We start from the raw sequence: 72,089 nt of genomic DNA on the forward strand, positions 1-72,089 counted from the left end.
ACTACTACTGCTATCACCACCACTACTACTACTACTACTACTACTACTACTACTACTACTATTACTACCACTACTATCACCACTACTACTAATACCACTACTACTGCTACTACTACAACAACTACTACTACTACTACTATCACCACTGCTGCTACTACTACTACTACTCCTACTACTATTACCACTACTGCTACTACTATCACCACTACTGCTACTACTACTACTACCACCACTACTACCACTACTACTACCACTACTACTACCACTACCATCACCACCACTACTACCACTACTACTACAACTACTACCACCACTACTACTACTACTACCACCACCACCACTACTACCACTACTACTACCACTACCACCACTACTACTACTACTACTACTGCTACTACTACTACCTAGGGGCTTACTAGTGTCACTAGTGCCACTAGTAGCACTAGTGTACTACATGTAAATGAAGCAGGCAGGGCAATGAATTTGATTGGTCCGTGTGTTGTGGGGCCTTCAAGTGCCTCTCTGAATTGTGATGAGCTGTTTTGAAGTATTTTGCAGTATTTTTTAGGGTATAACAGTTATTTTAGCAGTTTGCCATGACTAAAACTGAGAGTTTGATTAAATATTAATTTATTAGGGTATTATTCAGGTCATATAGAAGTCTATTTCAAAATAAAACAGCTACAATCCAACAATAAATCCACATTTATTGAGTGGCAGCTCTCCCGTTCTAGCTGTGGTTGATATAATTTTTTGCTAATTACATTATCATAAACAAATAAGAAATACTAAGGCACAGTACATTGATTCTCCAGATCAAAACAGATTATGGAATAGAAAACATCAAAATAATAAATGAAAAAAATAAACATTTAGAATAAATGATATATTTACAGCAACATGGAGGCAGCAAAGTTTCTTTTTTTCGTTCTGTAGTTACATACTCCCTGTTATTAATATCAGAACCTTTGTCGACAGCAGTGACTCCACCACCCTCTATCGTGAGTGTGTGTGTTTGTGTGTGCAAATGAGCTGTATCCCAAAGAGAAGCCCATTAAAACCAGACGTTTATCTAACGATGTTTGATATGGAGGACTTTCACTTTTACTATAGTACCTTTTGATTCACTGTTAACAGAAAAAAAAATTCTCCTGAAATTACACACAATTTTATGCTTTATTCTGCATGGTAAATAAGCAAGAAGCTACTGGAAAACAGCAGTGAAATCTCACCAGGCTTTAGAGGGTTAATTTTGGCTGGGTTGATTGATTGTTTTGGGAGCCAATAGGAAGCCTCCTTTTGGTCAACTAGTGTGACTAGTGACACTAGTGAGTATTTACTTTTTGATGTTCACTAGTGACACTAGTACACGTTTAAGGTGTCACTAGAGACACTAGTAAAGACTGTAAGCCTCACTAGTGACACTAGTAAGATCTAAATGATGCAACTAGTGCCACTAGTGGTTATTTTTGCCCTACCTAGTGGCACTAGTGAGGATTTTTGACCTATACTGACACTAGTGGAAAAAAAATTAGCCAACTAGTACTACTAGTGATTTTTTTGGGGGGGCTCACTAGTGTCACTAGTAACAATTATAGGCCTCGCTAGTGACACTAGTTAGTATTTTGGCATTCACTAGTGACACTAGTAAATATTTTAGGCATCACTAGTGACACTAGTGTGATTTTTGGCCTCACTAGTGTCACTAGTAGCACTCACTAGTGTCACTAGTGAGTGCAAAAAAAGTTAACTAGTAGGATATCTGAATATATGCTCAAACGACTTTCCATAGGGGCCCTGTTACAGGAATTCAAAATTCCTTGTGTTTATATACATACATTACCAAAGATATTTAATAAACACAATGTCAAAGACTGATTTGGTTTGAGTGGTTAAACTTAAAGGTATTACTTAAAAAAACAAACAAACAAAGAAACAAACAAACATCCTGCTTTTTTTTTTTTTTTTTTTTTTTACATCCAGTGTAAGATTCACTTCACCCAACACAGCTAGACTTGGTTTTTATTGGCACCCATACTGCTAAAATTATTCCAGTTAGGCCAGTTTGCAGCATTTGAACTGAGAAGCCTCCAGTCAACAGGCTTACCTCGTTTGAACTGGGGGAACAGCTGCTACCAGCCAGTAAGGCTCCACTACTGTAACTGTTCCTCTCTTGATAACTTTGTTTCCAACTTCATTCAATAAATAGCATTTTAACTAAAGTACATTTATTTGCAAAATATCATTCTTATGCTGGCACATCATGTATTTGTGAACACATTCAAGAAAGCATCTGAGAACCTTGTGAATGTGGCTCTTTGGTCTCTTCGCAACAGGTGTGTTCATATTTGATCTGAAAAACATTGTTCAGGAGTCAGCAGTAAGTCATGAGTACGTCACAGCTTTTGGGGGTAGCAGCATGACTGATCAGGCTTAAAACCTCAATGAAGGCGATGAAGGTCTCTGCTCAAAGACTGACGGACACCTGTAACCTGAGTAGCATAAACCCAAAATAATTGTTTCTGTCCCCACTGTACCCTGGGAGCCTATTGTGGGAGATGCTAGTTTGACAAGCTGATGCAGCGTCTGAACAAAGGTTAAGAAAATAAGCTGCTGCTGTCCGGTGAAAACCTTGCATCTCTGAAAATTCAACTTAGCTGGAACTAGGAAAAACAACCTTGTTTTTGATGTGATGGCTATGCATTTTTTTTATATTATTCCTTGGGTTTTGATAGGGCTTCCTACCGCCAAGAGTCATACAATTGTCTGAAACCACAGAAGAGCATGCAATCTTTCAGCTGCAGTTAAAACTTCAAGTTCTGAGGTTTTCATATGACAGCAGCAAAACAGCTTGCAGATTGCTGGAGCGAGGAAAGGCTATATAAACTTTTCTCAGGCCCTTTGCTCTAATTTGTTTGGCTGGTTTGTTTTGCTGGATGGTCAGCCAGCCTAGACTAAATATGTGTTGTCCTTGAATACTCTCCCCTCCCTGTTATTGCTCTCTGCTGTACTTTCTGCTGTGGCTTACCGTAGTAACAAACGGGGAGGAGAAGGGGCGTAGCTACAGCGGCTCTTTGCTCTGCACAAACCTACCTGTCTGACTGGTTTTCCAGTCAAAATATCCCCCGGGAGAAATGTCAGACATCCATACGAGACATAAAGGTATCACTTTTATCTGTGAAAAGGCTTATTGCTAAGGTTTTTCTTGTGGGAAAATTTGAGCTGCTGGCTTGTCAGACCAGATGCTGACCTCAGGCTTTGGCTCCTACAGTCAAGGATGGACAGTTTATCTTTAGACAGCCTCCAAGGCTGCTCATCCCCCACATCTTACAGTCAGCATACTGTACTGTGCAGCCTGAGTCCAGCATAGTTTTTAATGGCAACATATATTACCACTCCTACACACACACACACACACACACACACACACACACACACATATATATCTATATTACCACACTTGCTTCCTTGCTGTTGCTGCAGTCAGTTTTTTCACACATTACCATAAAAAGACACAAAATGTCCATTTAACCTCTTACTGTTGCAGTCAGCTGTCTTTCAAAGGCTGTAGATACTGGCATCGCATGACAGCCTAATCCACTGATGCCAAGTATGTCATGCTGAGTTGCCGGCAAGGTGGCTAAATATTGCTAAATTTTAGTGAGGGAAGAAAACTGGCAGAACATTTTTTGAAACTTGATGTCACCTTAAAAAAATGACTAACAGTGACCTCTACGATACTCACAGCCTCATGAAACTTTACAGCCGGATATACTGATAATAAGGGGAGTTTCTGAGGTTCTGCATTTGCCGAAACACACACACACACACACACACACACACACACACACACACACACACACACACACACACACACACACACACACATCAACTCACAGCATGAATTTTCCTATGATGTCTCTCAAGGTCTGGGTGTCTCAATATATGTTGGAGGGATTTTGCACCAAGTCTTTGTAACAAAAATTGCTGCAACAACTTATGGCACATAATTAAGCTTCAATTATAATGGTTTCAAGTGGGTCTAAAGAAAGGGGAGGAATGGTGCAGGGTTAAGTGTTTTTCTCTTTAGCAGCAGAAAACACTGAACTGTAGTCACACATTTTTTCATGGTAACTGCACAACAACAAGAAAAACAGTTAAGTCCTCTACTGTCACAAGCACTGATGCTCAGTGTACTCCAAACACTGCAAATATGACTTTTATTGCAGCCTTGTTGCTGCCGTAAAGGATCACAGATTAACACTGAATCTAAATATTAGTAATAATGCTGGCTCTCTGAGTTGTTTGAGTGTGGAAGAGGTAAACTGTATGGTTTGAAATGTTAGCTAGCTGGTAAGTGGATCTAATAGTTGTAATCAGAGATAAAATTCAGAAAATTCAGTAATTTTTTTTGGATTGCTCATGTGGACTGATCACTTAAGTGATGTCTAAACAAACTTTGCATAAGGACTAAGACCAGACTGCAGTCTAGACTCAAGTGTATAGAGATTTGTGAATGTGTAGATGAATTTGTAAATGCGTACATAAATCCGTAGATATGATCTGTAAATCCATACAAAAATCTGTAAATGTGTAGAGAAATCTGTAAACATGCATTAGTGATTAATGGTGGAAAAGTCTTAAAGGCCTCATGCTGTCCACTTTTCCAGGGTTTTATTTTAACTGTTGATCTCCCTGCAAGAGGTATTTGTGGTTTTGAGTACCTGTGGTCTGCTAAATATAGTTTCACAGCTCCTCTCTCTTGCCTTTCTCCCAAAGCTCTGGCAGCACGGTTCTTTTAGCCAATCAGAAGAGAGAATCTGCATCTCACCACTGATTGGCTGACTGTTTTCTGAGTGACATATGATTAGGCCAATTGCAGGCAAGTAACTGAAACCTACGCTGCTAAACAGTGCTAACCGGTAAACAGAAATTATCATCTTATATAGATCTATAATGTTGTCATGGCTACCGCTGAGCGTGCTGTCGTACGACCGTACATGTTTGAGCCCGACTCAGATCCCAAATCACAAACGGAAGGAGACACCAAACCACCTCAAATGTGTTTATTACAGGATGTTTCAGAATGGTAGGTTATGTTTGTTGAATATGTTGTAACATTAACAAGCAAATGTCACAGTACGGAGTAACGCTAATCTAAATAACGATAATGTCTGGTAAAAGGTAACGTGTTTTTGCAAAAATGAATGTGAAAACTTCATTGACGTAAAGACAGTCTTAGTCACTATCCACTCAATAAGATGCAAGGCTGCTCTGTATTCAATACTCTACCTGCTTGAAAATTTAGCAAACACCGATGGTTCAAAGTCTGGCGTTTTTAGTTGTAACGAACATTTGTGTGTGAGCTTGTTGCCTGGGGAGTGGAGGCGGGCTGTGGGCGGAGACACTGTCTTCATGACATCATGAAGTAACGGAAGTGCAATTCGCTTGTTTTACAGGGAGAGTTTCAAAAAACGGGCTGCGTGCACTTCTCCATTTATTACAGGTTTAATGCATGGGACAGTATTTATGTGGCCCCGAGACCTTCACTATCACGCAAAAACAACGAAAACAGCATTTTTCATGCCATGGGACCTTTAATATTTTGCACCAAGAGCTGGTAATACACACAAATCATCAGTTACAACTCAGATCCACCTCTCAATTGGCTGTGTTTTTACAAGTGATTTTGCAACACTTTGTGCCATGGCAGAGATCTGCAAATGTGAGTGGAGATTTGTCTGTAACTCCAGGTTTTCTTTGCCCTGAGCTCAGACTCACGGGCTGACGCTGTCAGGCTGAAGCTCCTCACTGAAGACGTCCCGGCAAGTATTCCAGAAAGTGACTTTAGTGAAAACTCTGTTTACCGGACCAATCGCTTAAGTGATGAAAAACTTTTTGCAGAAGTACTAACACCGGACTGCAGTCTGACTTAACAACAGGAATGTATTTATGGTTTCTAACAATGCTTTATGTAATAATGCCACATTTTGTAATACCTTTCTAACATTTAATAACTTTTTCCTTCATTTGGTTGGACAAGACCCGCTAATACTTGAACTCCTCCGTAAAAAGTTTGTGTTACCACCATATACAGTGTGAGAAACAAATAACAAAGCTAACTGTAAGGACTGGACCAGACACAGAAGAAGAGTCCCCATAGCTATCCTTTACGCCTGAAGGCCTCCCTCACCGATGGTGTCTACCACCTTGTAATTGGGTTGCTGCCACATCAGGCACTAATGTGCGCCTGACCACAACTCAAAGATACCGCTTCAACAATGGAGGCTTTGAACTGGGTCCATTCAGACTCCATGGACTCTAGTTTCCCGGCGCAGCGCAGGGTGGCACAGTGAGGCGAACCCCGCGCAGAGCTGGTTTGGAGCAGCGCAACCCGAGGGGCGCACAGTTTGGTAGTTTGGCAAACAGTTTCGTGCCAAAAGGCTTCGCCGAGGTGCGCTCAAAGCTCGCCATCTGAAACCACGTCTACTTTCAGCACAGACGGAGCGCAGCTGGTGTAGTGGAAGTTTGGCTGACCGGCACGCAGTGCACACACGTCACCAAACCTCACAATCAGCACAAACGGTGCCAATCTCCTTTGATCTGACATCAGTTGTGACGGGACAGTTGATATGGAGATATATGTATGTGCTGATTGAGATCGTAGCATTGAATATTGGTTTTTGTCGGTATTTATTGCATTGTTCATGTGCCTGACATTCTGGAAGCCTGCCTGTGAGGTTTTGGTGATGTGTCCGCACTGCTCGCCGGTCAGCCAAACTTCCACTACACTGGCTGTGCTCCGCCTGCGGCAGTAGACCTCCATGTCAATTGTGTAAACGTTCATTACGCCTTCGCGCAGCGCATTTTAAAGGCAAGGACAGGGGCTCATTTGATTGGTTTAAAGTGAATCGGCTGTGTCAAACCCACTCCACGCCTTCTCTCTTCCCTTCCGCCGGTAGGAGGGATGGTGGAGTACTTGCGCCACCGTGCACGGCGTGCCAAACTTGCAAAATCCATCTGGCCACAGCCAGTTGGCAAAGCGCAGCTGTGCTGCGCCCCTGCCTCGCCCGGTCTGCGAAACTAGAGCCGCATGTCTCCAACTTCTCACGACATACAGGAGAAGCTCCTCTGGAGATGTGAATCAAAGATCCTTACTTCTGGATCATCTACCAGATGTTCCCAGTTCACTGTCACTACACATTAAGGTTTAATGGGTCTGCCCAGTAGTTCCCCTGCCATCTGATCCAACTCACCACCAGGTAGTGATTGTTTGACAGCTCCGCCTCTCTCCTCACCTGAGTGTGCAGAACATAGGTCAGGTCAGATGAGACAACTACAAGGTCCGTCACTGACCGCTGGACTAAGGAACTCTGGTACCAGGTACACTTATAAGCTACCACCTGTTTGAACTTGGTGTTCCTTCCTTCCTATCCATGGCTAACACTGAAGTCTAAAAAAAAGCAACTCTCAGGTTCAGATCGGGCTGTTCCTCCTAATTGCCCCTCCAAGCTTCTCCATTATTGCCAATGTAAGCAATTAAATCTCCCAGAATTATTGAGTCTGGTGCCTTCTCCAGTGTAATCCCCCGAGTGTCCAGGAAGGCCAGGTACTCTGAGCAGCTGTTCTGTATGTATGACCCAACAACAGTCAGAGCCAAAACTCCAACACAGCAGCCACGGGCTAAAAAAGTAACCCCATTCCTGCCCACCACCTCTCACATTGAGCAACTCTAGACGAGGGGAGTCCAGCACCTATCCTGGAGTTTGTTTCCTGCGTTTGGGTTCCTGCACAGGCTCCAGCTCCTCCCCAGAGAGGTGGCACTCCATGTCTCAGAAGCCAGTTTCTACAGCAATGGTCCAGTCTGCCAGTGCTCCACCCCAACCTACCCGGCTCCTACTTCTCCTCGTGTTTCATATCAACAAATGTGAATTTACTGGGGAAGTCTTTTAAAGGAAGAGATTAAAATCATAGAAAAAAACCCTGAGAATTCTGAGCTTGAAATCTCAGAATTCAGACTTTTTTCTCTCAGAATTGTGAAATGAATTACAGAGGTCAGTTTTTTTTTTTTTCACTTGGCGCTAATCTTATTCAAAATGCTTCAGCTCTTGTTTCTCTTGGACTGATATGTAAATATCTAGCAAGAACAACAGTGATGCTGCAGAACCTCTGAGGAAAATATCTTGACTGATGGCAAATCACATTGTAAAAACAACACAATAAAGGGGAGTTGTTGATAAGTAAAAGACTGAGTACTGTGTGTCAGGTAAAACCGACTGATTAGCAGGCCTGTTCCTTGTCTAGATATAAACAACGTGCCTGTTTTCAACTGCCTATGCTGGCTCACATGCCTGAACATGTACAATGCAAAACAAGCCCTTATAGATCTGCTTCCAAAGAGTCTAGATGTTTCTTTACTGCTGGGTTGAACCAGGACACGATGCAGTGAGGGAGAAAATATCCACCAAGTTTCAGTTGGGCTTGTGTTTATTTGACACATTCTCGCCAATACTGCAATGCACACAATGTACAGCTTGAAAAACACATCAGTAAAACCAATAAAACTAAACTGTACAATTATTCATTGTTAAAAAGCATAATGCTGACTGGCTTGGTTTTTTGGTTTTTGCCTTTATCGTAGGGCATTTTTGTCCCTTCACAGAAATACAGTCACATATTAAACTATACTATATCATATATATCATTTATACCAACTGGAGGCACCATCATCATCAACAACAACAACAACAACAACAACAACAACAACAACAACAACACAAACAACAACAATGATTATTATTATTATTATTATTGTTGTTGTTGTTGTTGTTAGTAGTAGTAGTACTGCACAAGCTTTCACTTTTCACTACCTCCATCCACTAAACAGAGGCTACAAGTGCTTTGGTTACATGATAGCATTAGAACTGGCAGCTCTAGAGAGCTAAGACCTATTACTAAGACGAGTATCTGTTGCATGAACTTCAAAAAACATTACTTCATGTTATCATGCGCTGGTGTGTTAAAAAAAAAAAAAAAACTTCTGGTTTCTTGAAAGACAAAACAAAACTGGAGGTGAATAAACAGAACACACTGTACTCTGTGAGCCTTAACCCAACACAGGCACAGCTAAATCTCCCCGTCCATAATACAACAGCCTCAGAAAGTTCACATGAGGTAACGGCAGTCGAATCACCTACAAACTATTTGACTCAACTTACTTGACCCTAAGCATGCTTCCAGTTGTGCCAAAGGTTTCTGTGTTGCCATACACAACTAAAATAGTTTGGTCACGTGGCTGACATAGATCTTGTGCGACCTATTAACGTGCAGTTTGATTCAGCTTTCTGGCAGGCGTCCAGCTTGTCCTCATGCAACCCCAGATCCTGCTGCTGACGTCCGGCCATTTATCTTGCTTGCTGGGCTGCACCGACAACGTGGATTTTTCCAGACATAAATGAAATGGGATAACAAACAGACTTGATCCAGCACTCGATCACACAGTGACAACTGCTTTTGCAGCCAGGCTGGCAGCCATCATTTTGTTTTGAGTGTGTTTAAGTGTGTGTGTGTGTGTGAACTGTTGGTGTATTTTTCCATGTTAGACATCTAAATTCCCACTATGTGACACTAAAAAAAGTGTCCAAACACCCTAACACTAAAATTCAACCTAAAACTAAAAAATTCTATTATGTGCTTTCCCCATATTTCCCTATCCACGCAAAGCATTACTAAACTCTAATAATCTGCTGTAAGGCAACGTAACAGGCAGTCACTACTCACATAGCAATGATATTGTGTTGCTGAGAAGGCTTTGGCACATGGCTCAGTTCCCCAAATCTACTGCACTGCAAAGAATTGAAATAAGCTGCTCATTTGCCTTTATTCACTCTGAACTAAAAGACATTGTCCTTTCAGCAGTGCTATCCATTTTGTCTTTGTTTCCTGCTAAGTTGATGCAGCTGCTATGCATGAAGTTGATGATTCAAAATCATGATGGTAGGAGCTTAGTGACCTGCTGCTGCATTCACAAAATGTTCCTTGGAACATTTTGTGAATGCTAAACTTTCCTAAATTGAATCATTAAAAATAAATAAATAAATAAAAATGCTTCCAAAAAAATCAAGCCAATATTTCAAAGTACTACCTACAGTATCTTACACTGTAAGCTTGTTTACCATGTTTACCATTGTAAACATGGTAAACATGTATTGTTGTCTTCCATATGGATTGCATGTAGGGAGGAAATCCCCTGGTTTTAATGCTTGTCTACATCCAGGAAAGCCCATTTTCAGAAGTTCCCGAGCAATAAACCAAGATATATTCATAAGAGATGTCACTAATTTTAAGAAAATGAACAAAGAAGGTGGCCTTCTCAAGAGCTTCCTCATTCTCAAGTATCGTCCTCACATCTATCTTTGGCACTTTTTTCCGGTTGATTCCACATCAGTAGAAGCAGCTGTGTTTCCTCTGCTCCGACCTCACTCCTCTCCTGCACGGAGGGTCACGATACAGACCAAACCAGTTTCTCAGCTGACACTATAGATTATATTACTGCATCATCGTCAGCCTTACAGGTGGCCCTCATTATCGGCCATCCCTTTAAGGCTGCTTTGGGGTCATGGGAGGTGACCGCTGGATAGGGCAAGATAATATCGCCATCTAGTGAATACAAGAAATATTACATCACTAGTGCTCTATGCATGAATTTTGACGGAGAAACACAATACTCCATGCTCCGCCTCGCAGAGCACTGTGAAGTCTGAAATCTCAGTTTCGATCATCTCGGGCTGGAGTGTAGTGTTTACTGTATGGTGACAGAGAGAAGAACAGATAAAAATAGAAACAGAATTAGAACAAATAAATGAACTGAGAGATAGAAAGAGGCTGAGCTCCCTCCACTTTGTCTGCTTATTGACATTTTTCAGTAACACTTCAAGATGTCAAAATAGAAAATCACAAATTTGTCATGTAACAGCAGCATGTCTCTCTTGCTGGTGGAGCAGCCTTACCTCATGGGTATTTAATGACCAGAAGCAGTACAGGGAGAACGTATTGTCTAGCTTTACCCTGTGTTTCCAGCCTGTATGCCTGCTGCTTATAGCCAGCAGAAGCTGTGACTGCAGTGCCCGTAAATTGAAATGTACAGAGTGGAAAAGGCCACAGGAAGCTTAGTTATGCAGCTTTTAGCTGCAGGATTTCTAGGAATTATTCTGCCTCAGCCATTCCTGGAAATGAGCTTCACTGTAGTAAAGACCAAGGCACGTGGTCAGTGTGTGTGTGTGTGTGTGTGTGTGTGTGTGTGTGTGTGTGTGTGTGTGTGTGTGTGTGTGCGAGGATATTAAATACATCAAGGATTTGAGGATTTCCTGAATGTTGAAATTCTGCCAAAAATCTATAATATAATGAGAGTTTAATGTGGAAAAATGGCTGAAAGTGAAAGCTATATATCTTCGTAATGCTTCTACTGCACTTTATCGGATGGTCAAAAGAACACATTTAAAAAAAAAAACAAAAAAAAAAAAACTGCAATAAATTAGTAGATAAAATGTTTTCTGAATCTCAATCACTGTAGAAGTATAACTGGTTCCTGTGGTTGTGAATTAAAAACATACATTGTTATGTTCTGTTCTGTTCCAGATCCTGTCGGTCGGATTGAGTATAGCAATAACACACACACACACACACACACACTTACATCTGGACAGGCTGTCCACTAGAGAGCAGAGATCTTAATTACCTGTTCAATTACCTGTTCAATACAGCAGCCCAGCACACAAAAGGATGTGTTTCCCATGTGCAGACATGTGAGGGGCTGGATCTGCACAGTGGAAAAGTCTTACACTATACATGATGTAAGCACACACACACACACACACACACACACACACACACACACACACACACACACACACGTAAACAACAGGACACCGTACCACTGCTGAATGTTTGCTGGCTGTTGTTAGGCAGATTTTATTCAATGCTGTGCACAGCAGTGGTCACAATTAAGCTTTTTTTCCCAGAGTGTATGTTTGCGCATCATCACTCAGTGAATACAATCTTTCAGTTGTTCACAAGGCCGTAACGACCATATACATTGAGAGGTACAAGTCCCCCCTTATGTTCAGGCACTCCAAAAATGTCCCCCCCCAAAAATATTGCTGGAATATATTAGCAATTCAATGTTCAGGCACATCTGTTCCTCCCCCAATGCTGAAATGGTGGTTTCGGCCCTGGTTGTTCATGTTCTACATACAAAAAATGAGCAGTGACAAAGCGTGGAGGAGAATGAGTCTCCTGGCATGACCTGAGGAGAGAAAGGGTCACAGCATTAGTTATCTTAAGTTACACATTATGTGCAGTTTATGTGCATTAAAGCTCATTTGTTTATATAAAACATCTATTCCATGTGAGCTGCAAAATCCAGGTGAAACATGCAAAACTCAGTGGCTCGCTTTGACAGTGTGTGACACCGAAGGCAGAACACATCCAGAAACATGGCACTGATCTCTTGGTTCTGTCAGATGGGCTGTGTGCATCCTCTTACACACAGATGAAGACATTAATGAACTGCTCAGTGAGTCATTTGCATAGATTAGGATAATGTTGCTATTCATTTTTCACAAATGATTCATTGTTAGTACTTTTTTTTTTTTTTTTTTTAGGTTAAATTCTAAACATATGCAGAAAAAATGATTTAATGTTAATGTTATGTTAATTCTACTGTGCACCATCCACAGCATTAGAGGTAATTTGAAGACTTGGAGCCCATTTTGAACAGCAGCTCCACAGCCATATCAGCTCTGTGGGCGGACTAAAAGTTTCCACCTGACACTTGGCAACTGCAAATGATTGCCACTGGAAAGTGAGCAAATCCCCCATAGTTCCATCTCAGTCTTCTCTCAAACTATCGAACTGAACATACCTATCTTTTGTCAGCTCCAAAAAACATCAAGCAGAAAATTTCTGCAAACAGTGTGTGTAGCCTAATTTGTGTGTTTTGTAGCCAAACAAATTGCAAAAGTCCAATATTTCCCTCATTATTGCCTATATTTCTATCACTGAGAATGATCCGGTTGAGTGAAAGAATATGCTTACAACTATAAGGTGACAGGTGGTGTGTTTTAGGACAAAACAATGTCAATAATGATAGGGTGCCATAAGGTAAATATTGGACTTTTGGGCTCGTAGTGCAATTTGTCTGGCTATAAAACACTTATTTTATCCTGCACCAGCTGTTTAGAGGTATTTGCTGTTTTGGAACTGAAAACAGATCAGTAGATTGACTGAGATGAGATGAGATTGAGATGGAGCTATCATCCTCACTATGTGTTTGGGGGTCATACAAACTTCAATTTTGCAGTGACATTGTGGGTTGAACTGTTCCACTGTGAACATACCTGATCGAGTCCACCCGCTTGTTGGTGCTGTTGTGACGGGCTCTAAAGAAACAATCACAACCTGTTAGCTTGCTGTGTTACTTCTCACATGTGAGCTGTGGTCAAGTAATATTTGGTTCAAGGCTCAAATATGGACACTAATTGTCCCCGACTCACCCGTCACCATGACCAGCTCAATGCTGTAGTCAGAGAACTCGTGACGTTTGCTCACAGAACAAACGTGAGTGCCAAAATCCTGCATTTTGACCTGCTGGACAGTCAGCGTGATGTTTCCTGGTGTGTAGGACATGGTGTAGCCCACGGTGCAGTTCTGGAAAGCCTTGTGTTTGATGTAGTGGCAGAGCAGCTTGCTGTGTGGGCTCCTCCACTGCACAGAGAGCTGTGTGATGTGTGTGTGGTCCTCATAGTGGTAAGCACATGGCAGGCTGACCTGCTGACCAGGCCGAGAATACACTTTCACGCCACTGCCTGCAGACACAAGTGCAGATCACACTCAAATGTTTAGGATATTTAAGAATACTGGTGTCTTTTACAGCCATGGCCCATTTACTACTGTCTACGTCTGCTGTACATTTCCCACAATCATAATGCAGTGCATGCTGTATGTCGAGCTACATTTATTTGCATGGCTCATTTAAAAACAGCATGTGTTGGTCAAAGTGCATCACAAACTTAGCTGAGACTGAAAAAAGGACAAACAAAACAGACATTACAAAAACCATACATCTATCCAGACAAGAAGTTAAAATCAGAGATTAACTCAACTTAAAATTACCACTAATAAAACTTACATCTTGTCTGGATATATGTATGGTTTTTATAATGTTGTCTGTTTTGTTTGTTCTTTTTTTTAATGTAAAAACCAGGAGAAACAGCATTATGAAAGTCCATCTGCCAGCAGCAGTTTGTGTGTCAGGGAGGCTGGCAGTGGCTGTCACACTTTTTACTGCTGTGTGTATTTCTTAGCGTCATCACCTCCTAAAATAAGTCATTCGAACACTGTCGGAAAGCTTCAAGTCATCGGTAAAAGTGAGAACAATTTTTATTCTTATAGCTTAATTCAGCAAAATGTCTCAGAATATCAAAAATCCACTGTGACCCTGTGGCACGGTGACACCCAGGCCCACTGCCGGGTCAGCTGTCACAGGGTGTGGGGTCAGATGTCCCTGTGTTTTTCAATATGATGTTCACTAAAAGTAAAAAGAAATACAACATTACAAAAAAAAAAAAATGTATTACTTTTTTGAGCTAGAGACACTATTCAGTTTCCAAATGCCTGTAATGAGTAGTGCTGTGATGAGCTGAGGACTGATGATGTCACTAGTCACACCACCAAGTCCAGTCAAATCACTCTGAGGGTAAAACAGGCGTCTGGCAGTCTCTGGTTAGAGTAATTTATGTCAAATAGTAAAATAGTAATTTATGTCAATATATGTCAGTTTTATGTCAAGTTTTTTTCTACAATGTAACCCCTTTGAATTATTTATTTAAGCCAAGTAACCCCCTGATCAGTGCAAAAAAAAAAAAAAAAAAAAAAAAAAAAAAGCACCGGTAGAAAGAAAATCCTATGTAGAGAGGTCCAGTCCAGCTCCACCAGCGTGAGAAACAGCAACATGATATTAACCACATCTCGTTCCTATTTCTGCTTCTTTTTCTCCTCTTCCTCTTTGCTTCCAGCTGTATCTCTGCTACGTTTCAACCACTAATCCATTTTCTGGAGTTTTTTATTGTCTTGTCCTCACTCAATGACCATGGCAGCAGATTGAAACCACACTCACACACACACACACACACACACCATTGGGAAATATAAAATGTGGTTTATCAAACTTACATTTACATTTTTTCATTGAACTTTTTACGGCACAGGTTAATTATTTTAGGAAATTTTAAAAATCTCCCATACCCCCTGCAGTACTCCAATGTGCCTCTAGAGGTACGCGTGCCCTCATTTGAGAGCCACTGATTTATGTCACTCATTGTCAAATTATGTCTACTGCTTTTGCTGTACCACTTACACTTTTATTTTCAAGCTTCACTCACCCATAAGCATATTATTTTGGTGGCATGTTGCCCCTGTCTGTTTTTTTCTCTGGATTGTCATTGTCATGTCACTTCCCTATCAACAGAGAAGTAAAAGTCATATTTTAACAGCTTTGAAATTACTGCACATGCTTATGTTGTCACATGTGACAACCAGCCCCTCCCAAAATGTGACCACATGCCCCAACCAGACTTCTGGATAAGCATTCCTGCTGCGCAGTTTAGCATGAAAACAAAAAGTATGTTTTTCAAGGTCAACAACAAAAAACTAAAATAATTTTTATGGGTTTTATGGGTTAAAAACAGGTTTGTGCTCATATCGCACTGTTATCTGAAGTTCTACAACTCGACTCACATATCAGGAGGGTGCACGTATTGTGGTGGTGCAAGTTGTCCACAGCGCCCTCTAGTGTAACAGTTATGAGAACTGTGACAACCATACCTCGTCTCCCCTTACAAGATTTTTTTTTAACATTTATTCTGTTTATTTGTTTATATTCTATGAATTGTCAACCCTAGCTTGACATTAACTACTGTCCTAGCTAAGCAGATTCCTCAAATAAAAACAGACACATTTAAAAATAAGGTTTTTAAAGTGACATGTTCTTTTCTTGACCAAAACTTCCATTTCTTTCTGTGGGTGTCAGCTGATCGACAGCATGTCGCTCGGCTCGCCACCCAGCTGTAGCAGTAGAATTTCACTGCTTGACATTTTTGTGGTGAGTGCCGCTGATTTTTCCCATCCTTTCCTACATCTGTAACACTGCGTTTCTCTGTAAATTAAGCTACACACACTGAGTTCATGGTATTTTCCTTCTGTCAACATGGGTGTGTTCTCTCTTCAGCTTAAGCATGTGTGGCCACAGATCATGCACTGACCATGATCCCAAGGGTTATACCAAGCAAGCTCTACTTGATATTGACTCCGGTTTGGTTGTCAACATGGCAAGAGCCGATCCAGTCACCCCAAACCCACTGGGCCAAAAAAAAAAAAAAAAAAAAAAAAAAGGTGCATCAGATGGGACATTTGTGATTATTAGGTATTGTGGTATTTCAGAAGCGGCAACCCTAAACCCTGATATGGAAATGCATTTAAATCAGAAAGGATGACCAAACCAAATGAAAGTCTCTTGTTCACTGTGACGGTTTATCTTGCTCTGTTGAAGTTGTTTTTTTCATATAAACAGCAGCAAGTCGCTTCTTCTGGCAGAGGAAAATGAGCCCTGACATCTCCAACTCTACTGAATGCAGACACCTCGCACTGTATATGCTGTATGTATATGCATTTTAGAGGGTGCGATCTAGTTTGAGAATACATACAATCAGCACAAAAGTCATTCTCCTCATATGAAGTCATTGTTGTTTTAGGTAATCTCTCTCGGCTTTGCAAAACTTACCCTCTCCGGCCAAGTGTGACAAAACCAGTCCCAAGCACAGTGCAGCCCTCCTAGTATAGTCAAGAGTTGTTGTTCTCCACATTTGGCAACTGATGAACTGTAAAGGTTTAGATATTTATATGCACATCATTTGGATGCTCAAGATCCGGATGCACACAAGAAACTTCGGGAGTGACGCTTGCCTTCTCTCACTTTTGTTTTTCATATGACCTTGCATGCCCTGACGTGAGTGTACAGTGCACTGTATCTATGGTTACCAGGCATCGGAAGGCCCCTGAGGTTTGGCCAGTAATCTGATCCACTCAGGTCAAAAATAACCTGTTCTGTTTGTGCAAGTATTTTTTTTTACATAAAAGGACAAACTGGCACACCACTCACATCACAGAAATGATTTTATTGTCATTCAGTGCATTTTACAAATAAACTGGAGCTTTCAAACACATGTACAGAAAGAATTTTAGCTAAAAAGTCCCATTTCATAACCACAGAACATCATGACACTATGCACAAAAGGAAAAACACAGACTGTACAATACTGGCACGGTCCTTGAGGGTGCATAGTATGCACAAATGCAGGCACTCGCACACCCACACACTCACCCACACATTCACACTTGGTGCTGTCTCTTAATGTGAAGGATGTATGAATTTACATGTGGTCCATGACATACTTCAGTACTGAAACACTATTATCATAATATTTCACATCAAACCCTGCATGAACGTACCGACTCTATCCACTAAAAGCTGCAGTCAGTGTTCAGCTTCCTCAGTTTTTGAACACTGGCATTAATTCTTGACTTTCTGGAGAACAGTGCAGAGATTAGATTAGTTAGATCAGCCGAGTAACAGCTTCCTTCCTGTAGTTCTGCGTGTCTGCTGTGCCCAGAGCAGTACCTCAAAAGCCCCGCTGTGAAGTACAAACTGATATCATATATCAACTGAGACACATAAAGAAACCATCACTGTATAATTACATGTCATATTTTACAGGTTTTTGTTTTTTCTTTGACACTCTTTTGCTTGTGCCTTTCCGGCGGCGTCCAGTGGTTGTGCATGTGGAGGTTACTGGATGCCTCTGAATAAACACATGGCGAACACCATGGCAAAGAGCTGGGGGGGAGAAGAAGACAGACGGGCATCAGAAGTGGTCAGGGCAGCTGATATTTAAAGTGAGGCCACAAGTCCAACCTCGTCATACACTCTCTTATTCCTTCAGTCTGTGGGAGAGTAAAGATGATGGCAGACATGTGGGGTGGCAACACAGAACGTTTTGAAAAAGTTGATAATATCTTTTTTTTTTTTTTGGTATTTTTCTTTTCTTTACTAATTTTAGTGGATCAAGGTGGTTATTTTTCAGCATGTTAGCTGGGGGGAAGTCCACCTCAGTGGCAGGAGGCTAACAGTTAGCATTTGGAGCATCCGGCCAGTATCCAGCACTCAGTAACAATGAGAGGAAGATACCAGCACTACTGTTATTCTGCGCAAACAAAAAAAAGATATTATTTCACTTCCCCCCTAGCTGTTATATAGCCTGGGGGGAAATGAAATATTTTTTTTTGTTTTATTATATTATTATTGTTATCTGTTATCTAGCTAGGAGGGAAGTGAAATAATATCTTTTTTGTTTTTTTTTTTTCCAAAATGGTTGAACTATCCCTTTAAAGGGGGAAAAAAAGTGCATTCCAGGAAATACTCTGTGATAATCAGTCAGTGATTTCCTACCTTTCTCAAATTGCCTTTCAATAACCCCCAGAGTAGGGGCATGAACATGTGGTAGAAGATCAAGTTTGAGTTTGACTTCATTTAGAGCCAAAATCAGTGTTTACAGTCTCGAAAGCCTTTACTGGCCCACAAGTTCACAAGAAACAAAACAGGATGACACTCCCTGACTTGAACCCTCATAGCAGGCAAAAAACTCACAAACAATGGGGGGGTGGGGAATCTTGAAAAGGACCACAGAGAGAAGGCTCCCCCTCCTGGCCTTATAGTCCAGTCATTTTATGAAAAAACCTGGGACAAATTGCAAGAGAAGCAAACTCAACTGATTTTGGATCCTCAGTTTGTCCTGAGTGAGGGGAAAAAAGTCCCAAGGAATCCCATTGGTGGAAAGTTTTGAAAATCACCTATTTATGACCACATATTACCAAAAAACACTGTTTTTAACACACAGGGGAAAGGGGTTCAACATTTTACTTTCAGATATCACTATAAAAATTCACAAGTTGATTACACACACAAAGACAAGAAAAAAAGTCACTTACAAGTTCTTTAAATTATTCTGTTTACATATTATCTGATTTGATATGCGCTAATAAGGAATATAAGGAATAAATGCCAGAACAGATATTTAAACAGTGAATTAAAAGGTTACTATATATATAGTAACCTTTTAATTTACTGTTATATAGTAACCTTTTAATTCAAGGTTACTATATATTTAGTAACCTGTTCATTCACTGTTTAAATGTCTCCTCTGGCATTTATTCCTTATATTCCTTATTAGCACATATCAAATCAGATAATGTGTGATATGCATGTGTAAACAGAATAATTCAAAGAACTTGTAAGTGACTTTTTTTCTTGTCTTTGTGTGTGTAATCATCTTGTGAATTTTTATAGTGATATCTGAAAGTAAAATTTTGAACCCCTTTCCCCTGTGTGTTAAAAACAGTGTTTTTTGGTAATATGTGGTCATAAATAGGTGATTTTCAAAACTTTCCACCAATGGGATTCCTTGGGACTTTTTTCCCCTCACTCAGGACAAACTGAGGATACAAAATCAGTTGAGTTTGCTTCTCTTGCAATTTGTCCTAGGTTGACCCCAATTTTGGCCTAAAATTACTGGACTATTACCCAGTGGCCAGTCACTCTCAAAAGCTAGAACCCTGTGTGGAGAATCAAGGCTCACGGCTGCAATGTGATCTAGTGACATGCTCTGCCTGTTGTGCCTCACTGAAACTGAGAGCAGGACACAAAACCTGTGTTTCGGCTTGCAAACGCACGTGCTTCATTTCATATGGCACTGATTACAGCTCTGAGCCAGAGAATATACCCACATTCCCTTAAAAAAACTACTACTGGGACTGGAACAGTGCTCATTACTCAGTGTGTGTGGAGCATCTTCAGAAAGTGTTTCATGACCAGTTACTTTCAAAAGTACTCGTTACTTTACTGTGTTCCTTACTGTAAAACACAATACACATCTGATTTCCAAAAGAAACGAATGCATTAAAATGGATTAAACTTATGTTTTACATCATGGAGATCGAAACATAAGCTGACAGCCAATGAATTTGTACTGAGACAAAGAGAAACGTGTGGGCACTTACTTCAATCGTCAATACCACGATGGCCAGGGCTCCTGCCATGTAAATGTAGGTCTCAAAGTAGTCCACCATGGCGGAGTAACAGCCCTGCAGGGAGAACACAGCCATGAAGACACTGCATTTAAATGAGAGCCCTGATATGAAGCCATGCTGAATAACTGAAGGAGCAATGCCCTGGGATCGCTGCGGTGAAAACCAGACACAAGATGCTGAGAGTGTTTTGCTTAGCACATTGTTCCACAGTATTCTGCAGTGCAACCATGTGCTTTCTTCTGTGTCTGTACATGCATATGCACATACTGTATGTATACACATCAGGGTATCAAATTACCTTTAGTTTCAGGAGACTTTTTTTCCCCTCTTGAACTGATTCTTGTGGGCATTTTGATCCTGGAAGTCGTACATTTGCCGTGCATACTTAGTAAACAATCTTTACCACTAAGGTTTCTTTAAAGATCTGTCCTGCTGCTGGAAAGTGGTGGCCCACCTTATAGAGAAAGACGTTCTCTGTTCCCAACCAGCCCATCTTCCAGCCCTCCATTGTTCAGTTTGTTACCACGCTGGCTGTTTTATGTTTTGTTAATGCCGTGGTTTGTGTGGGGTTTTGCATTTTATCCTACTGCTTTCTGCATGGTGCCAACATTTTCTGCTGCTTCAGGCTGTGCACTCGGTTGTTTTTATGATCAAAAATGGCTCGTATTTTCTTGCCAAGAAAGTACTAGGAAAAAATCACCCAGTCAGAGGCTCCCACAAATCACCTGTGGTGGCCCCTCGGAGACTGTAAGTTGCTTTGCTGAATATCTGACAAATCAACAACAACAACAAAAGGTGTACGGTAAAATGCAAAATTAATTTCAGACATTTCATGAGCTTTCCTGCCCCTGGATGCTGTTAATTTCAGACCCCTTCTGACACCTACACTACATGTGCTTTCACATGTTCATGTGTGTGTGTGTGTGTGTGTGTGTGTGAGACCTTGTTGTGTCGGAAGGCCATGCTGCCGCTCACACACTGCTCCACACTGATGTAGTCCATGTCTCCGGGGTAACTGTTCCTCTGGCAACAGGCCTCAGGCACCATCTTATTTGGGTTGAGGAGCCTGAAGAGGCTCTCCTCAAAGTCTTCAGGGCTGCTGATGCCGCAGCATTCAAACTGTACAAAGAGCCACCATGTGAGGGAAAGGACAGGACATGAGATGCAAACGCCACAGCGGCAACAGGCTGTGGCTACACACGAGGGCTTCAACAGTGCTGCTTAGCAATGCTGCCACAAGCTTTTCATTAGAACCTGGACTGACTACAAAGAACAGAAACAAAATAAGAGGATAGAGTGATACTAAATCCGAGGATTCACCGTGGTCATGATGGCGTTCCATGTGGAGGTGAAGACGTCAGTGTTGTTGTTGCCTTGGTAGTGGCGCTTCAGCTCCCTGGTGAAGTACTGTCTGGTCAACTGCAAGGACAAATACATTATTCAGCTGAGCTCAGTTTGAGTTCTCCTTACATCCACGTGAAGCCACTTCAGGGACAACCCCCCCCCACCCCCGAATGAAATATTTCTCTACTATCTGGCCTATCTACTATCCTCCATACTTGCATTTTACAAATTTCTTTGGAGAGGAAATTTTATGAGGTGAGCTGGAACTAACAGAGCTAACTCAATGTGTGCATGTGCATGTGCATGTGCATGTGCGTGTGTGTGTGTGTGTCTTGAATCTTGAGGTTTCAGTGAAATGACACTGAGAAGATGCCGAATGAATTTTCATTTTGAGCTAAACCTTTCCTTTAACAGGATCATCCTTCATCTACAGCTTTTGCATGTTCCACCAGGTTGACTCTCAGGAAGCCCCAGACCCCCACCTCCAGTTATTTTGCTCGCGGGAGAGGAAATGTGTTAATTATGAGACTGTCTAGGTTTCACATTTGTTGAATAAATTCAGAAGTGATGTTTTTTGTGCCATAGCAACATCTGCTGAACTAACCCTTTGAAACGTCGGCAAATTCACTTGAGTTCTTACAAAAACATGGCAAAAAGGTATGCACGGTGTTTTTTAACCATCTAAGAAAACTCTATTTATAATTATTAATATCTATCTATATCTGTCTATATCTATATCTATATGCACACACACACACACACACACACACATATGATACTGACTGCTTTGCTCTTCCAGTGCGGCTTGCTAAAGTGAGTGGATCCCGGGAATACTACTCACATGCTCCCGGAAGAGGAAAGCCAGGATGGCTGCTGCCAGCTCAGCCAGGAAGATGAAGAGGATGAGCATGAAGAACTGAGTTCAGTAAAGAAAGACAGAAAACAACATCTATTAGCCAGCACTAACCTTACACTTTATATTCATCAAAATGCTATAGAATACTCTACAAACAGTGTTGAGCAAGAGTAAATGTTTCTTTTAGGACTCCAGATTAATTAAAACAATCAAAAAGAAACACATGCAGTGTCCAACAAATAGGCTACACAGTGAAAATGAAATCTCTGCAGCTGCAATGACTAAAGATTCAATTGTGTATTAGGTTTACACAGCGCATAGCACACTGTTAATAGTAAGCATAAACAAGGCTGATAAATAGGTCATTCCCTTCTCTCTCAGCGTGAGCTGCAGCTAGAATGCCTCAGTGCCTCTAGGTGGCAGTATTGTCTCACTACAGTTTTACATTCACCACAAGCAGGAATGTAATGGAGGGCAAACCTAAATTGCATTCTGTGGTATTTTCACACCATTTTCTGTCATATTGATGGAGCCTGACCGAAATCCTGCCAACTGCCTAATTAATGTTGTTTGTCTGAGTGCAGGTCTCTAACACAGAGCTACACTCACTACCCCAGCAGGCACACCTGCAGTCTGCAGGGCACAGTCATGTGCAGGTGCTCTTAAGCCACACTTAATGAGCCCTGACCCTACTGCTGCTGCAGAGTGCTATTAGGGGCTGAGTGTATCCCACAATTCATTAGGAGTTTGTATTCCCATAGGAAGAAGCGACGATTTAGATGACATTCAAGATATAACTAAATGTTAAATTAGCTAATTCTAGTCTCTACTTCGTTTACCAAGTGTGATCTAATTATGCTCTTTTTTATTTGCTTCATTAACGTTTTTTTTTTTTTTTTTACGATTTTTTGGCTTTATTTGACAGTGACAGTAGAGAGAGACAGGAAAGGCAGGAGAGAGAGAGAGAGAGAGAGGGGATGACATGCAGCAAACGGCCTGAGATCAGACTCAAATCCAGAGCACTGCCATCAGGACTCAGCCTGAACACATGCTCCAAGCTCTTATCCAGTGAACTACTGAGGCACCCGGACCCTGATGTTTTAATATTTCAATCACTATGTGGGCTTTTAATTGACAAGTTTATGCAGAAAACATCTCTTCATGCCATTCTTGGGATGACATCTTCCATTAGCTGAGTGTGTCCCGATGTGTGTTGACAAAACTGTCCAACACTTGCCGTCTTCACACCTACTTACACACTTTAGGCCAGCTCCCAGGAATACGCCACTCAATCGGCGACTGACTGCACTACAAAAGCTGCAAGTGTAGGTCTTGGGACAAGCTTATATTTTAGACTCTCCAAAAATGTCTTTTGCAACATATTGAAAATCACTCGGCCATGAGACGTTTGCAGTTTCATTTTCAGTCAAGCCAATGCATGACTATTAAACTCGCATGAGAGAGACATGATTTCAGACACATTTTGTTCGCACCTTCTTACAAGCTTGTGTCGTTCAAGTGGGGAAAATGATGGGAAAATACAGAGCAGGGAAGCAGCCTGGAGTTATGTTTTAAAGTGATGAAAGGCGTAAAACAAACTGTATTGAAAATGTAACTTATATTGGGGGTGATTTGGCCCATATGGTTTGGAGATCAGAGTAGTTATGACTACCTCACCACATGGTGTGGAAGTCATTGACAGCGGACTCACAAAGAGCAGGAGACACTTGTTCTCGCGGATGGCCCCGCAGCAGCCCAGGAAGCCCAGCAGGAACAGCATGCCTCCCATGGCCAGGATGACATAGACTCCAGTGAAGAGCAGGGGGTTGGCTGCCACAATCTCCCTGAAGCCCATCGGGTCCACCAGCACCCACATCCCCACCCCGAGCAGGAAGGAGCCACCCAGCTGCAGGAGAGAGGGACAGCCAGTGAGGCAGCTCAGTTAACATGCCCTGGATAAACAGATAAATACATAAATAATATATATTTAATGAATAATTGTGGGATTGCTTCCAGAGTTACTGTTACAGTGAGAATGAAGAGCTTAGAGGGCCATTTATACAGCAGCAATGTCATTAACAGTTCAGTTTATGTCTTTTTTTTTTTTCTCTGTATCTTTCACATGAATGAATTTAGGTAATCCCTTCTTGTCTATTAGTTCCAATGTTGATGTACCTCATACCTCCAATGGAACCATTTATAACCCAACCTTGGGCAAAAATGGCAAATGTGTGCTAATCAAGGAAAACATATGTAATCACTTCAAAACATCCATTCTCTGATAGCAACAAAAAGTGGAAAATAAGGTGAAACCAATTAGAAAACCAAATAAGCCAAGACTTTTATTATGTATTATGTACTGTAATGTATGTAATTCATATTTTCAATCCACAGCGCCTTCTGGGCTGCTGTTTGTAAATGACTTGTGATGCTTTTTATTTGGCCAGTAACTTTGTCCAGCTGGTACACAGTTGGGTTCTAACTGTAAATAATTTGATTTGTTTTTTTTCTTGTGTGTTCTCTTGATTTTTGCCATATATACAATTTTTTTATTCACTTTAATTTATGTACTTATTTATTTTCGCCGTATCCTGCTACAGCACACAACAACAACATCACAGGGATCATTACCGATTCGTCTTATCTTACACGCTAACTAGGAAACAACAAGCCAAGATGCTCGCTGGGGATGAAAGAGAGAGTTCAACAGATGTCCATCCAATACTGATGTGTTTCATTTGCTGTGAAGTCTTAGTGCCCTCAGCATATTTTTCTCAGCAAAAATACTTTGAAAAATTTCATTAAAACCACGAAAACATTTTGAGAAACAAATCAAAGTCTCCCAAATCTTGGGAGACTTTGATGAATCGCTGGTCGAATTTGTAATTGCGTTTTAGCCGCTTTGATTTCAGTCCGACTTTAAACAGAGAAACGGGGCAGAGAAAGAGGTGAACTCACAAAGATGAAGAAGTTGAAGATGAACATGAGGTACTTCATGCAGCTGAGGCAGTCCCCCTCCATGGCTGAGCCTCTCGTGGAAACCTCCCCTTGCCCCTGTATGGACACACACACACACACACGTTTACTTATGTCACTTTAGGGGACATTACATAGACTTGCATTCATTTTCTGGAGACCTACACTAACTCCAACCATAACGACTGCATACCTTAACCTTAACCCTAACCCTAACCCTAACCCTAACCTCAACAACTGACTCTACAAAGCAGCTCTTTCCAAATGGAGACACGGCTTTTGTCCCCAATTGCACAAGCCGTCCTCAATTATCAGGTCTTAAGTCTGGTTTGTGTCCCTGAAGGTAGTCAAAAACATTAACATTAGCATATCCAAAATTGTTATTCGTTGAAAAACATGAAAGAAAACCGTGCCATGCGATGTAAAGCAAGTCCAAACACAGCAATGTCCGAACACAGTGCACACTCACTTGATCCTTGATGTAATGTCAGGACTCTGTATGTGCACACACCGTTTGTTTTGACTGCCTCCTCAAAAGCCACGCAACACAGTGCAAACCTCATCCAGCCGCAAAACTCCACTTTTCTTCAAACTGTTTTTGCATAAGGGACACGTTAGAATGTACGGTTATGACTCGTGATGCAGTGGCAGTGATTTTTTGGTTTTTCCATTTCTGATGGTATAAAAAATGTAGCATGACTGGAAGTGACACAAGTGTGGGTTGAGAGCTGCATCAATCCTTGCGGTGACTTTGAAACAAACGAAAAACATATTGTAGTGTCTCCCACGGAAACCCAGAAAAAACACGTTGAGTTCAAAATGATGGAAGCTGCATTTTAAGTTCAACCACTGGGATGTTGCGAGGACTTCCAAAGTGAAAGGCGTTACAGAAGTTTCTCCGCTCGTACAGAGGACCCTGCAGGTCTCGAGTTGGTATTTGTCGCTGTTTTTGCATAGCAGTTTTTGCGAGTTGTGGGGACGTGACACTGACAGCCTGTCCCTGTGGGATAATATGACACATGGAGGGACGTGGGCCGGTGGCGAGGAGGACATGTTGATGTAACAGGGCCATCACTGGGGGTGTGAAGCAGACCAACTGTGCATTTATGGTTCCTGATGGTGTTTACTGGTTAAGACTAGGATCCAGCCACCTGTCACATCTGAGGGGACAGCAAGCGATCCTGCAACCTTTTGATAAGTGGGAGGTATTTTGTCAGGAGCATCATTCCTCCTGTAAGGGATTTCACTTCAGGTCCTTTTATAGCTGTTCGACTGTTTATCTCTGACACGCTGTTGTTTATTATTTTGATGAGATCTTGTGAGTCAGTGTGGTCAGCACTGTGACATCTTTATCTTTTGATTTTCTGGTCTCTAGGTGGCGCTTTTGTCATAGTGTGTTCAGCCAGGGTGGCTATTATCACTACTTATGTTCTTCCTCGCAAACCAGAATGTACAGGGAAACATGGGATTTTCCCCAGGAAAGACCTGCCTTTCACCAGGAATGCAGACTGATGTGTCATGAACTGACTTAAAGTTACTAGAATGGGCATTTAAAATATGAAAATGATGCAGACCGTTATTTTAAAACATCTTTTTCTGGTTACAGAAAAGGTTGTCAGATTAAAGGGCCATACCAGTGATTTTGCATGTTTATCTATGGGAAATATCTACAAAATGTAGATAGTCCTTAAGAACTCTGATATCATTTTTCCTCCCTTCTATCCAGCCATTGGTTTCCATTCATTCCACTACGATATGGAAATGAACTGTCAGAGACTTCAAACTTTCTTCACACCAGTATTCATCACTGTAATAAAGTCGTCCACTTTAGTTTTCCTAAAAGTAGCAGCACTGTTGTGTTTTGATGACTTGAAATTGAACAAAGTGATATGGTCCCTCCGCCAGGGAAAATAGTCCCCGGGGAAACATTTGCTTTCCACAGCCAATTATCAGTCCTGTGGTTTACAAATGTTGACAACTTTGTTAGTAGCAGAGGCAGGACATTATAAGGTGGGTGACTCAACCAAAAATTCCAATTTGAAAATCAAGATTTTGATTATATGTTGTGAAATCTTTAGTACCCCCGCATGATTTGTAAAATGTCTTGTTGGAATGTAAAATGGGTAAATCTGTAGTAGAGGGGCCAAACAGTGAAAATCAATGGTGTGGTCTTGTCTATGGATATTCTCATTTATCCAGGTCATCGTTCTCTTTGGGCAAAAATGAATCGTAGGCAACTGGACTTGTATTTGTCTTAGGAAGACGTTTCGCCTCTTATCCAAGGGGCTTCATCAGTTCATGCGCATCGGTCTTTCTAGTCCGCACTAGTCTGAGGAAAGACCGATGCGCATGAACTGATGAAGCCCCTTGGATAAGAGGCGAAACGTCTTCCTAAGACAAATACAAGTCCAGTTGCCTACGATTCATTTTTGCCCAAAGACAATGGTGTGGTCCTTTAAGGCGCACTACATGCAATGCAAGCTCTTGCCAAACACAAACTGTTTGGTACACACTTGTCGGTTGGCTTCTGTAGGCCCAGCCTGACGTTATATTACCACGACGGGAACAAACAATGTGATGCACGAGAGGGGGATTTACAAATGGCTACCACCAAAAACAGTTTTGCAAAGAAGATGGTAAGAATGAATTCTGCCAGAACACCCGTTACTGTTTGTTTACACAGGAAAAAAGACAAAGTGATGTGGGTAGCTGCTTGTTGATAGCAATTTTTGAGGTAGTGCCTCTGCTGGATACACCAAAAATAGCAGCTGATGTTTTCACGTTGAATATCTAATGTCTATAACTGCTGCGATTTTTTTTTAACAGAATGTTGGTGTAATATTGTAGATTGAGATGAAATACCATCCCTGCTAATAAAGACACCCTATATTAAAAAAAAAAAAAAAAAATGAACATGATTAATTTTGAGGAGTTACTTCCTGCACAGGAATGACTGGCAGCACATGGGTTGTTGTGAGTGAGGAAAAGCAGCCCTGATATCTCCCATAACACCTCCATTATCCACTTAGGGGTCCAGGATTAAGACGTGCATTGATGACCAATCACCATCCTCTGATGCTTGCTATGAACAGCAAAGAGCATCAGCATGCAAATTAACACCAGCTGTTCCTCCTTATTTCCCGTCCACCTCTTTGTCGGCCTTTGGGTGGCTCTCAGCTGTGTCAATGTGTATTTACTGCCTATTTGACCCCTCTGTGTGGGGCTCTTACTCTAATGAACTAAATGTCGGTTGCTGCTCTCTCTCTGCAATTAAATGCAGGTTTTGTGAAAGACAGTGCACTCTAGGTAATTGCAATTTCTTTGGGTGAGGTCTGAGTTAATGAAGTGAGGGCATATGTGGTGTGTTGGGAATCTGTCTAAATACACACTCAGCGGTATTAATACATCTCTTTCTGTCACCATTGCCTACAAAATTTTAAAGGAACCACAGAAACAGAAAATGGAGGAAAGGAAGACAAACACAATTAGTAATAAGCTTGCAAGAGAAAAAACAAGCAAGTATACATGAATAGCTGTCAAAATGAATAAAATGCGAACAACAACAAAAATCGCTGCTTGTGCAATGAAAACATGATTGCGTACGGACGTGTTGCAATCACAGAAGTTGTAACTGCAAAGATGGAAAAGCAATTATGACTAAAACAGCCACCCAGCAGGGGGCACAAATGCAAAAATACCACTGCAATCATAACTACACGATTACAATAATCCAGCAATAAAACAGCTGCTGTGTATGAAAATAAATGTGCCCATCTAGAAAGGAGATTTTCAAACATACATTATGTTTTTTATTGCATTCATTAAAGTTAATTCATACTGTTTTTTGAGAAATGTGGGTTCATTAAACACCAATGTCCCCACACATCTCATACCTACAGCATTTTTTTTTTTTTTTTTAAATCAGGTGCAGCATCACAATTTCACATCACATCACATCATCATCTCCTTTGTTTTGTGAGAAGCAAAATTGAATGACATCAAACAGGCCGATGGGTTAAATACACTTTTACTTCATTGTGTGTTATGCGTCTCTCTTAGGCATTCTGTTTTGTTGTATTTGCTGTCTGCATGAATAAATGTGACACTTCTTTTTTGAAAACACAATTCTTTCAGGACTGCTTTTATGTTGTTTAATTTTTTTCTAACGCCAATGATTTTTTTTTTTTTTTTTCACCCCCAACATGCTTGCAACTTTGTAATTACGGTCTTTGTTCAGATGTTTTCTTCCTTGCATTCATAAAAGCTTGTTGCATTTGTGTGCCTTTCCTCTTTGTAACTGTAATTTCCACCTCATGGCTACCACACACCCACCAACCCACACTCACAAACACACCCACACACATAGAGCAACTCAGAGTGGTGCTGCAGTCCCATTTAGCAGCTGTGGCTCCTTTCAAAAATAGGTCTGGGGGCAGCTGGGTAATTTCACGCAGCCAGACAGAGAATGGCCGCAAATAATTCCCTCTCCCCTCGACAGTCATGGAGAGCTGCTTTACTGTGATTCAATAATCCTTTAGCCTACTTCTCCCTGGGGCAGTTTCCTGCGGTGCCACACTGGAGATGTTTCAGGTGTTCGGTTTAATCGACTCACACTGGGATGGCCTTTATGTACAGAAAGGGCACATGCAAGCATCATATGTAGGTGTGTGTGTGTGTGTGTGCATGTGTTCTGTTTTGCCCAATCAGTTGTTGTAAATGCTTCATTATCTTTGAAGGAATAGTTCACCACAAAAGAAGAAACAGTCGTTATCAACTAGGAACGGACCGATATCAGACGACGTCAGCTTTGGAAAGCAGCACTGGTGTGAAAAGTGTTTTTACGGCCAGTATTTGACTGACTGCGAAATTTGGCTTTTTCTGACATTTTCAAGTAGCAACAAAACAAAAGCTGACAAAGTCTGCTGTTAACAAAACCATTATCTGTAAAGAACACTTCACCCGTAATGCATATTTGCCTCACTTCTCATCCTGTGCCTCTGATGACCAAAGTTTTACTCACAAGCCTTCATGGTAAAGTCATATTCCAAAAATGCCAGCCATCTCTGAGCCAACGGAAAACAACGTGGCTGTGATTTTACTGTTTTATGGCACCAAACCTCGATCAAAAGTTTGGCCGACAAAGCTCACACTCGTCACAAGCGCATGCGTTTGACTGGACGAGCAGCTTGGACGGGCAGGCTTGTGCACACACACTACATGATCGCATATGAGAGGAATTTGTGGAAGCTGTGGTAAGATTTGAACGAAAATGTGTATTTGGTGAGTACTTGACCACGACTGGATACCAGAGACAGCATGATGAGTGTGAGCTTTTTAAACGGAGCCTTTGATGCCATTTTGTTGTTGTGAAATCGTAAAATTAAGGCCCTAATTCCACTGCAAAAACTCAAAATCTTACCAAGAATATTCGTCTTATTTCAAGTCAAAATATCTTATTTCTAGTCAAAATATCTCATTACACTTAAAATAAGACACGATCACCTCAAAAGTAAGTTGTTCTTAGACAATTTTCACTTGTTTCAAGCTCATTTTTACTTGTTTCAAGCTCATTTTTACTTGTTCCACTGGCAAATTTTTCCAATGAAACAAGCAAATTGTCTAAAAACAAGTTATTTCTGAGGTGATCATGTCTTATTTTAAGTTTAATGAGATATTTTGCCTAGAAATAAGACAAATATTCTTGGTAAGATTTTGAGTTTTTGCAGTGTCCACCTCCCCACCCCCCAAAGAAACATATTGTTGCATCTCTAACATCAACTTAGCCCCCATGTAAATGAATCAGCTGTTGGTATAATGTTTGTTAGCCCTCATGGCTCCATCTTAGCCACTGATCAAATGAGGTCATCTATTTACTGAGGATGAACGATATGCAAAAAAATCATATTGTGATTATTTTGACAGATACTGCGACTGCAATGAATCACGATTTTAGTGGGAATGGTTATTTTTGCATATCACTTTACTGAAAAAACTTGATGTGATGTGATGTGATTTTTTCTGGGGTCTGTGCCAAACAAGTACGCTCTCTCTTGTCAGCAGAGTATGATTTGCAGGCAAGGGCATTTCAGTATTACCACCATGCATCATTTGTAATGGTATTTTGTGATACATTTTACCTTTATTAAAAAATTGCACCTCCTGGCCACATTGGTCATATTGTGATTTTGATAATAAGTTGATTAACTGTTCAGCTTTACTATGCAAAGGTCCAAAAAAGCATAAAAAGTCCATCAAACTTCTTCAGTGTTTTGTAGCCAAACTGCAATATGGGACCAAAAGTTGCATCACAAAGCACTGGCATTGAACTGCCTGACCTCTTAATAGACACCTAATCAGGATAAATTAGGTGGACATTGGATTAACTTACAGTTTGGAGGAAAGCTAAGACTTGAGAGTTTGAGATGACATCAGGATGAGTACATAAAGACTGAATTTTGATTTTGAACAATTTCTCCACGACTCCTTCCACAGGAAGACATTACTTTTGCTGACACCAAGTATTCCTCAAAAGTTCTACTTCTACAGGGACGTTCATTGGACAAGACACCTCGATTAGTGTTTATGATTTTAACCACTAGCCCACAGTGTTAGGGACTGCACAGTCAGCATATTGCGGCCGTGCAACAAGATACCGGTATGAAGCCTCGGGCTTCCCACAGCCAGTGTGTGCAACTGTACGGTGGTGATAACCCACCAGTGACAGGAAGCTCCAGTCCAATAAATCACAGTGTCAGAGAGGCTGGGAGGAAGTGCAGCGTGCACAGAAGAGTTTTCCCTCAGTGCCGTAGTGGACATAGATTGCCTTCATCCATCAGAATAGTGCTGTGCAGCCATGAGCGGGGCAAGTCCTATGGATTTACTCTTTCTGTTTCCGCAGATGGGTAATGAGAGAGCAGCGTAAGCGTGGATAAAGTGCCGTGGCTCCTTCCGAGGCAAACAAAAGGGAATTCTCAGGGATTCCGCAGTGGATGCTAATTGCTATGTGTGTGTTTCCCCTGTGTGTTTCCTGACATTGTGAATGCAATGACGGCACAGCTGAAAAAGCTGCATAACTACGAGTTTCATCCACATATTTAGATACTTTGCTGACTTGGGCTGCAGTGTATTGATTATGAATAACTATCAATAGATACTTTACACTCAGAGTGAACTTAAAGGAAAAAAATCCACTCTCTGTTACTCTTAGACTTATGAATCATCAATTTTTCATGTTCAGTGCATTCCAGGAGTTATTTTGTGAAGCCCTTACTTTTGCTAGTCCTTGAAACCACGCAACCTTGAATGTGAAAGTACTTTATATGGAGACATATAGTCTACTGTGTGTTGCATGTCCTAGTCTGGTGCCTTAGTCTAAATGGAAGGTCTTGCTGTCTTTACACTTTATGTGCCAGCATGCAGGCCTGAACTGTACTTCTATACATGCATGTGCATCGATTGTATCTAACAAATCCTCTGAAATACCTTTTGCTATAAAGCAGGAAATGACTTAAACATGTATTAGTGCATCAGTGGTGGTATTGGAACGCCCCCCAACGTTGCCTTCCATTAACCACCATAGCCATCCAACCATGAAGGCACACAAAACAGTTAATGGCCTCTGTGCTACTTTTCTATAGATTATTTTTTTCCCTTTCATCCCATTTGGAGGGGAAATAGATGAGGCATGGAGATAGCAATTTTTAGAAAAAGCAAGCCTCAGGGGAGTTTTTTCTTCTTCTGTCAAAGAGCTGTTTATTCCCACTCATTCCTGCTCTGTTTGTCCTTGCTGGAAGCTACCTGTTGTGTAAACCATTGGCATGGACAGTCACTCTCTTTGCAGGGCTGCCATCATACCTCATAATCATAAACAGACACAAGCAGGAGAGACACCAAATTATTTTGCTCATCATATTTCTCTCACTTCAATTTTGAAGAGGCTCCTGTGCTGGATACCAAATCAAATGGGTAAGGAATATGCATGAGGTGGGAAGGTGTTGTGAAGAGTGTCCGTTTTGGCTGATATTGCTGTTCTGAGTGCTAAAAAAGCTCTCAAAGTATAGATAAGAAGAGCACACCTGAACACTTCACCCCTACAGTGAGGGGGTCTGCTGGCTCTGCTATGCTGTGGGGGGCATTTTCCAGTGAGAAGGTTCACTGCAAATCAATATAAAGTTATTCTGAGTGATCAACTATGTCCTATAATGAAACCTGTCTATCCTGATGGGAGTGGTCTCCTCCACGATGACAATTCCCCTCATCCACAGGGCACAGCGCTCACTGAATGATTTGATGAGGATGAAAAGGAGGTTAAATCATTTTCTATGGTCTTCAGTCATATCTCAATCCAGCTGAACACCTTGTCCACCACCATCAACAAAACACCAAATGAGGTTATATCTTTGGAAGAATGGAGCTCCATCCCTTCAGTAGAGCTCCAGAGGCTTTTAGACTCAATGCCAAGGAGCACTGGAGCTGTTCTGGTGGCCCGACACTGTATGTTTATGATTTGTCGCCTATCTATATGCGCACATGAAGATGAATATAGATTAAAAATATAGGTTAAGATCAAAAGCCGAATAAGGCCTAGGTAGCCAAGCAGCTAACTAGCTTATTAGCTAGTTGGACAATACCAGGATGTCCACAATAAGACATCAGGATGGACGATGGTGTCGCTGTCGAGGTGGGTCGTTGGAGTTGGAGATTTGAGTGTTGTTATGGGCTTTTCCACTGTAAATCCTTCAAATGTTGTATTTGTAATTAGCTCCTGTCATCTATAATGGTTATTTGCATAAAAACACACCATTCAAATAAAAATAACTGACGAAATAAATGATTATATTTTTATTTAAATATTTCTTTGATTTAAAAAGTCTTGGCATTAGTAAATTTAATTATGTATTTTAAACTATTGGTTAGTGTTAGGAAGTTACACAGGTTGTAATTTGCTCTAATATTTTATGTTGCTGTAAGAACACCAACAAATTCTCCTACAGCCAAAAATTACATTTTACTAGATTGCATTTTGACACATCATGATGACATAATAAGGTATCTGCCTCCAATACTAGTTATTACTGAAGAGAGCTCGAATACGTGGTAATGTAACTGAATCCAACCTGACGATACGAGGAGCCGATGGCGTCCATAAGGTTGCTGCTCAGTGAAACCTGGGTCTCATCAAATCTTGACCCTGTCCCGACTCGAAGCCGGTTAGGATCCTCGTCTCTGTTCTGTCCTGACTTGTAGACCGACTCGGGGAAGATGCACTACTCTTGTGTTGGTGGTTGGTTTGTGTGTCATCTGCAACAGTGCCTCTGTTTCTTCTCATTAAACAGTTGTTGGTACTGCAGAGGCATTTCAGAATAGTATTTTTCACGGTGCTCAGTTGTAGTCCGCCCCTTCAGGCTTCCTCTTTCTGGGCTTTTAAATCACAATGTTCTCGCCCACTGACGACGGTCGCTAGCATCGTCTATCAGACGAACCCTAGCCGCAGCTATATCTAAGTTGCATATTACTTGTAAAAAATTAATAAAAGTTTGTGTAAAATAAATGAACATTCATTTTTAAAATGGCAAAGACTACTTAAGAGCTTGTTTGTGATCAAATGCCTGAACTCTCACGCATATTTTGCCTGTTAAAAGTTTTGGGATGAGGTGGACTTGGCCCACTTTTCCAGTTGGAACTTTTTTTTTTTTTATTATTTCTTTTCAGTCGTATTTAGGTCAAAGTGATGTAAGGTCTGGGTATACACAAGAGGAAGGCTTTATCCAAAAATAGCGTTTAATATTCAATAATTTAAACCGTACCTAAAATACTACACTCACAGTTGGCAAACATGTCATGTTTTAGTTAGTGCTCTCCGTTTCCAGCCGGTTAGCTTGGAGCTGTTATCCATGCTGACATGAGGAGGACAAAGACCTTCTCTGAGGGAAATGCTCCCTGGTCAAACTGGGCTGGAGGGTGCTTTAGGTCGAGTGAAGACTGAGGAACAGTCAGGTTAACAGTCAGGCTAACCATCTGCTGAGGCCGCACTCTGCAACACTGCTGTGTGTGCACAAGTATGCATGGACGGCTCCGTGTTCCTCTGTGTGCTGTATGTTGTACCAAGCATTAACACTGCATATCATAATTTAATGTAGTCACTCAGTCTATGTAAAAAAGTACATAGTTGGAGGATAAATCAACCACTGTTTTAGACTTCAGTATTTCAGTCCAAATGCACAGATAGATATTAATGAAGAGGTTCCAAATGAAGTGAAACATCTCTGCTGAAGGAGCTGGAGCTCTGGAACATCAAAGACATGCGGCAGAGTAAACAAGGTAGTTTGCATCAGACTTCCTGTTAGAGAGGACCTGAGGCCTGGGCTCGATGGGGACTCATTCATTACTGTCTGCTAGGACGAGCAGCTGCATGTGTTTGAATTCTATTGATCAGCGATGGAGGTGACCCAGAGCAGTCTGACAGTGAAATCAAATGAAAAAAGACAGACCACAGCAATAACATGTATGGCACAGTAAGCAAGATATTATCGCTGGCTTCAGGACAAAACGTTCATTTTTGGTCATGCAAAGTAACAAACTGAAAGTTCTGGCTCTTGCCAAGTCAAAGTCTGCATTATTGATCGAATTGATCTAAGTAGCAACAGAAAGCATCATACCATATGTACCTGTTAATGGCTCTTGGCTTCAAATGGAGGGAGAATGGCGGTCTTCTGCCTTTGACCTGGCACCACTTCACATGAGCTGCAGATGAGAGAAAAAATAAGAGTAATGATGGTGACAGGAGGAGCTGAAATGGAATTATAAACGATGAACTTTAGTGCCATATTTCAAATGAAAACTTTGTAAATCTTTGTTCCCAATTTGTATTCAACTATGAATATTTTAGAATAAGAGAGAGACAGGCCTCCTTGCTCCTTTTCTATTACAGTACATGGTTGGTTCTTTAATAAAACACATCAACATCCTTTTCAATCTCAGTCAGATGACTGAACAAGTTCCCTGTGTCTTAAATCTTATATCACACCTACCAAGTGGAAAATAATCCATGATAAGATGTTATGGTGGCAGCCGGCTCACCATGAGCAAGCTAACGGAACATTAAAGCGATTACAATTCAGTTTTATTTGGATAATAATATATTAAATATTTTGCATTGGTATGATTCGCTAGATTATTTTAAAGTTACAAAATTAGAGCTTGGAAATTCACACCGACTGCTTTTTGAACTCAGGATACCTCATCCTGGGCCATGCCTAATGCCTAGTTGTTTCTATAGCAACCTTTTGATGATAAATGGGATAAAATCATGATCAGTGCTGTTGCTGCAATATGACACATCACATATGATATGACTACTACACACTTGGCCAAGACTTTTATAATACAGTTAAATGCAATAACGTCAGGAGAGTGGTGATGATTCAGGTATGGGTTGTAACACATCAACAAAATGACATGTGTTTCACCCCGCACGTTTATTTTTATTTTTTTTTGGCGCTGTTTGTTTTCTTCCCACGTGACTGTGATTACCATTCCATTCCTCCCAGTGCATTCTGGCAACTGGGTGCACAGCCTGGAGCAGCAGAAAATACCTTCATTTATGTGATGGCATGTCCTGATTTAAAATAAATCTAGTAGCAGAAATCAAATACATAGGGGAGAGTGGGGTAATTTGTGCCAAGGGGCAAGTAGTGCCACCCCTGTTATCTAGAAAACTATAGAAGAAGTTGGTCATGTGACCACATATTTCTGAAGAGGCATCAATTTCCACTCATCCTGCAAAGAAGGGAGACACATGGCCTAAGAGTTAAGCACATTTAAGTTCAAAAAACATTTTTTTGCCCTCCAAAGTAAAATTTCTATGATCAAGGTTTTTTGATTGCTGTGTTTGAACAATTATAGAAAACTTTGAAAACAGTTCACACAGGTTTTAGTACTTTAGTAAGCTACACCATGAGTCTATACAGTTAGCATGATGCTAGCTCAAAACAGCTGGGGGATGCATTTTTTTCAAAATGGTGGGCTTGGGGTAATTTGTGCCAAAGGGCCTTGGGGTAATTTGTGCCAGTGGCACAACTTGTGATTATATACTATAAATTACTTTATTGTATTTTATTGTTATTGTACATTGTCTTCTTACCTTTGATCACTAAAACTATTCAGATTCAGATGAAGATGATTTGCAGGTGCTCATTTTGGACTTTTTATTTTGTTCTGGGTATGTGTTCATGTGGCGCTAGGCCTTGTTATAGAAAAGTGGCCTGTGATCTTGTTAAAATAATAAATAAATGTTTAATAAATAATTTTGTATTGAATTTGTTTTGCTTTTATATAGCATTATCATTTGTGAGATTAAAATGATCTGTTTTACTTCAATTATCAATGGCACAATTTACCCCAGTGTATTCTCTCTAATGGCACAATTTACCCCGCACTGGGGGCAAGTTGTGCCACAAAACCACTTTTTTTTCAAAAGCTATATTTCTCAAACAGTTTATATAAGATCCAAAGTGATTGTTCCCAGGGATGCACAACATCCTAAACTATATGTCCATATTTTAGTTGGAGGCATTACTGTAATCCCCTTGCTTTAAAGGCACTTTTTACCCCACTCTCCCCTACTGTATTTGTGAGTGCAAATGTAATGTATTGTTTCATAGCCCCGTACAAGGACCAAAATGTCTCTGAAATGAAAAAAAAAGTGCATTTTTATATTTGAAGGCAGGAATTTTACCCTGGCTTAACTTCATCAACTCAACTAACAGAGCAGTGAGGACACCACAGTGTGAAGAGCAATTAGGTAAAAGTAGCATATTTGTGTAAAAATATTACTCTTTCTGACATTGTGTGTGAACACCCAAGTGTTTTTTTATTATTATTTTTTTTTACTTATTATTCAACTATAAAAGCAGAGCAACAAGTTCACAGCATAATGAGGACCCCCAAATAAGAAAATGTGTAAATTACAGTATATTATTGTATGTAATATATTACATTATTTGAGGAATGTTACCTTGTGTACTTGTCATTGTTGGACAAGAGGTTTTTAGCAGCTATTTGTTCCAGCTACAGGTTGCTGCTGACAGCTGAGCTGCGGATAGCGAGCCTGTCAAACAGAAGGCACATGACTCATGGATGTGGAGGGCGGTCCAAATCTGCTGAGCCCAGCGCTGCCCACACAGCGTGCCTCCCTGCGCTCTGCTCCTTTGCCGCTCGGCCTCTCCAGCGTTCTCAAACAGCAGCGAAAGGTTCGTACGAGGAGATGCAGCGAACGGGTGACTGATCTTGTGCCGTTTGAAGCTTTCAGACATGAATGAGTGTTTTCATCTGCCCCTACTAATGTGGTGAGCTGCAGGAGAGGCCGCTTCCAGCTCTGTCAGACACATTTGAACAAAGTCATCCTGATGAAAGCAAGTTCAAAGGAGAGACCTGTTCCTTCTCTTTTAATGTGTGGGTTAGGAAATTAACAGCTGACAAAATTACTAATACACGCCATGTTTACTACTAATGAACATCCAAAACATATTTTTGTCTGCTGACAGTTAATGAAAATCAAAGCTCTCTTGTCCTGACAGTGTTATATATCATCAATCTATTATGTTTTCTGCATTCGTTGCATTCATGTCCAGTCTTTTCGTTGTAATCAACTTCACTTAGTGATTTCCTATATTTCCCAGAATGCCTTTCTAAACCCCCAGAGAATTGATGTGAGCTTATATTCAGCTGTGAGTTATGCATGTGTGTGGTGAGAGAAATAGAAAGAGAGAAATTGAAAAAAGCAATACAGCCACAATGTTTCCAACGAATAAAAGCGAAGAGTGGTGCCCCTTACTCAAAGCGCACCATCTCTTGTTGTTGCATTGCATTCTGGTCTATTGAGGCTACTGTCAGTGGAGAAACTGGTATCCGTGCATCCTCTCCCTGTATGCTTGTTGAACACTGATGCAAAATGGCGGTGAGAAAATGTTCTGCTATCCAGCTCCATTGTACTTCAGCTACAGCACCAAACCCCAAAATGTGTGTTTCAGTGGTACTGCAGTATTTCAGAGGTGGAGGTTTTACCTTAAAACTAAACTGCAAGTTGTCATCTGATTGCTTTAAATCTAAAGCACTGCTTGACTTCTGATGGACGTTTGATGAAAGGGAATTATTTCCAATTGCTGCCAAGCCTCCACGTCTCAGTGCCATTTGAGTGTGCTTAGCCGTCAGCCAGTCAAGGACTAACCAAGCCTTGCGAGATGAAAGTGAAAAGGGTGAGTACAGAGGTAGACATGCCGTCCTCCAGGGGCCCAATTACACTCAAACCCCAGGAGATGGGTGCGGAGGCGAGGAGGACTGGCGAGTGAGGCGCCCACTCTTAACCACTCTCTGAAAGCTGAGTGCACTGTGGATGGAGCAAAGTCTGTGTTGCTCCTCATTAGTGGAGTATCTGGTAGGCATCCACATTTACTGGCATTTATTAGACATGAAATCAATATAACAATCGTAAAGGACCTCACCAGTCATTTTCAATGTTTGGCCCTTTTACTACAATTTACCCACATTTTACATGGCAACAAACCATTTTGTAAATCATGCAGGGGTACTATGGATTTCTCAACATATAGGTAATCCATAATACCTCGATTTTTACATGTGAATTTTTGGTTGGAACAGCCGCTTCATAATGTTCTGCTTGTGTGGCTAATGAAGTCTTCACCATTCATCAACCACAGGATAGACGACTTCACAGGTCCAAAATGCAGAACTGAGAAATGCTGGATCCGAACCCCGCTGGGAGACACAGAATACTGGAGTGAAGAAAGTCTGAAGTCTCTGAAATGTCATTTTCCTATCGTAGTGGAATGAATGGAAACCAATGGCCGGAGAAAAGGGAGGAGATATTACACTGAACACGCAGAAACACTGCATACACACACCATAACTGCCTGTGCAGCTTATCGAGCCCTTCACAAAATAATTGAACCACAAAAGCCGACCACAGAGCAGATCTTTTCTCAGCAGGACCACACAGGGAGCGCACAACTCTTGTTGTAATTGCCTGGCTGCGTAAAAGAAAGTTCATCTTAACAGCCAAGGCCATCTGGTTGAGGTTTTGGAGAGTAAACTTGAACACAGCGAGAGAAATATTGTCTGCTGGTTTCTCTCGGTGCTCTTGCTGATTGGGTCTTGTGCTAAGTGTGTCTTGGAGTGCTTTCGTGCCAAATGCTTTCATTATTTAGCCACTGTGTCGCAGCTGCGGTGTTTTTTAATGAATAAAACACAGTGGTTAAAAAACCAAAGCGTTTGGTCATAGCAGAGAACACCGAAGCCACTGAGCTACCAGATAACATCGACGTCCCATTCGTAATTTGGGTATCACTTTCGAATTTGACATTTTCCAGCTACAAATCAAAACTGCCCTCTAACACGGGACCTCCAAATGCATTTTAGGGTGGGACAGAAAGAAAAGCAAGAGCTGATAAGCCCCCAGCCTGAGCCAGAACAGAGGTGCGCACAGTTCAAGCACTGGCCACCCCCCTGTGCAGGGTCAGGGTGACCATCTGCTTTTTAATTCAGTTTGGCTGAATTTAATCTTGTTAAAGCTAGAAAATCTTTGAAAGAGCACCAGGATATTAGCATTATGTGTCTGCAGTATGGCTGAATTATTCACATGAGGACGGGCTGAGTTAAAGGGTGGTAATTTAATCAGCAGAATCAAGGATATGACCGTTTTCCCTTTTTGGTATCCTTCCTTTTTGTGAGTGAGTGAGTGATTGCCGCTTAGTCATACTAAATGCTCATTAGCAGACAGGGATCCTTCGAAGACTGCTGAATGCTAATTTGATACATCTGTTTAATGAGGATAACGTTTCACAGGCCTACACGTACCGAAACAGCGTGGCTCTTTACTAGAAACTCACTAACCATTAATTCAATGCAGTTAATGCAACAACCAGAAACCTTTAAGCGATAACCAAAAACAAAGTGACGAAAATGCAATCAAAAACAGGTAGTGGGTTTTGAAAACTGATACTGAAATCACTATTTTTAGACATAAAGGTGCAATCTGCAAAAATGTTAAGAGTGAGAACCCTTTACACTAAAAAAACAAAAACAAAAAAACACACCAAGGAATAAGCAATTCCACATTTTCTTCTGTTCAGTCAAAGGGTCCTCACTTCAGTCAAGCCCCTGTGATTTAGATAGTGCACCTCTGAGTTACCTGTGGCCAGTATTTTGTGCCAATATTCAATGTCTTTATATTTGACCATTTTCATGACAAATAACTACAGCTAAAATATCTCTTGGCAGGTTTTAAAAGCTTCTGAACAGCCCTCATTTGTCCTAAAAATCTCTAGCGTCTCCACGGCACCTGCTCACTCAGCAGCAGGGAGATATCACTGCCTTTAAACGAAGAATGACCTCAGACAAAACTTAACTGAACAATAGTTCACGTGGCTGAGGTGAGAGAGGCACCTCCAGCACAGGCCAGTATACAATATTTCATAACAGGCCAATATTTGCTTGAGTCGGTCTAACTAGTCATTTACTGCTGCTTCTCTTTTTTTATTCGATCTTTCTTCCCAGAACCCGAGATGCTGGTTGTGACTGTTTTTGTCACAGCTTGGCCTCGGGCCAAGTAGCAGCGTTCCTCCTTCCGTTTACCCCCGTGACGGCTCTGCTAGCAGGATGGTAAGTCAAGTAAGTGTGTGCCAGTTGTTCAGGACCACACCCCCCTTACGGCTCCTCACTGCTTTTGTCAAGCCACAGTGGCCATGCTGTGATCCACAAATAGACCAAAAGTGCCTCCATGCCGCACATGAGGGGAAGGGACAGATGGACCCAGCCATCGTGCCCAAAGCGGCTCTGCTGCGCTCCCTTTGAGACGCATCTCATCACCAGAGAAAAGCCAGCAACCAAGTCGCCTCTCTTTTAGAGCGGGAGCCGGAGAAGTCCACCCTTGAATCCTCTTACATGGATGTGCATCATTAATCTGTTGTTTAATGAATTCCATGAGTTATTCTGCAAGTTTTTAAGGTGCACCTGCTTTCCCTCAACCTGCCATGGCAACTTCGAAATCATGAGTGATTTCCCACCTTCTGACAAGTCCCACCGTGGAGGTGTGAGCTTATCACATTCACCTGAGGGGTGTACATGTTGTTGTCGTAGGTGGAGAGAGAGATACAGCTAGTGGACTCAGAGTTTTTCCTGCGTGCAAAAAGCAAGAGCAGCTTCCCTTACTCAAAAAAACAACACATGATGTTGCTGCACGGTCTTTTGGTCTACTGGGGCTCTGTAGGTGGAGAAATTGATCTCTCTGACTCTTCTGTGATGGATCTCTCCCTGTGTGATTATCGAGGGTTGGAATAAAACAGCAGCTCTAGAAAGAAGCCCTTGTTGTTTGAATCTGAGTCACGACTGACACCAAAACCTGACGTTTCCTGATTGTTTTATATCACTTTTTTTTTTTTTTTTTTTGCCGATCACACACATACACATTGTAGCAGTGCTGGAAATATATGTGACATCACATTGTCTCCAAACAACAAACAGTACCTGTCTCAAAGAGTTTTGACTTCTTAATGTCCAAACTTTAGCATTATGCAAACTGGAAACCTCCCACATCTCTTTCTTCTACCTCTGATTTTCCAAACTTGCCGCCTTCTCACAGCAAAGCCCCCAGTTTTTAGGTGGGCGGTGTGCCGAAATGCTGTTCTTCAAGCATTTCACCTAATCATGGAAGGGTAAATATGTACTTTTTCCCCTTGAAGCACACACATAAACACCAAAAACAGACCATTTTAAGTCAGCTAACCTGCTTTATACAGCGAATTCGGAGGGAGAGTCAATGCACTTTTTCTCTAGCCAACATCAATGATGTGTCCAGCTGTTATTTCATCAGGATCTTTCAAAGAGGATTCTCTGTATAGTTTGACAGTCCTGTAAAATCTAAGGTGGAAGTGAAATCATAAGATAGTAAAGCACTGGTTATTATGAGTCACCATGTTGCCTGTCATTATTTTCCACCTGTTGTGATTAATGATCAGCCTGTTGAAGCAGCAGAGGAGTTTAAACATCTAGGCACCTTTAGGTTTTACAGCCAACACAGAAAATATTTTTCAAAAAGCAACGCCACACTTGTATCTAATCAGGAGAGTGGATTCATATAAGCAAGGAAATTTTAGAGACTGTTCATAGAAGTCTTGTTGAAAGGGTTTTAACTTTTAATATACGCCCATTGTGTGGCCACCTGGGGTGTAAGAATGAAAACAGACTATCCAGAATTACAAACATGGCCAGTCAAATTACTGGGACAGAGCCGAGACAACTGGGATGATTATATAAAATACAGGTGAAACAAAAAGCCTCACAAATTGTGTCTGGTCCTGTTCATCCCCTCTTTAAAGAATTCATAAAACGGCACTCGGGAGGCACTATAGCTGCAGCGACCGGGAACATTTACAAAAATCATTTATACCAAATGCAAGAACTCTGCTAAACTGGTAAACACCATTCACACTGTAACCCTGTCACTTATTGTTGTTTGTCATGTTGTGTTTCCATTATTGTACAGTATGTAGTATGATTTACTGTGATGTGTTTTCACCGACTTGTGAAGCCAAAGGCAAATTTCCACCTCCCACATCTCTTTCCTCTACCTCCAGTTTTCCAAACTTGCTGCCTTCTCACGGCAAAGCCCCCAGTTTTTGCGGTGGTGGAGTGCTGAAATGTGTGGAAAACCGAATGACGGAAGGGTAAATATGTACCTCTTCCCCTTGAAGCACGCACATAAATACCAAAACAGACCATTTTCCAGATGTCCACATCTGTGAACAGTAAAAACTTTCTATCTATCTAAAACCCACTAGTCACAAATAAAACATTTCAGCGTGGACAAATGTCTAAAGTCCAGCTCCGGTCCCTGTGTTTCCTCGTCCACCTGTCAGACATCTGGCTGCCATCTCCTCCTCAAACTGGGTCTCTGTGGCTGCACTGTAACCTAATCCCCGGCCTTTCAATTAATGGAGCCTTCAAGTCAAATCACAGTAGCACAGAGTCTGTGGCACTCTGTTGTGGCTTTATCATACTTGTGACCTCATCACATGCAATTCCTCGTGTATGACAGTCTTGCAGTGATATTTTAATTTAGGAAAAACAGCTAAGATAGGCATAGCCCATTAACCAGGATGCTGGTGGGCAGTAGATCTATATGGCTCTCTCTCGATCACTCTCTCTCTCTCTCTCTCTCTCTCTCTCTCTCACACACACACACACACACACACACACACACACTTCTGGAGATAGCATTTACCTCATGAAACTGACATTATCACATGCCTGATACACATAGGCGGTTCTAGGGGGTGGCAGCTGCCACCCTAAAAAAAATGCCTTGCCACCCTAGTTGCCACCCCAATTTCAGACAATTTATTTATTTATTTTTTTAATTGTGGCTGTACGGAAACTCGCTGTTACGAGACTCAAATGTCCGAGTGCAAGTAAATGCAGCAAAAGATGACACCACTATTTAAGGGGTTGATAAATAAATAAATAAATAAATAATTAAATAAATAATTAAATATTTCTAATGCCACCTTTTGGTTTTCTATTCAATGCTTTACTCATGTACCACAATAATAGAATGTTTTTGAGTTAAAATATCCTCATTTGGGGGTTTTCCAAGCAAATACTGATATATGTGATCGTTTGGTATTAAATCAGCATATATATTTCTGCCACCCCTTAAAGTCTCCATGCCACCCTCTTGCCACCCCATGAATATTTGTCTAGATCCGCCCCTGCTGATACATATTAACTGAGTATCAATCAGTCTGAAATCCACAGCAAAACATAATCTAGGTTTGATTTTAGACACACAATCATAGCTAAACTGGTCAATTTACACAACACGTGAAGATGCTGCAGGTTCAGCAAATACAACACAGCCCCCCTCACTGTCTCTTCAGTATATTTAAATTGTTGTTTTGCTGCATGTCTGTCAGAGTGTCAGCAGCTCAGTCCACAGTGAGCACACGGACACATCCACAGAGCTGCTCACGGAGTGTCGGGCATGTGGACAGAGTTGAGGGACAGCTTTCATCCTCAGCTAGGAGACATTCAGTGTATGCAAAGGTGCCCGAGCGTCTTTTCAAAAAGTGCACAAGTGTGTTCATTACATAACATTACACTGCCTGGATAATAACTAATAACTGCATGCCTGTGTGCTGTCGGTGCTGGGAGCAACTGTAAACAACTTACCGCTGAGAAAGATGAGCTTCGTTCTCCTTTCTATCTGATGTGGAAGGCTCCTTTAAACAAAAACTGTAAAATAATAAATTCCTCAGACTGTTACAGTGACGGCTCCAGCAGCCCAGGCGGACTTGTGTCCATCCCCCTCGGTGCAGGCTGCTGTGTGTTACCGCTACACGACCGCATGCACAGCATCAAGTTCAACAGCAGCTGCCGTCACGACTTCCGATGCTGACTTTCAAAATAAAGCGGTCAGAGTCAGAAATCGTATTGATCCCCGTGGGGAAACTGGGTCAGCTTCAGTTGCTCATGTTCTAGAAAGAAAAATATAATCATACAAAAGTGAAATTGTAAGAAATGGAAATAAGAGATATGAAATTGTGACACAGTGGTATACTGGTGATCCGCAAGTTGGCCAATTGAAGTTTATGGTTCTAATGGTTAAATGGTTAAATACATAAAAATAGCATCTCGAGTGCTGTGGTTTGGTCACGTCCAGTGTTGCCAGATCTAGCGGGTTTCCAGACCCCCTTGGCAACTTTATTCCTCAAAAACAACTACGGATAAATGTGGCAACTTTTTCTGATTTTTGGGAGAATATCTGTGTTCACACACTAATGCAATTTAATGACAGTGATGTGATGAAACATCAGTAAGCCTGCTATCTTGCTAATGATGTTTTTCGTGGCCCTCATGAAATGCTGGCCTCAAACAAGGGCCCTCCTGAAATGGGGCACATGTTGTGTTTCAGGGCACGCCGTGTCGCTTGGAGCCAAAAGGTGGAGCGATAGGCTGAAACAACCTCATCGCAATGTTTTCTGAAGACACAATGATCACAGCACGGGCAAATATCTGGATATTTTCCAACCAAAAATGGCAGTCACCAGTGTTTTCTAATAAGTTTGTCTAATAACAGCGAATATCGCGGCTTCATCATGAAAGGTGTCATACAAATGAATTACATACAACATTTGTTTATTCATTTCGCTGTCATGTTTTTATCACTGACATCATGAGGGAGATTCTCTTATTGTATCTCGGTTTAGCTCATCATACCTTTTATTCTGAAGGGAAAAGCGCCTAACTTCCGTCATTGATCAGCTTGTGTATGACGGGCTTGACGCACCGAGTCGCTCCGGAGCGCGCTTTGTTGTCCTCGTTATCTGCTGTCAGGAAAACAGTAAACAACTTGTTTTTTTCTCACATGAAACCTCAGTGTCTTTTACAGGGTTTGAGCAGGAAGGCAGGCTCAGGTTCAGCCGAGTGACCTGTCATCAGCTATATTATCTGCTGTCTAGGAACCACAATAACATAAACACAATACAAGTAAAATAAATGTAATACTGATAAATAAATGCACGATTGAATGAACCAAACAAATTACAACAATATATTAAATGATGACTAATAATTAAATAGAGTAAATAAATAAATGAGTAATTAGTTAATACAGAATTAGATGCAATAAAAAAATATATGTACACAAACAAGTCTGTCTCAGAGATTTGTCGCATAAGTGATGATTCATGTGCAGTGACCTCTAACCTGTCAGCTCCTCCCTCCCTGTCAGCCTGCCTCCAAAACAAATGAATAATATAACTGTCTAGCTTCTTAGGGACACACACACACACACACACACACACACACACATCCCTTTGACCTTTTCCAGGCACATTATTAGTTATGGTAAGTTCCTGGGGTTTGCAGTGGATGAAATAATCCTCTGTGTGCCAGTTAAAGATCTGCACTCAGTCTTTTTATTGAAATGCAAAGTCCATCAGGCTGCAGTCACAGACCACATCCAACAAAACTACTAATAGACTACCAGGCTACTAATCTCAGTGTCTAGGAGGACTGCAGAGTTCAAACGAGAAAACAAAACGGGTTTGGCTGTGCAGCACTGGGCTGCAGAGTGGAGGAGAGATGAAAAGGCAGATTCACTTCCTGACAAAGAAAATATTGGAGAGAAAGCTGTCACGCCTGACGGTGTTTTTCACTGTGCAGCATGGCTTGTTCTGTACACAAGAGCACATAAATGGGTGGGCTACCAAGTAAACACGGCTCACCATCACAGATCTTGGTTTGCACACAAAGCCTATCAGCAGCAGGCTTCTGCTTTGTGTTTTCAGCTACAGTGGGAAAAAAAAAATAATCGCAGACTTTAGATTTACTCCTGTCAAAAGTTTTGAGAAGGAAGCACCACGGCTGAGTCACAAAGACAATTCATATCTGCACTGAGGTGTTTGCTTAGTTTGTGGGTTAATTTAGCAAAACTCAGTGTTGGAGATAAACTGCACCGTGTTGCTGATGCACAAAACAAATTGCTGCCAGAGAGCATTCTGAATTATTATTTTTGCTTTCTACATCTGAACTGAATCAGCTTTCACCAGAGTGTCAAAGTGGAAACTGTTCACTATCAAATGAGGCACTGCAGCTTACAAATGGTTTATAGTGTCAAAACACTGGATTTGTTCCTTGTCGAAATTTTGTTGTATTAAAAAAGAAAGGTCTTAATCAAATTATGGCAACAAACAAAATTATTCTCACTGAAATGCAGTATGCAGTGGTTTGAATAGCAATGACAAAAACATTGTCAAGTACTTGAGATTATGCACAGTGACCATTTCCTGTGATATCAATATTCTGTGTGCCAATAAATATTGTACAGGCAAAATTAATGTACCGGCGTCCATCATGATGCAGCTTAATCAGGTAGTTGTGGTGCCTAAATTTCACTCTGTGAGCTTGCTCGTTGGTGGTGGCAGGTGGCAGGAATTGTTTTCGTGGTACTGGCATGTAATTTTAACCCATTTCACGCCACCACCACGTAGCGCGTTGTTAAGAAAGATGTGCTCATTTCACATATTTCTATGATATCAAGTTGTCGATAAAATAGGACTGTAAAAGCACAAAAATTAAATTTGTAAATTACTCATCAGGTCAAACTTGTGTCAGTGGCTGTCAGTGAAAATCTATATTTACTTGTACTTTTATTTTTACTCTGTCTTATGCTTTATATGGTAAATATTCCCATCAATAAAACAGAATGTCAGTGCAAATGAAACTAAATTCTCCAGGTAAGGCAATAGTGAGCAAAGCCGTGCAACAAATGAATCTCAAATACTGATCCTCTCCATAGGATGCACTAATGCTTTCTTCCCATTCTCACTTTCTAATTAATCCTTGAGACAGTTAGGAATTCTAGCTGTGTAATAATTGCACCTCATCATGTCACGGTTCACAAACCAATTCCCATTAAAATATCATGTTAGGAAATATTAAAATGATAATCTGACCTCTAAAAAAAATGAATGCAACTCGTCCTTCTCTCCTGATCGTGAATTTGCACTCGAGTCAGAGGTCTATGCTAATCAGCAGCAGTCAAACGTGGAAAAACCATCACTCACACGCTGCATGAAACAAGTAAAGAATATAAAATGAGAGCAGAGATAAAAAGGAGTCTGTCCTCCATTCATGCGAGCTCTGCATTTTCAGTGACACTGCGTTGGCTCAGCTGGGCCTTTAATTGACTGCTGCAGATGTAGAGATGGGCCAGCGCAGCCACAATGCCTTTGGGCAAGGTGACCGATCCATGCTCCATCACTGGTAGAGGCTTCTATGTGCAGTTTGTAACAAAGAAAAAGCTACAGGTGCACTGCTCTCTAATATGTCCTGGCTCATCTCTCTGTCTCGGTCTCCTCTCGGTCACTGTAGTCTACTTTTCTTTACACCTCGCTCTTGCTTGTGTCTTTCTAGCAGCTGCTACTTTCACATGTAATGGACACACACATTAGTTTTTCCTCTCTCATCCAGAATCCGCCTTTCCTCTCTCTTGCAGCTGCACTTGACAGTTACTCCTGTAGGTCCTGTGGTGCTGAGAGAATTAAACAGCACATCTCAGTTTTGCAACTTAAAGCACACAAACTGTTCATGTAAATGTATGCAAATGTGAGTCAGTGTAGAGAAGTCTGTCATTGAATAGTTTGGCAGTACATTCCAAGCTACAGCCCAGTGGCACGTTAGGATTTAAAAAAAAAAAAAAAAAAAAAAAAAAAAAAAAAGGTCCTGGAATTTTGACCCAGACAGACACACCACAAGTGACCCACAAACACTCCACCCGCTGCCCTGCTTCTCACAGCATGAACACATGTAGAGGAGAGCAGTGCATCATTAGAGCTATAGCAAGTGCTTTTCTTTGTTTGTTCACTTTTTTTGGTAGGAATCTCTAAAACAAAGATGCAGTTTTATGTATGGGATAATACACTTTATTTAATTCAAAATATGATACTATTCCTATTACTACTACTTTTACTACTACTACTACTACTACTACTACTACTACCACTACTACTATTACCACTACTACTACTACCACTACTACTATTACTACTACTGCTACAACTACTACTACTACTACCACCACTACTACTACCACTACTTCTACTACCACTACTATTATTACCACTAGTACTATTACCACTACTACTACTATCACTACTACTACTACCACTACTACTGCTATCACTACTACTATTACCACTACTACTACTACTACTACTACTACTACTACTACTACTACTACTATTACTATTAACACTACTACTACAACTACTACTACCCCTACAACTACTACTACCCCTACTACTACTACTACTACTACTACTACTACTACCTCTACTACTGCTACTACTACTACCACTACTACTACTACAACAACTACTAATAATACTACTACCACTACTACTACAACAACTACTACTACTACTACTACTACTACTACTACTACTAATAATAATAATAATAATAAAAGCACCTGGACTCATACACACACAAATAAGCAAAGGTTGAACCATACATGCTAACAATACTGAATACCCATTTTGGATACATGATGATGATGATAATGATGCTTAGGCATACTCATTGTAACACCCATATTCACACATTTCTTTTTTTCTCAAAGATTATTTTTTCAGCATTTCTGCTTTAATTGACAGTCACAGTGGAGACAGACAAGAAAGGCAGGAGAGAGAGAGAGAGAGAGGGGGATGACGTGCAGCAAAGGACCTGAGGTCGGATTCGAACCCCGGTCGCTGTGATCAGGACATCTGAACTGTAAAGCCTCCATTAATTCAAATGAGATTCATCTCATTGTAATTAGAGGAGCTGCCACTCAGGGTCTGCCTGTGAGGACTTTGTCTTCAAATTCATTCAACAAGTGCCTTTTTAACTAAACTACATTTATTTGCAAAACATCATGAGGAACATAATTGATATCCTGTCCCAAAGTGAATATATCTGAAAACAAAACTACAAAAATGGATTATGTAGGATGATGTTGGACCTTTAAAGCAACATGCCATAAACATGTCGCCCCCCATGAATGATGCAGGCAATTCTTTTGCCAGTCACTAACAGGATGCCTCATCCCCCCCAAGTTTAATGAAAATATGATGTCTGCCCTCTCACAATCTGAAATCTTTAGGTTCATCTCTCCAAGTTGCATTGAAATCAGGCCAGCAGCATCTGAGCTAACCTGCTGGCACACCCATTAGGTCAGACAGTGTAACATGTAAGAGTATCTGGATTGTTTCAAGTTTCATGTCAACTATATGTGTCAACTGCAAGTGGGCAACATCTGGTCCGAACCCAGTGGCAGGGTCAAGGTCAGGGTAAACACGCACATACGTGTCATCACTCACATGCATCATGGCGACTGTCAAGAAAAGAAAAGCAGATGCGGAATGTTTCCAAGAGAAATGGGTGAGCAATTTTTTTAAAGTAAGTAAAAAAATCCTGAGAGCCACTACAGCTGAAAACATGCCAGACTGGATGAGTTGCAAGGATAAATGTGTTTGGATAAAGTTAACACTCTTTGGCAGAGTTTGGGTGCCCAACAAGACTGCACCCTGACAGACAATGTTAGAAAGGCAAGTTTTGTGGTGAGTCAGCTATTAACTAACAAGCTGAAACCCCATTCAGGAGGAGAATATGTGCAGAGGTCCCTTGTCGCTGCTGCAGAATTGCCAGTGCCAGACAAAAATTTTTAAACAAGTAAAAAAGTAAAATTGATCTGAAGTGTCAAAAACACTGAAGGACAATGCAAAAATTTTCCAGTTTTTCTCTCTGGCCCGCAATGAAACAAGGTTGTGCCGCGCTGACGTGCTGAAGTCTGCATGTCTGTTTAGGACAACATACCACTGTGGGCAGTTCTTCTCAAAACTGAGTCCAGCAGACTGCCCAACCCAAACCTGGAAAAGAGAGGCAGTTTCCACTGTCGCATCAAGCACATTAATTTCGCAAATAAATTCTTCTTACTAATATTAAAATATTACTAAAATGATTGCAGGACATTTTAATTAGATAATTGTGTACGATTCCAGTCCACTGCAGCTTAATCTTGGTGTTACATGGTACTGTATGTGCTCTACATGGTGAGCCTCCGTGGTGCCCTGATTCACCAGCTTTCTAGTCTTTCTTGTCTTTTTAAAGAGTCAGGAACACAAACTCCATCGCTGTGTAACATGATAGAAAAGCAGGGCTGTCTGAAGGCTGCTGAACTGTGAACAGTGCACCTCTGTTCCCGGTACTGACAGAAGAGCCCCATCTGGTCAAGCGTGCTGAGGACACCAGGGAGCTCGTGTCCGTTCAGCACAATCAGGAACAGTGATGAAGGCAAATAAAACAGGCGCACACCACCTTCTCCATGGGTGGTCCGACTCACAACAACAGAAAAACCAAGGGACAGTGAAAGGATTTGAAAGGTGAAACACACCCCTCACTTTCACTCCTCTTCTTTTCCAAACACAGATTAACATTTTTTTCCCTTTGCTCCTCTCAGAGGAAAGGGGTCCTGCGCTGGTTTAGAGGCTGAGACTTGGTGGGTGTTGTTAAATAATGAAGCAGGATTCCCAGTCTCACACTGGGTTAGGAAACAAGTCACAGCAGGGAAACCATAACACACCACGAGGACTCATCACAGCTTATAACTTTCTCCAAAACGATAACAGTAGCATCGGCTCATTCACTTCATAACTGGTGTGATGCAGTTCACAAACTCCTCTTGCAGAAAAATTCCCAGACAGATGAAACTGTTTGATTCACCCCTATCAATGAAAAGTCTTCACAACCCGAACCCTAAAATCAGTTGCAAGCATGACACTAAAATTAAAGAGATCCTGTTCTGTGGGCATGTGTTTCAGATGGAGCTCAAAGGGGCCACTAGGATGAGGAAGCAGATTACTTTGTCGTTTTTTTTTTTTTTTTTGAAAGGGGTCCTGGCTTTTGTTTTCTATCTTGGTTTGTTTGGATGTTCAATCAGTCTCTCCAACTGTTAATCCATGTCTTTTCACAGTATGGTGTTATACTACTTCTACTCTAGTACTACTACCTATACTTTCTGGCTCATCCTGCTCTTTTCTTACTTTCATACCACAGACGTCATTTTACATCTCAGATGCAACTGTTTTTTCAGAGAGGGGAAAATGCACGGCCAAGGGGTCCCTTGACCTCTGACCTCAAGATATCTGCATGAATATGGGGTCCATGCGTACCCACGGGTCTCCCTTTTGCAGACATGCCCACCTTAAAATGGTGTATTTTTGTATACTGGGGCCTAAACAGTCTTGGAGTTGCATAAATTGGGTATGACTCATGTGATGACGTTTGCTCTCATAGTAGCTATTTCATTGTAATGAGACCATTTTTTATATCCTCATCATTAAGCTCTCAGGTGATACTACCATCCTCAGACTGCTGTGAAGATTGTGGGGTTCAAAAATCAACCGTCCCTGCAGGACGTCTGTCATCAGACAGGCAAAGAAAATTGTGTCAGACGCCACTCACATCCTTCATCATGATTTCCAACCTTTACCCTCCGGTTGAAGGCTCAGGGTCCCCTGGTGCAGGTTGAACTGCTTCAAACACTCATCCTTACCTAATTTCCTGAATATCTTATAATTCAGTCCAGTACAGGACGTTACTTATGGACAGTGTCTAGGACAGTGTAAATAAATTACATGGTTATATGTTTACATACAGTTAGGGTACATGTTGTTTCAGGTAACAAATGCAATATAAAAACTACAAATGTGCAGTATAAGCCCATCTGATAATGATATGACTGTATGTGCAATACATTTACCACCGAGGGTGCATACGTTAGGTGTGTGCATGTGATTCCTGTTGGACTGTTCTTTCTTTTTCTGCTAGAGTCCAGGAAAAATTTCCCCATGGGGACAAAAAAGTATATCCTATCTTATCTTGAAACTTGACTTCACAATATAAAGTGACCTATTGTGATCTTTAGGATAATCCCGGCTTCAAGAAACCACAAACTAGAGGATAATTCAAAAAACAAAAATTGCAGTAAATCATTATATGAAATCATAATACTTGGCAGCAGTATTTGCGTGATCACGATCAAGGGAGAATCTATCTTGCCAGGCTTAAAGGTGCGGACGTGTGGCCGAACCACAGTGGTTCTTTCATCAATGATTTTTATTGTTTTTCCATTTTTGTAACAAGAACAATATCAAACACAAACCACCCTCCCACCCCAATTCACCACAGTGCATGGTTCTGACCAATCAGTGTCCTAGAGGCAGCTACAGTTGTGGTTTATGTGTGACCACAGCAAGAAATGACAACAGTGGTGGCTCCTAAAGATTTTATCAGGGTTAGCATAGATGCTGCTAGAGCATCAGTTATATCAGAACTGGATGCCCACATTTTCCTTACGAAATAATGGAAAATTCTCCATTAAAGTGTAAGTAAAGTGTGAGTTTGTATCAAAAGCAAAACTCCTTGTTCTTTTTAGGAATGGTCCCTTGCTTAAGTTATTGATGTATTGATATATTTCTCCATAGGCTGCTGTAAATAGTGACTGCAGCTATCAAATAAATGTAGTGGAGCAATAGTATTAAGTCTCTCAAGTGCATGTAGGTCAAGATTACACTGAAGTACAGTGCCTGGGGAAATGTACTTAGTTCCTTTCCAACTGTGTTAAATACCTGAGCCGCACTTAATCACTTGATAATGTCCTCACATCCATTACCAAAGGCTTTCAAAGACAATTTATGATCAGGCTGCTGGCAGACAATAAGGCATTTCATTGATGCATGGCACACAGCTCACTGAGGCATATAGGCAAGGTATACAAATGAGAAAGCCTTTGTAGAAAAGCCCTTGGTCAGCATTACTCGCTCTCTGAGGCTTTCTATTGGTCAAAGTTTCTTTTGATCTGACAATAAATTTGTACACCTGGAAACCGTAGTAACCAAGGTCTTTCATGTACAGTTTTGCACCTTCAGGTATTCACCCTTTCTTTCTTTCTTTCTTTCTTTCTTTCTTTCTTTCTTTCTTTCTTTCTTTCTTTCTTTCTTTCTTTCTTTCTTATCTTCTTTCTTTCTTTCTTTCTTTCTTTCTTTCTTGCTTTCTTTCTTGCTTTCCTTTTCTTTGTCTATTTGGCAGCATTATATTTCAAAAGCTCTCAACAGATTTCTGTAAAATGTGTTTGATTGGTCTTAGGATATGGAACAATCAATTCTGGATTTAAATCTGGGAATTCTGCCACTGGGTGATTATTATTTTTGGCCATAACTGTGAAACTGAGATAGAGACTTGAGTCGACTTTAAAGTCATACGTGTTCAGGGTGAAAAAATTGGTTTCTCCTAAAATGGGAAGCAATGGGAATGGTGTCTCTTCTGGTCTAGCACCAAGTTGGAGAACTGTTGTCCTTGGCAGAGGCTGCACTCATATCCAGTCACTGTAGCCCATGTTTAAAAGTTCATGTATGTGTCTATGGCAGGGACTAAAAAAATGGATGTAAAAAAATTAATAAAAAAATAATAAAATAAGTATAGTAAAGACAACAGAGCTGTGTCAGAATGATGAGATAAGCAGAAATAAGACATTCCAGCTAGTCCTCAGAAGTCTAAAACTAAAGTGGCTCTGCATCCAAATGACTCTTTTATCTTCTAATTTCACCGCAGAAAACATCACCTGTCATCCGACTTGACAGCTTGTCTATCTCAAATCGCTCATCTTCCACCGGTGAAATTGAGATTCTTGCTGTGTCTTGTCTTCTGAAGATGTTTTGGAGACAAAAAAACTCCCTCCCCTCCAGGTCGGTGAGGCGCACAGCGATGAGTTGTGCATGGCAAGTTGTGCGAGAGTGCGTGTTAAGACAGTGAGGGCCCTGTCTCTGTCCATTACCTCAGCATGTTCCCCTGTCACTTCTGATGGGCACAGCGATCCCCACTGCAGGAGTCTGATGTATGAGCCCTGACAAGCCTCCAGAGGAGCTGCAAGCATGAAGGACTTTGGGGAAAGGAAAGGTCGCCCACTGGGGCTCGGCACAGGCAGGGGGTAGATTTATTCCCGTGTGTGCTGCTGTGATTGAAAGTGTGCTGGAAAAATGTTCTTTAATTTGGTGTGATGAAAAATGACATTCACTGGAACTTAATCCAAGTAAAAAAAACAAAAAAAAACAAACAAAAAAAAAACACTTCTTTTTCTTTGGGTTCACTAAAATAGTGTTGGAAAGCTCCAAGAAGAAGTAATAACACTTCATAGGGGAATGTTAATGGAGTTACACCACAGCAACACACACATTTCTAAAGAGAGCTTGTTCACTAATCCACTCAGGGGCGCAGGTCGGCAGTCCTGTCTCACCCCTGCTGCATCTTTTTTTGTTCTTTTTTTTTTTGCCTTTCACAAGCATTTCACCCTTTAAAACTGGGGCAAATTTCACTTGACTTCATTCAAAAACATGGAAAAAGGGTGATGAGCAAATTAGCATTAACGAAAAAATAGTAAAAAGTTACAAGAAAATATAATGACCTTACAAAAAAGAAAAAGAAAAAGAAAAGAACTGGGAACTGGAAAACTAGTGCCAAAAAAAAAAAAAAAAAACTAAACAAAAAATTCTAAATAACTAAAATTATTATAAATATTATAAATTATATTACAAGAAAATTACTACAAAGATAATCCCCCCTCCAAAAATAAATAAAATAAAATAAAATAAAATAAAATAAATTAGTGAAGTGACTTTTGTTAACAGGTTGAAATATTAAAGCCTGTTCACAGGCGTAAAAAAAAAAAAAAAAGTCTTGCTCCCCCTCTGAACACTGTCCTCACTTCTGAAATGAAATGATGGCAACACCCCATACCAATAACCTGTTGACCGACTTACTCACAATCTGAATGCAGGACTCATTAGATACAATGGGAACGTTGATTTTTTTTAACTGTCTCCCTGTCAGTGTTTGGTTTTGGTCTGAGTGTGTGTTTGGCCAGGCTTCCTCCTGCGCTGCAGACAGTGAGTGAGTGTGGCTGCAGGCACACGACAGAGCAGCCCAGTCCATTACGGCCGCCGGCCGCAGCGACTGTACTCCTGCTCCATCAACAGGCTGATGGATAAGTGGGGCACGTGGAGCTGACAGCACCAGCCAGGGCTGCTTAAACAAAAAAACAAAACAAAACAAAACAAAAAAAACAAACAAAAAAAACAACCTTCTTGTGCACTCATTTGTTCAGAAGCTGTCTTACACATGTACCGCAGGGACAGCCATCAATAGTCAATCAGATTTCCATTCATCCTCCAGGCCGATTACATTTCATGGGGAATAGTTCTGCCTAGCAAGTAAAAAACAAAGATGGTTGGATGCAGCCATTCAAAGCTTCAAAAATGGTGGAGTGCACAGCCAATGAGGTGCTGACGATCAGAAGATAAACAGAAGTGAGTGAATAACAGAGTAAGGCGAAGAAAATGAGCCATTCAAAGTTTTCCAGTTATATACATCCCCATGGCTTTGGTGACCCCATGACCTTTCCTGCTGTGCCACCGTCAGGCCAAACTTGTGATTTGTCAGCGCGCAACGAGTGAATAGGATGAGTACATGAACACTTTTTCCGAGTAGGAAGCTTGTCTTTACGGTTATTATAAAGTGGCATGGATTTAGAAATGGTAACAAGATTTCCTTGAGGATTCAGGTGGTTCAGTGATATATATCCTGCCACACAGAAAAAGAAATGGCAGTCAACACAGTGATTAATAACTGCTGTTGATCTCTTAAGCAAAAATGACAAGTAAGGAAGGGATCGCACGCGAGGTGGTTAAAAGATGCCATTGGGGATTATTTTGGGGATATACCCTGCTCTCATTCACTGACAGCACATCTACTTATAGCTGGTAGCTGTCTGTATTAACTCATCAAGATGATATAACAGACACACACACACACACACACACACACACACACCTGCACAGATGATCTGGGACAGAACATCACACAACTTGTACTATTTTACCAGCACAATAGGATGTTTTACAACGTAGAAAATAACTGGTCACCTGTCAGTATGTTTAATAAAACACACCAAGAACCACAGCCTTTTTTTTTTTCTTACTGGTTTTTGCCTGGTTGCAGGTCTTATTTTCCCACCCCTGTTTCTTAGCAGTAATAGCTACATATGCAGGATAAATCAAGATAGTCAGGATAAATCAAAGTTATCTGGATATAGTTTTAAAAATCTATTGAAAGCACTTTTAAAATGGCCTTTTACTAGATTTTTTTTTTAAAAAAATTACCATCATTTTTTATCCTGTATATATGTTAATGTTGCTAACACTGACATATTGTTTTTTTTTTTTTTTTTAATGCCTGTTTCACTTTTATCTGACTGTCAAGGGTGATGTAGAAAAAAATGTGAAAATACAAATAGTTTCTTTTCATGTTCATACACTAATATCTTCCATTTTCACATCTTTTTAACATCTATTCCATGTTTCTACAGCTATTTTTCATACATGTATGAAAAAATACATTGCATACATACATACATACATACATACATACATATATTGTTATTATTAAGTAAGTATTTAACAGAAGCTTAAATACCTGCATAGTAAAAAACCTCCATCACAACAAGACAGAATAAGGCAGATCAGCTCACTAATATCACACTGGATTTAAGAAAATTCGGGAAACAAGCTTAGCATTGTTGTTTCAAGAAAAACAAGCGAATGGATATTTTTTGCAGCGTGGCAGTGTGTCCTGAATCAAATACCATCCACTCAAACCGAAAAGGTCAAAACGACACTGTTAAACTCTAAATGCTCTGGAAATTTAAGGGAACTTGCGGCCAAACACAGCTCCACACTCTGATAAATAAAACATAAGTAAACTCCAGGATCTGCACTTGATAGGCATCAAAACTGTGTGAAGGTACGTGAAGCTCTCCCAGGCCCGGACTAAATGGATGAACTCGCTGACAGTATTAATGTGAGGTGGCAAGATGATGGACACAAGTGAGGCAAAGACTTGACTGCTCAATGAGGCTCAGAGCAACTGGAGAGAAAAACAAAAACTCAGACCCACGGGGACATAAAGCATCACCAGAAAACCTGCTTTTAGTGGTAAATTATTGCCACTCATTGTGGCATTTCCAAATTGGGAATGAACTCTGAGGTTGCTTCCAGCATGAAACACAGAAACCCAAACACTCCCTGTAATACATTATCATCTCATCAGTTGTTCAAGCATAATGAAGTTTATTCATCAAAACTTGTTGTTTCAAAATGTTTGCTCTTGTATTGGACATAATATATTCCAATGCCTCCCATCACTGCTCAAGAATGATCTGAGCAACCAGCAAACGCACATGTGGGGGAGGAGGAGGAGGAGGAGGAGGAGGAGGAGGAGGAGGAGTACTCCTGGGTTTTAGCATGCAGAGAATAACAAACACACTGCCTACTGGTGAGAGGGACATCAGGAGACCCTGTGGACATTTACAGCTATGTCAATAACGCCAGTTGAGGGCCTCCATGCTACATTAGCCATACAGGAGACACCAGGAGCTGAGAGCATCGAGCTTGAAAACCCAAAGGACAGAAAGACTAATGCATCAGAGGCACTTCAATGCCTAATCTGTTGAAATGTAACCTACCCAGGGGTTAGCTGTTGTTTCCACCATGAGCAACTTTGAATAATCCCATCAGACTTTGCAGCTGTTTCCCAGACACGGATTAAGCCTAGTCACGGACTAAAATGCCCTTTTAAACTGGAATAACAATAATTCACCCTCTTAGTAATGTATTCAAATAGTTCTAGATTTAATGATTTGATTTCTGAGTCAAGGATCAGCGTAACTCCTGAGGTAGAAGAAAAATGAAACGCCCGATGCAGCAGGTTTAACTTCAGATTACTGTTGTGTGTCAGAGGAGCAACATCGTCCGTCCTCTGTTTCTCCTCCAGTTGCACCCAACTCTGAGCTTTTCCACATCCAGTCCAGGTTTCATGAGCATCATCGGGTTTTTTAAAGTAATAATCCTCAACCCTTTTACAATAAATAAATGTCCATTTTGATATTCTCTAGCTGGTTGACAGTGTATAACAGCAATGCTTTAACATTTGCTATTCTAAACTCCTATCAGAGTAGAGGGGCTTTTTTTTTTACCTGGAAAACTCCTGCGTAAGTGATGTGTATTAATGTAGTTTTTATTATTGTGGAGGGTTAGCACCTACACTGAGTACAAATCACCAAAGCAATGACCATCTCTCACCAGGGCTGTTGCCAAACCAAAGACAATGTGGATCTGTTTGGATTATATCACTATATTTATATGACTATATCACTTAAATCATATTAATCAAGGACGCCATCGCCCAGTGAAGATGTGTTTTGGAAAGCCACTTCTTAGGCCAGCAAAGATTAAAGACTCATCCTGTTTTAATTTGACACTGTCTGGGAAATCGCTCCTTTATTGAGTCCAGTGCTGATACTCAGCTTCAGTAACGTGCCACTAAAAAGTCTAGGTGTCGAGTGATACCTCTAACTGTAGTAGTTCTTGGGAAAGGGTTAAAATTAAGCTTGGGTAAATGTCAGAAATAGGGTTGGGTTAAATTTGGTTGGATTCCAAATTACAAATCAGGATTAGAGTTGGGCTTAGGTAAGAATTATGTAGTCGGTGCTAAACATCTGCATTTGTCATCCGACAGCTGAGTTTTAGCACTGGATTGGCAAAGCAAAGTGTTACTGAGGATTCGAATGCTCTTCTAAGCATAAAAACCTTCTGATTTATATCTTCCTGATTTTTTAGCTTTTTAACTGGATTACCCTTGGCCAATAAAGTCAATTTAATCCAAATAAATGATGTCTTTGTTCTTCCTCACAAAGAGGAATTTAAAATGATCCTGCAACTAAACATTTCAAAGTGATTTAATTTGAAGCGAGTGAGTAAGTTTAGTAGCAGGGGAAAACAGGAAAGACTGGGACAGTTTTCTGACTAATGAGGAAACGCCTCCGGTCGGCCCCTAAAACTGCCATTCAAACGCAAGAAGACTGAAAATGAGCTGAAAGCTATTTGAAGCTAAACTCTGAGTGGGTGGCCTCAGTGATATTGAATCATTTGTAGTAGTGAAGTCAGGTAAAATGAATGAATGGTGAACCTGAAACTCAAAGGGTGAAAATGACACGAACCAGTAAGACACTCAATTACCATGCCTTGACATGCATTAACATGAGATGCTCTCTGAATGATTCTTTATTTGAAACCAGGATTTTGTCATTAATGACACAGAAAGAGAGACCCGCCCTCCTCCCAACCGTCATGAATGACGACCCCACACAGACTCCCATCCATATTACTAACCACTTCCTCTCTGTGCATTCATCACCCCTCATTGTGAGGAGAAATTACATTATGCTTAACATGGCTTGATGATGATCTCACTGGTCTGGACTGTGGTGTGTGTCTGTGTGTGTGTGGTGTACTCTGTGTGGGTAGCACTGAGCACACATGTTCATGTGGGGAGGCACACAAAAACAGACAGACAGACACACACACACACACACACACACACACACACACACACACACACACACACACACACACACACACACACACACACACACAAACACACACATACATGTCTTGACTGTTTCCTGTCAGCTGTTGTTTCTCACATGTCTGTGGCCAAGGATGTCTGATCCTCTCTGTGTCCCTAACGTGAGGCAAACATGGCACAACAGACACTTATCTAACTTGATTTAGTCATTTCCTTGGCAAAGAGCATGGGCAACTAATTATGAGCTGCATGAGAAGAAGGTGCAGCTGTGCATTTGCAGCATCCTCATTCAACAAAACACTGAAGTAAATATTACTAATCAAAAAAAAAAAAACCAAAAACAAAAACAAAAAAACATCCTGGTTTGACCATTTGTTGACACTTTCTTTGGATAGTCCCCCATGGATATTCATCAGAATGTCAGTCGATATATAATTAATCACTGAATTCAGGTGTTTCATTCAGTCCCATTGTCACAGGTGTATAAACTCCAGCAGCTAACCATGCAGTCTGCCTTTACAAACATTTGTGAAAGAATGACTCGTTCTGAAGAGCTCACTGAACTCCAGCTTGGTGCTGTAATAGTAATGTGAGAGGATGCCACCGCTGCAACAAGTCAGCTGCTGAAGTTTCTTCCCTCCTAGATATTCCACCATCAGCTGGAAGTGGGATTATTGCAAAGTGGAAGCATTTAGGAACCCCAGCAACTCAGCCACCAGGTGGCAGCACCACGTAAAGTTACAGAGCGGGGTCTTTGAGCGCTGAGGCTCATAGTGTGGGCCCTTCTCTGACCCAGCATGACTGAGCCCCAGTGCACAAAGCAGCTCCATAAAGGCGTGGCTGGCTGAGTTTGGTGTGGAAGAACTTGACTGGCCCGTACAGAGCCCTGACCTCAACCCCATCCGACACCTTTGGGATCAACTAGAATGGAGATTGTGAGCCGGGCCCTCTTGTCCAACATCAGTGTCTGAGCTCACAAATGCTCTTCAAGATTAATAAATTCCCACACACACACTCCAAAATCTTGTAGAAAGCCTCCCAGAAGAGTGGAAGCTGTCCTAGCTGCAAAGGGGGACCAACTCCATTGCCTATGGATTTAGCCTATGGGATGTCATTAAAGCTTCTATACGTGTAATGTGGAAGTGAGTTCAGTAGAAAATCAATGAGCCAAAAATTTGATTTCAAGAACATATCCCTAAAGCACTACTACTGATCCTACCAGAGTTCTTGGAAAGATACACCCACCCTTGAACACAATGAAAGCTAATGAGAACAGAGGATGCCTAAAAAGACTTGTGGACCCCCAAAGTTCAGTAGCATAGCTGTAGAATCACAGTGATGCTGCACTGTCACACATGAGAATTGAGTGGAAGATTAATCCACCTCAGTTTATTCACTTTTTTGTTCGTGGAATAGTGTGTACTCATGTTTGCCTGTGTGAATTCACAGTATCCATTACAGAAATTTCATCCAACTGATGTAACATGTAGGAGGATAGGGCTTTTGACGAGAACATGCACCAGGAGAATAAAAACCTCCAAGTTATCCAACTTACTACTACATTACTAAACTTTGGTTTAAGTTAAAGTGATTTGTTGACCATGCATCCTCTTGGGCTTTGGAATAAAAAGTCTATCTGTGTTAATTTCATAGTGACAATAGTCACCCCACATCCAGATCATCTCCAGTGAGTTGTTGTTTCTGTCCATCACATTTCATGGAATATCCCTCCATTCACTGAGATGCTGATAGACAAAACTAATATAATTCATTCATTCAACCTTTATTTGGATTCGGGGAATCATTGAGAGCAAGCCCTCATTTGCAATGATGCCGAATGTACGACAACCATAAAAACAATACAGAATTACAATAAAAATAGCAATAAATAGAATAAAACAGGGATTAAAACAGAATAAAACAGGGAATAAAACACAATAAAACAAGGATTAAAACAGAATAAAACAAGGATTAAAAGAGAATAAAACAGGGAAATAAAACAATAAATAAGCAGAAATAATCTGCTTGGTGAACATATAATGGCGTATTAGTGCAAATGTAGGGGGAAAAATTATGGAGCAGGGGAAAGGGCAATAATATTCTGAGGAAAAAACACAGGATTTCCAAGATTAAATTTGTAAATTTATGTGAAAGAACTCAGATATATGAGAAAAAACTTGAAAATTCTGAGATTATAAAGTCATGAACTTACAAAAGAAAAACTGTGAAACATATTTTTTTTTATTCTACTTTTTGGTCAAGGAACCACATCACTTCACTTTGCAAGGTTGGATCAACCACAAATGATTTTCTCCATTCAATAAATGCAAAAGTCCTTGAAACAAAGAGACAGACAAAAAAATAAAAGACTATTTAGGCCAATGATGATTAGTGAGTGTTGCACAGGATCTTTTTCCATATGCCCCTGTCCTCGATGTCACTCAAGATAGCAAAATGCCAGCAGCTGATTAGGATTAGGTTTTCTTATGGAGTGAGGACGCCCTCTAGTGGAATTCAGAGCATGTGTGCAGATCTGCTGTTTAAAGGAAAGTCGTGCATTGAAAAGAAAAAGAAAGTTTTACAGCTGCCCACAAAGGAGAAGCATGGTTAATGGATGTGGTATGTAATTCAATTCACTTCAATTCAATTCAGTTCAATTCAATGTTATTTATTTATATAACCCAGAATCACAAATTACAAATTTGTCTCAAGGGGCTTTACAGGAATGCAACATCCTCTGTCCTTAGACCCTCACATTGGAAGAGGAACAACTCCCTAAAAAACCCCTTTAACAGGGAGAAAAATAGGAAGAAACCTCAGGGGAGCAACAGAGGAGGGATCCCTCCCCAGGACGGACAGACGTGCAATGGATGTTGTACGCACAGAAACAGAATACAGATTACACAATGCCATTGTTAGTGCAAAGGTGGATTGCTGGTGCTTGCGGGGAATTAAATTTAAATGCATTTAAAGTTAAATATTTCAGCTATGTGACACTGATTTTTAGATGAGATAGGATGAAGAAAATGAGGCTCTGCTCTTCTCTGGGACTCTAAAGCACCACTTTTCAGTGCTTTTGGAGCTAAAACAGCCAAATCAGAATCTAACATGGTTGTGTTGTAGACTACTATAATATGAAAACATGATATTGTTTACAGGCAGACTATACATCAGGGGAGGGCTCTGTTATGTTATGTTATGTTATGTTATGTTAAGGTATGACGTGATAATTCTCAATTCTCAAACAAATGATTTAAAAATGCCTCAGGAGTTAAGGATAACTCTTTTACCCATCATGATCCAAAACATGAGAGCATTTCTCTCCATGATTTATGTTTTTGTGCAAATGTGAAATCATAACATTAGGCACAAGATGTGTTACATTACGACTGTGGGTTAGTCTTGGATTGAACCTGAAGGGTTTTATGGTTCCTCAGTCTGGTCCTGTGGTGCCCCCTCCCATTTTAGATGTATAGTCTGCCTTCCAAAACTGCCGCCAGCCCAAAACTAGGCCATTTGCTGTAGATTCATAATATTGACAGTAGGCTACACCTGGATACAGCTATATCTATCTATCTATCTATCTATCTATCTATCTATCTATCTATCTATTGTGTGACTGCGTTCAGTGGCTGTGAGTGGCGCCCAACTGTTTGAGTCATCCATGAAGACCTACCTGAACTCTGTGACTTACCTGATCAGCGAGCATTCGAACTGAGAAACGATGCTACTCCATATTATCCTCATGCACAAAGGCAACAGCGGGAGAGGGGCTATTGCCAAATACAAGATAGATAGATAGATAGATAGATAGATGGAACTGACCCCAGGTCCCGTCTCCGTATCAAGGAGCAGGCGCAGGCGGTATGGTTGTAACGGCAACGACCCGTGGTCCAAGACGGTATTCTTCCCCTGTTGAGAAGCCACGGAGCAGTCATTGGCACATCATGGCGGCGCAGTTCGCACAACAGCACGGTCCTTGCGACCAGATGTTCAGCAGGCCAATGCCACGTCTCCATGACATCCGTGACGCAGGCGCCGTCTCCTCGTAGCAGCAGAGAGCGCCTGCATCACTCAGGATCACCAGTCTGTAGCCTCTAGTCTCTGCGCAGGCTGCACCGACCACCGGAGACCGGCCTGAGGACACACCTGCTGACCAGCACCACTTTTCAGTGCTTTTGGAGCTAAAGCAGCCAAATCAGAATCTAACATGGTTGTGTTGTAGACTACTATAATATGAAAACATGATATTGTTTACAGGCAGCCTATACATCAGGGGAGGGTTATGTTATGTTATGTTATGTTATGTTATGTTATGTTATGTTAAGGTATGACGTGATAATTCTCAATTCTCAAACAAATGATTTAAAAATGCCTCAGGAGTTAAGGATAACTCTTTTACCCATCATGATCCAAAACATGAGAGCATTTCTCTCCATGATTTATGTTTTTGTGCAAATGTGAAATCATAACATTAGGCACAAGATGTGTTACATTACGACTGTGGGTTAGTCTTGGATTGAACCTGAAGGGTTTTATGGTTCCTCAGTCTGGTCCTGTGGTGCCCCCTCCCATTTTAGCTGTATAGTCTGCCTTCCAAAACTGCCGCCAGCCCAAAACTAGGCCATTTGCTGTAGATTCATAATATTGACAGTAGGCTACACCTGGATACAGCTATATCTATCTATCTATCTATCTATCTATCTATCTATCTATCTATCTATCTATCTATCTATTGTGTGACTGCGTTCAGTGGCTGTGAGTGGCGCCCAACTGTTTGAGTCATCCATGAAGACCTACCTGAACTGTGTGACTTACCTGATCAGCGAGCATTCGAACTGAGAAACGATGCTACTCCATATTATCCTCATGCACAAAGGCAACAGCGGGAGAGGGGCTATTGCCAAATACAAGATAGATAGATAGATAGATAGATAGATAGATAGATAGATGGAACTGACCCCAGGTCCCGTCTCCGTATCAAGGAGCAGGCGCAGGCGGTATGGTTGTAACGGCAACGACCCGTGGTCCAAGACGGTATTCTTCCCCTGTTGAGAAGCCACGGAGCAGTCATTGGCGCATCATGGCGGCGCAGTTCGGACAACAGCACGGTCCTTGCGACCAGATGTTCAGCAGGCCAATGCCACATCTCCATGACATCCGTGACGCAGGCGCCGTCTCCTCGTAGCAGCAGAGAGCGCCTGCATCACTCAGGATCACCAGTCTGTAGCCTCTAGTCTCTGCGCAGGCTGCACCGACCACCGTAGACCGGCCTGAGGACACACCTGCTGTGCAGCTGGTAGAGCCAGCTGGAGAGCCCGCCTGGGAAAGACGAGACTCGCTTGGTCTTTGCTCAGTCTAAGACCGGACTGAAGAGAGTGAACCACTCAACAGCTGAACTTGGAGAGCTTACACATACTACGTTGGGCCACACTTAGTCAAGGCAAGCCAAACCGGTTGATAGACCAGTCAAAGACCAACACCAGCATGTGTGCTGGACACACCTGCTGACCAGCAACAGGTATGTGACACAGACCTGCTGCCGACCTGGCCTTTGAAAGACTCCGACTGACGTCATAATCAACCAAATGATGACGTTGCACGCGCAGCACAGACAACACCTAGAACACTGCTCAATATTTTACAATCACCTGCACTGGTTTGTGACGGACGGCATGACATCACAATGGCTACAGCTCCACATTGTTGAATTTGTGTGTGTGTGTGTGTGTGTGTGTGTGTGTGTGTGTGTGTGTGTGTGTGTGTATATATATATATATATATATATATATGTGTGTGTGTGTGTGTGTGTGTCTGTGTGTTTGTGTGTGTGTGTGTACACATACACACACATACAGTACAGGCCAAAAGTTTGGACACACCTTCTCATTCAATGCGTTTTCTTTATTTTCATGACTATTTACATTGTAGATTCTCACTGAAGGAATCAAAACTATGAATGAACACATGTGGAGTTATGTACTTAACAAAAAAAGGTGAAATAACTGAAAACATGTTTTATATTCTAGTTTCTTCAAAATAGCCACCCTTTGCTCTGATTACTGCTTTGCACACTCTTGGCATTCTCTCCATGAGCTTCAAGAGGTAGTCACCTGAAATGGTTTTCCAACAGTCTTGAAGGAGTTCCCAGAGGTGTTTAGCACTTGTTGGCCCTTTGCCTTCACTCTGCGGTCCAGCTCACCCCAAACCATCTCAATTGGGTTCAGGTCCGGTGACTGTGGAGGTCAGGTCATCTGCTGCAGCACTCCATCACTCTCCTTCTTGGTCAAATAGCCCTTACACAGCCTGGAGGTGTGTTTGGGCTCATTGTCCTGTTGAAAAATAAATGATGGTCCAACTAAACGCAAACTGGATGGGATGGCATGCCGCTGCAGGATGCTGTGGTAGCCATGCTGGTTCAGTGTGCCTTCAATTTTGAATAAATCCCCAACAGTGTCACCAGCAAAACACCCCCACACCATCACACCTCCTCCTCCATGCTTCACAGTGGGAACCAGGCATGTGGAATCCATCCGTTCACCTTTTCTGCGTCTCACAAAGACACGGCGGATGGAACCAAAGATCTCAAATTTGGACTCATCAGACCAAAGCACAGATTTCCACTGGTCTAATGTCCATTCCTTGTGTTTCTTGGCCCAAACAAATCTCTTCTGCTTGTTGCCTCTCCTTAGCAGTGGTTTCTTAGCAGCTATTTGACCATGAAGGCCTGATTGGCGCAGTCTCCTCTTAACAGTTGTTCTAGAGATGAGTCTGCTGCTAGAACTCTGTGTGGCATTTATCTGGTCTCTGATCTGAGCTGCTGTTAACTTGCGATTTCTGAGGCTGGTGACTCGGGTGAACTTGTCCTCAGAAGCAGAGGTGACTCTTGGTCTTCCTTTCCTGGGTCGGTCCTCATGTGTGCCAGTTTTGTTGTAGCGCTTGATGGTTTTTGCGACTCCACTCCACCCTCAACCCCCTCCACACATATAAAGTTTTTGCAATTTTCCGGACTCACTGACCTTCATTTCTTAAAGTAATGATGGCCACTCGTTTTTCTTTAGTTAGCTGATTGGTTCTTGCCATAATATGAATTTTAACAGTTGTCCAATAGGGCTGTCGGCTGTGAAAATCTGTAGTAATCAGAGCAAAGGCTGGCTATTTTGAAGAAACTAGAAAATAAAACATGTTTTCAGTTATTTCACCTTTTTTTGTTAAGTACATAACTCCACATGTGTTCATTCATAGTTTTGATTCCTTCAGTGAGAATCTACAATGTAAATAGTCATGAAAATAAAGAAAACACTTTGAATGAGACGGTGTGTCCAAACTTTTGGCCTGTACTGTATATACGGCTGTGAAAAAGTATTTGCCCCTTTCCCGATTTCTTAGTTTTTTGGAGATTTGTCACACTTAAATGTTTCAGATCATCATACAAATTTTAATACTAGGTAAAGATAACCCATGTAAATACAAAATGCAGTTTTTAAATGATGATTTCATTCATGAAGGGAAAAAAACCTACTTGGCCCTATGTGAAAAAGTAATTGCCCCCTAAACCTAATAACGGATTGTGCCAATCAAGCGTTTGCGATAATTGGCAATGAGTGTTTTACATCGCTGTGGAGGAATTCTGGCCCACTCTTCTTTACAGAAATGTTTTAATTCAGCCAAATTGGAGGGTTTTGGAGCACGAACGGCCTGGTCATGCCACAGTATCTTAAGTTTTTTTTTTTTTTTTTTTTCTTTAAGCCATTCAGAGGTGGACTTGCTGGTGTATTTTGGATCATTGTCCTGCTGCATGACCCAAATTTGCCTGAGCTTGAGGCCTCAACCTGATGGCCGGAGATTCTCCCTCAGGATTTACAGGTAAAGAGTTGAATTCATGGTTCCATCATTTATGGCAAGTCGTCCAGGTCCTGAAGCAGCAAAGCAGCCCCTGACCATCACACTACCACCACCATGTTTGACTGCTGGTATGATGTTATTTTCATGAAATGCTGTGTTGGTTTTACGCCAGATGTAACGGGACGCACACCTTCCAAAGAGTTCAACTTTTGTCTCGTCGGTCCACAGAATATTTTCCCCAAAGTCATGGGATCATCAAGATGTTTTCTGTCAAATGCGAGACGAGCCTTTGTGTTCTTTTTCTCTCTCCCATGGATGCCATTTTTGCCCCGTCTGGTTCTTATTGTTGAATCATGGACACTGACCTTCACTGAGGCAAGTGAGGCCTGCACTTCTTTAGATGTTGTTCTGGCTTCTTTTGTGACCTCTTGGATGAGTCGCCGATGCACTCTTGGAGTATTTTTGGTAGGCCGGCCACTAATGGGAAGGTTCACCACTGTTCCCAGTTTTCTCCATTTGTGGATAATGGCTCTCACTGTGGTTCGCTGGAGTCCCAAAGCCTTAGAAATGGCTTTGTAACCCTTTCCACACTGATAGATGCCAATGACTTTGTCTCTCATCTGTTGTTGAATTTCTTTAGATCGCGGCATGATGTTTTGCTTTTTGAGATGTTTTATCCTACTTCACTTTGTCAGACAGGTTCTGTTTAAGTGATTTCTTGATTCAACAGGTTTGGCAGTAATCAGGCCTGGGTGTGGCTGTCAAATTAAACTCAGCTTTCCAAACAAATGTGGTCAATCACAGTTAATTCATGATTTAACAAGGGGGTGCAGTTACTTTTTCACATAGGGCTGAGTAGGTTTGGATAGCTTTATTCCTTTATTAAATGAAATCATCATTTAAAAACTGCATTTTGTATTTACACTGGTAATCTTTGTCTAATATTAAATATTAGTAATATTTGTTTGATGCTCTGAAAAATTTAAGTGTGACAAATAGCCTATGACAAAAAATAAGAAATCAGGAAGGGGGCAAATATTTTTTCACATCACTGTATACACACACACACACACACACACACACTAATATTAATTACACCTAAATATCAAAACAGTCTGTGTTCCCTTATGTTTACTTATTTGTTTGATTTTTTGTTAATTTGTCTTTTTGTTAATTTACCTTGGCAGAAACAACTGAATGATGGTTCTGAATGTCAGAAAATTACACAGACTAACACTTGAAAACATTCACGTGTGATGTGGCAATGCTTCAAGAGGTACATTTAAAAGAGGCTGAAATGCCTAAATTAAACAAAGATGGGTAGGACAAGTATTTTCTGCACCAGGCAGTGGAGCAGCTAGGGGTGTCAGCATCTTGATGGCAAAAAGAATCTCGTTTAAATTAATAGAACAAATTGTTGACAAGGATTGGAAGATACATTATAATTTCAGGCGTATTACAAAATCAAAAATATACACTTGTTAACATTTATGCACCTAATTCCAATCAAGCTGTATTTCTATCATCACTGAGTGTACTCCTATCAAAGTTTGCTGGAGACCCCATTCTGTTTGGTGGAGACTTTAATATGGTCACTGATCCTACTACAGACCGTTCAAGCCGTCCCCTTCCATCAGATGGAGCTCTCTCTACAGCTTTTATTGAATTAAAAAAATCATTGGCACTGACTGATATCTGGCGCCTATCCAATCCCAGTACCCGTGAATACACTTTTTACTCCATGGCTCATAATTCATATTCACGAATAGATTATCTGCTTGTATCGAAAGACCTACTGGAGAACGTGGTAGACTCTCAGATTCATAGTATCATCATATCTGACCATGCACCTGTATCAGTTACTTTTTCCCCGCTAGTTAATGTACACAAGACTAAACAATGGAGATTTAATAACTCCCTTCTGAAAGATGATGAATTTAGATCAATAATTAAAGAAAAAATACCAGAATTTTTTGCCATTAACTTAAATTCAGGTCCACCTGTCCAAATAATATGGGAAGTGTTTAAAGCCACGTGCAGAGGGTGGATAATAAGCTACTCTACTGCAAAAAAGAAGAAAATATTGGACAAAAAAAGAAACTTAATGACCGAACTTAAGAACTTAGAAACGCAACACATGCTTGACCCAAAAAACTCCAGACTTAGGAACTCATTATTATTGATAAGAGCTGACTTACAAGCAATTGTACATGAAGAGACATCATTTGCGTTGTCTCAATTACGCAAGAAATATTTCGAATCGGGTGAAAAGGCTGGAAAAATGTTAGCACTCAGGCTAAAACAATTGGAAAATCAACACTCTATTTCAGCAATATATGATTGTAAGGGGTCTTTAATATGTGAGCCAAAACAAATGAATGTAGCCTTTCAGGAATTTTATTCTAATTTGTACACATCGGAATATCATGCCAATAATTAGGGTATGGATAGCTTTTTTAAAGATATATCACTACCCACCCTAAAGATTAATGGAAAGGAGACACTGGAGACATATATTCTGGAAACAGAAGTCAAATTTGCCATTTAGAAGCTACACACAAGCCTTTACCCTTGGTTAAAATTTGGAGAGGAGATGTTCCAGAGTCTGGACAGGAACTTAACTGGGATGTTATTTGGTCTAATATTAAGATATCCTCTCGAAACCCAGACCACCAACAAATTCATTTTAATTTTGTCCACAGAACATATCTTACTCCTCGTAAGCTTTATCTTATGAAATGGAATACTGATCCCTTGTGTGCCCTATGCTGCCTGG

General features: G+C 41.0%; 1 protein-coding gene across 2 annotated transcripts; it reads right to left on the bottom strand.

Annotated features, from left to right (window-relative positions):
- Nucleotides 1–17,211: 17,211 nt before the first annotated feature.
- LOC115354731 (tetraspanin-18-like) lies at nt 17,212–45,760 on the bottom strand. 2 transcript variants are annotated; one of them, XM_030045230.1, is made up of 9 exons: nt 45,620–45,760; nt 36,043–36,118; nt 25,358–25,453; nt 24,111–24,305; nt 22,385–22,459; nt 21,520–21,618; nt 21,142–21,318; nt 20,170–20,253; nt 17,212–17,950 (listed from the first exon to the last, which is right to left on the bottom strand). In XM_030045230.1, the coding sequence occupies exons 3-9, from the start codon at nt 25,418–25,420 to the stop codon at nt 17,903–17,905; spliced, it is 741 nt and encodes a 246-aa protein (XP_029901090.1). In that variant the 5' UTR covers nt 25,421–25,453; nt 36,043–36,118; nt 45,620–45,760; the 3' UTR covers nt 17,212–17,902. The 2 variants fall into 2 exon arrangements, with proteins under 2 accessions (XP_029901090.1, XP_029901082.1); XM_030045222.1 differs by having other exon boundaries at nt 36,034–36,118.
- Between the last annotated feature and the right edge of the window lie 26,329 nt (nt 45,761–72,089).

The sequence above is a fragment of the Myripristis murdjan genome, chromosome 3 (assembly GCF_902150065.1).
Source record: "Myripristis murdjan chromosome 3, fMyrMur1.1, whole genome shotgun sequence".
NCBI classification, from domain to species: Eukaryota; Metazoa; Chordata; class Actinopteri; order Holocentriformes; family Holocentridae; genus Myripristis; species Myripristis murdjan.

Bases quoted from the DNA above. Each gene is read 5' to 3' on its own strand.
- LOC115354731 (XM_030045222.1), bottom strand. The intron at 22,460-24,110 runs GTGAGTCCGCTG...TACTGAACTCAG, and splicing joins ACAAGTGTCTCCTGCTCTTT to TTCTTCATGCTCATCCTCTT. The intron at 21,619-22,384 runs GTGAGTAGTATT...TTGTCCTTGCAG, and splicing joins CTTTCCTCTTCCGGGAGCAT to TTGACCAGACAGTACTTCAC.